Source organism: Gymnoscopelus microlampas, assembly GCF_963454915.1.
Source record: "Gymnoscopelus microlampas genome assembly, chromosome: 18".
In the NCBI taxonomy this organism is placed as follows: Eukaryota; Metazoa; Chordata; class Actinopteri; order Myctophiformes; family Myctophidae; genus Gymnoscopelus; species Gymnoscopelus microlampas.
The window spans coordinates 15,269,672-15,341,760 of NC_139955.1; the positions used below are offsets into that span (position 1 = coordinate 15,269,672).

A 72,089-nucleotide genomic window follows, 5' to 3' on the forward strand; every position below is an offset into this window, starting at 1 on the left:
GGGATAGGACACTTACATAGACAGGACGGATAGGACACTTATACAGACAAGACGGATAGGACACTTATACAGACAGGACGGATCGGACACTTATACAGACAGGATGGATAGGACAGTTAGAACATAAGAATTAGAACATTCCCAACATTCCCAACACAAGTCTGGTAAGAGTGAGGTAAGACAGGAACAATCACGAAATGGTTGAGAAATGGCGGATACTGTAACAATTGGATAGGACACTTACACAGACAGGAAGGATAGGACACTTACACAGACAGGACGGATAGGACACTTACATAGACAGGACGGATAGGACACTTATACAGACAGGAGGGATAGGACACTTATACAGACAGGACGGATAGGACACTTCAGATAGAACATTCCCAACATTCCCAACAGCGGAGAGTTGTGCTCCGAGGAGCACTTTTTCTAGTTATTATTATTATTATTAATCAGGATGGAATATGATAAATCTGAAAAACCTGTTTCGATTAATGACTATAGAGATACTGGCCCTCATTTATCAACGCAGCGTATAAACCGGCGTATATTTTTCCATATATTCGGCCGTACACCAACGTCGAAGTCACATTTATCAACGCATCCTACACAGCTGATCCGAGCGTACACTTGGTCCCAGCGTTGATAAATGTCACGGCTGAAACGAGCGTCATTTAAATGGGAGGCATGCGTTAATCCGACAGACCTTTCAATGAAAAGCCAATAAGAAATAGTTTCGCCTCTCTCTCTCTCTCTCTCTCTCTCTCTCTCTCTCTCTCTCTCTCTCTCTCTCTCTCTCTCTCTCTCTCTCTCTCTCTCTCTCTCTCTCTCTCTCTCTCTCTCTCTCTCTCTCTCTCTCTCTCTCTCTCTCTCTCTCTCTCTCTCTCTCTCTCTCTCTCTCTCTCTCTCTCTCTCTCTCTCTCTCTCTCTCTCTCTCTCTCTCTCTCTCTCTCTCTCTCTCTCTCTCTCTCTCACACACACACACACACACACACACACGCGCCCGCCCAACTCCGTCTTTCCGTAGCATAGCGGTACATGAGACTCGGGCGGAATGCAGTGATTCCGTGCCGCCACGTTAATATTGGAGCGTCGGGTTTATATCCTTAACCCAGCCAGGTTGTGTAGCCTACATAACTCTCTATGACATAACTCCATAACATAGGACAAGCTACTGTAAATTTGTAGACCTCACTGTCCATGAAAAGGTGCCGTCCCGACCGCGGGACTCCCGGCGCAAAAGCGCTCGTATATTTTTGAAAATAGCAGATCTACAAGCTCACAACGCGGCTTGTAGATCTGCTATTTTCAATACAGACAGACTACGATCTTATCTGAATGACTGTTAAATTACTTTATAAAATGATATATTTTCACAGCGATTATTTATTAGTGTAGATATACACATTTAGGAGTGGATTATGTGTCTACATGCCTGTCAGACAGTCAGACAATGGTGCTCCACAGGTCTAGAATGGAATAAACGGGTGCAGCCAACGTCAACAACTGGTCTCGACCAGACGTGAGATCTCAGCGTACCGTAGGATAAAGCCGACGTCAGGATATATTGATAAATGCCGAAAAGTGCTGTGATTACGCCGTACGCTCATTATTCGGGCTGCACCGCGTTGATAAATGAGGGCCATTGTGTACCGATTTGCGTGATGTTTTGATAAAATCTGTAGGAGTAGTCAAAAAAATGTGTTTTGCAAAAAGCAGCCTCCTTGTGGTGCTATAACAAGATTTGGGGCAGAGGTTCTGAATTGGCATACAGTGACGGACATTACCTGTCCACAGACGGACGAGGCGACGGACACACACGCGGACGGACGGACGGACAGGGTGCAAAACATAGTCTCGCCCATGCCTTTCGGCCTGGCGGAGACAATAACAAAAACAACATGAAACCAGCTACAACTCAACTAAAATATGGTCCAGCTGCTAATCAGCCAGCTTTTTTCATAATTAACAAAAGAGCTTGTCAAAAAAGGTCCTTACACACACCGGGAGCATTTATTTTGTGTGATTAATTCACTTTTTTTTTTATGCGGCAATAAAGAACATTCTTTTTTGAAATAAGGTTGATTATTCACCACAAATAAAAGCATCAACCTGTATGAATGAGGCATCAGTTAATAGTTTGACATGTGAAAAATACACATTTTAATGGGATACTCTCTCGTTACCAGCAACATTAATTTTATAATTCATCATAGATTGCAGAATTTATATTGGCCGACAGGATTAAAGTCTCCCAATAGTTTTATGCTGTCGTTTGAGATTCTTTGCTTCTTTCAATCAATCATAACCTTTTCCTGTTGTGTTTGCAGCAAAACAGCAGTGTTGTGCATTGTCTGAGAAAGTTGTACTTAAATGCAAGCATTTAAATGCGTAAATGCATCAATGACCCAATAGCCAGAGAGGAAAAGTTGCCATATTATAGTACATTGCCATAAACGACAGATACTGTATGTTGAATCAATGTATCAACAATCAGTAGTGTAATCAGGAGAGAGAAATGATACAGGATAAATAAGTGAAATTGAACGTGATGAATGGGTAGCTGAATGGGTAGAGAGGCCGCTAGGGAAACAGAAGGTCCAAGGTTCGAGCCCCAGCAATGCGTCGAAGTGTCCATGAGTAGGACACTTAACCATTAATTGCAAATGTTTAAGAGCAAATGTGTGATTGTGTGTTGTTGGAATTTGTTTTGGAATACCATGGTCATTGTAGAAGATGTTACAGTATCATTACTGTTGTTAACTCCACAACTCATTTGTACTACAAATTACCACATCCATTTGTTCAGCTACGAACAAGTTATTTAGTAGATTGGAACATAACAGGGAGGCTACAATACTGTATCTGAGTTATGTAATATAATCCGGTTCCATTGTTTCCTTTTCACTTTATTTAGTTTTATTATGATCCTGTTTGAGGTTCATCGTGAATAATTGTTTTGGGTTGTTAATTGACTTCCAGTAATTAACACATTTGCATAAAGCAAGCATAATTGTCCACTTTCATTTAGATAAGAGTATTGATGATTAATTTTCAATTAATCACACTTCACTATGGAGAATCATGTGATTATTCACTACTATCATTTTACAGCACAAGTAAGTATACTTACAAGGCAAGCGGCATTGATGACATTACTTTGCACTGTTGCAAAGTGTAGTTAGAGTGCATGTGCCAAGATTGGCCTTAGGATAAATTACAAGAAAACTGAGGTTATCACCTATAACATCTTTCGGAACATCCACATCTGACAACAACAGGAGGCACTGTGCAAGATCTTAAAGTGAGGAAGGCAGTTGCATGGAGGGCCCTGAGCGGCATGACCAGTGTATGGAACTCCAACTTCCCCCGTCAAATCAAACTCAGCTTCTTCCATGCAACGGTAGAGTCTGTTCTTGGCTATGGAAGTGAATGCTGGACCCTGAAGCCAACCCTGAAGAAGTCTCTAGACGGGTGCTACACCAGAATGTTGCATGCAGTACTTAAACATCAGCAAGAGTGCACATGTTACCAACAAGATTCTGTATGAGGGAATACCAAGGGTGAGCGAGAAAATAGCAGCCAGGAAAATGAGACTAGCAGGACACTGCCAAAGACATCAAGAGCTGCCAGCCAGCAAATTGGTGCTGTGGGAACCAACACAAGGGCATCATCAGTCACGAGGACGTCCCACGCTAACATACTGTATGTGGATGTACTCAAGAATGATGCAGGAGCCAAAGTACCAACGAAATGGCCAGATGTATGGAGAACCGGGATGACTAGAAGCGACCATGGAGGGCTGCTCTGAGGACGACCTAGAGAGTTGCAACTTGCAATATGTACTCATTGTCTCACCGCCAGGCCGAAAGGCATGGCGAGAGAGTATGTTTTACCCCCTGTCCGTCCGTCCGTGTGTCCGTGTGTCCGTCCGTCATTCGATCTGTCTGTGTACAGCTAATCTCCGGCACCGTTGGCTTGCTCGCAGCCAAACTGTGCACACACAGTCCCTTGATACCAGAGCAGAACCTCTGCCCCAAATTTTTCACAGGGGCCTGTTATAGCGCCACCAGGAGGCCGATTTGTGCAAAACACATTTTTTGACAGTACTCCTACAGATTTTGTCCAAAAATCCCACAAATCGGTACACAGTATCTCTATAGTCATTAAACGAAACGGGTCTTTCAGATTTCTCATATTCCATCCTGATTGGCTAAACATGTCTTCCAAAGTTTGCAGGAGTGCACCGTTTTCAACAAAATGCCTCAAATCATGAACACAGCATGCAATTTCCGTGAAATTTTGCACGCACATTCCCATTAGGCCGAGGAAGAACTACCATTTGAAAATGTTCAAATCAGCCTCATGGCGGCGCTATAACAGGCCGATTCGTGTTTTTACCTATAATTGCACCGATCTGTGTAAAACTTTGTATGCACACTCCCTATAGGTCAAGGAAAAACCTTTGCCCTGCATTTTTCACATCTGCCTTTTATAGCGCCACCAGGAGGCCGACCTGTGTAAAACACATTTTTTTATACTACTCCCTCCAATTTTATCCAAATTTCACGCAAATCGGTACACATGATCTCTATAGTCATGTGATCACGACGGATGTGTTTGATTTTTCATATTCCATACTGATTGGCTAAGATTGACATCTAAAGTTTGCATTATTGGCTTGTTTTGAACAAAATTCTGCAAATCATGAACGCACCGCCCAATTGCGCTCAAACTTTGCACGCACATTCACACTATGTTGAGGAACAAATGCCACCCTTTTAACACTGGCCTGCTATAGCGCCACCAACAGGTCGAATTTAGCGAAACACATGTTTTTAACAAAATGCCTCAAATCATGAATGCAGTCAGTGTCCGATTGTCGTGCAAGGCCTAAGAAGAAATGGCACCCTTTTCACGTTGGCCTATTATAGCGCCACCAGGAGGCCACAATAGCCTACCTGACCTGGCGGAGACCTGTGCTCCGAGGAGCACTTTTTCTAGTTGTATCTGTAAGCTTTCAGAAAACATAGATAGATGAACTGAGCACAGAGAATGGACATATACATGTATTTAACGTAGAGTATAAATGGACCTTTACATTGTATTAATGGTGTTGCTGCTGCTCAAGTCCTTACTAAAACCAAGAAAGTGAATCATATCACTCCAGTTCTTAGAGGTTTACACTGGCCCCCTGTCTGTCAAAGAATAGATTTCAAAATACCACTGTTGGTCTATGAAGAAATTAATGTCTAGGTCCAAAATGCATTTCTGATCTTGTGCTACAACACAGGTTTCTTCTGCTGCTCTGTAATTTCACCTTTATTTATTCAGGAAGGTCAATAGAGAACAAACTCTCTTTTCCAATGACACCCTGATTACAGTTAAAATAGCATACTATGTTAACACAAACAAATGACAAGATATAGACAGTCAGAATTTCAAAGAGTGCAAGTACAGACAGATCTCAGAGTATTCCTCACACGATTTTTAAAGCAATCAAGCAATTAAGTTCTTCATTTTGAAAACTGAAGAACCCATGTGAGGGGCATAGTAATGAAAGTCTTACCCATCTCAGAATTAACAGTGGGAATATTTAAAACCAATTAATCTTGAGAACAGGTATGGTGATGGCCAACTTCTAATAGGCTGTTAAGATAATTAGGTAATTTCTTTAGTAAGGCTTTGGTATTATTATTGGGGAGAAATGATCGACCGAAGTTAAGTTTCCAAACTTTTAGTGAGAAGTTTTATCATCATATGTTTTATCATCAGTCACAGATTAATTCCATGTGTTGTTTGAAGACGTGTGTGGTAAAGTTAGAGTTTTTTAAAGCAATCAAGTGAAATTAAGTTCTTCAGTTTTAAAACTGATTGTAGACAGTTCCACATGTCAGGGGCATAGTAATGAAATGCTTACCAAGCTCAGAATTAACAGTGGGAATGTTTAAAACCAAGTAATCTTGAGAAGGGGTATGGTATGGTATTTCGGTTTTATTTTAACTTTTTTTTCTATTCTTTTAAACTCTACTCAGCCATTTGGGAATTGCCTGAAATGATAAACTTGCCTTCAATGCCTTGCCAAAAGCTGTGAACCCCCCCCCCTCCCACACACACACACACACACACAAACTAACACACACAGACAACGTATTAAGAAACAGTAAGAAGAATGAATCATGATTTTGTGCTACATGTTTTGACTGCCTCAAACAGACAAGGCCTCACACCTTGATCATCCTTTGACCTTTGGTGCTCCCAAAGCGGGGTCCAGACCACATGGGTCTGGGACATTCTGTACCAGAGGACATTTGGACAAATCCATTTTGACAACATCTCACATTTAACTGCATCCTGAAATGTATGGGGATTTAATTCTAGATGTGCACACATACGTGTCTGCAAAGGCATCCTGCAGCTTCACACATTCATGTTAATCCACTTTACTCATTTAGTGAAGCTCCTCAGACTACAGACATTGAACATTGATCCTCTGCAGCCAATCACACGCTAGTGTGTTATTTGTACAGCCCCTATCGCAGCAACATCTATCTGGTCAGCAGCCATCTATGGCAGTCAGTAAACATACCACTCATCACACAATAATTCTACAAAGAAGGTAGCCGCCTGAATTCCCACATGTCCACATGATGGGCTTATGATGCTATCAAACCTTATTTATGCTCTCTCATACGACGGTGTCGCACAACAACAAAAAAAGCAGATCTACAAGCTAACAATGTGTCCAATCTGCGGCTTGTGGTGTGTAAGCTTGTAGATTGCCTTTTTTTTAGGGTGCTCGGGTGGCCCAGTGGTAAAGTCACTGCCCATCACCATGGAGGTTGTGGGTTCGAATCCATCGCGGTGCATCTAGCTTTGCCGAGCGTCTCCACGAACACAACTGGCTTGTGTTCGGGGGAGGGAAGCTGTGCGGAGAGAGTGATATCGGTCATTGCACGTACTCCTACGGGCTGGGGCGGCACCTGTCAGTGGGGAGTGTTGGGCGGGGGGAGGAGTAGGACGAAGGCTCTACGTCCTCCTGGTGGGGGCTCCTCACTGGCAGGTGAGTCAGTAGGATACGGCAGCAGTGACAACACAGAAATGTGTGTAGGGAGGAATTAACTCTAAATGTAATAAAAACATAAAAAAGATTGCCTATTTTTGCCGTGCGACACTGTCATAGGACAAAGTATAAATTTGGCTTTGCTCAGACCAACGGTGACATTGTCTTTACATTTTCAAACAGCTATGAAGGACTTTCTGAAATGACTTTACTGCCACAAACAGCCCTGGGGATTGATGAAGTTATCATGCAAGGGCGATTTCACTCAATAACACAGGTAAAAGTAATGACACACAGTCAGTCTCTCGTCTGTTCACTCTCCATCAGATGCCGTGTCAAAAGAACGACTCGCCGTTGTTTAAGGTAAAAACCAATGAATAAAATATAAGTGAAAATTGTATTTTCCATATGAATAATGTAAAAGTGGTCGACATGTTCTTCTCAAGGTTATATTGTTGTTTCTTCTCCTGCCGGGACTGCTCTTTGTTCATATTGGCTATGAAATGAGACAATCCCATTCTATCAACTGTTTTCTGTTCTCGGGCAAATTCTGCCTCCTCCCCTGGACTACATCATTCCAGGAGACAGAGAAAGGAACATCCAAAAACCAGCAGGTGTTATACGGTGTCAATGCACTGCCATATGGTATGCCTGGAAGGGAATTCCACATTTTTGACTAAAGCTTGTTTTGCCGCCCTTCTGCTAAAATATATAATACATTCTATCAGGCAGAGACATTAGAGGACCCAAGAAAAAATCGGAAGTTGAGGTGCCGTGAAGCGAGAAATTGTATGTATGTATGTGAGGGTGGCAGTAGCGCAGTTCATATGGATTTATCTTAGGGAAATGGAGGGACACCAGTTCAAGTCCAGCACAGATGACAGTATGGTCCTGTTTGGAGGCAATAATCCCATCTTGACAGGTTTAAGAAGTATTAGCAAGTACTGTAGAAGTTAACCACAGACTGTAAGCTCTAAATACTTTGTCATGACAAATATTTAAAATAACAGGTGAACTTATACATGTAGATCTATATGGCTGTCTTTGAAATAAAAAATATATAATTGAAAAGTTTGATCATTTTTGAAACATTTTGATAATTTGACCAAAATTGGGACACTATGGGTCAATGTCGGTAAAAGTATCTTTAGAAAGAAACATTTAGAGTGGAAATGAGGTAGAATAATATTTTCTGAGAAGTAGATGTATTTCTTGTACAATCCTTTGTGTCAGTGGTGACTCAGGGTTTAATACAGTCAGAGCTGTAACCTTGACATCCTACTACAAGATCAAGACCCAGGCCTAGTTCAGGAACAGAACAGGTGTGGGGAAGGAAGGCTCTCAGATCTTCTCCTGCTATGAGAGGGTCATCCCAGTTAACCCAAACAGTCATTGATATTTACAATAAAGTGGCCAAACTAAGAATTCTATTCGGATTCCACCACACAGATTATCAACCTACCCATGAAAAACTGCTCATTCTCACTGACATCATCACATGTGTGTGTTTGTGAAATACATTGTTAAATAGTTTCCTGTGTTTTACTACAGAGGAGTAGTTTGTTTTGGTTGCCCAAAAACATCCCGTCTACCAAAACAAACAAACACAATACAGAAACACAATGCAGGTAAACACCACCACCCTACTCCAGTGGTAGATAACTGCTGGTGAAGAGGGTAATGATGGGTAAAAATGTAAATATTGTTTAAACACAGGGCAAAGTTACATACTACGTCTGGTGTAACAACTTTTTGTCTTAAGTACCAGACAAAAGATAATCAGTTATCAGTTATAGGCTGTTTATGCAAATAATGAAAGCAGTCAAAGCACCATATTACTATGCCACAAAAATAGCTACCAGATTGTGTGCATCGTTGCAGTTGGTATTTCACGTACTGGCCCTTTAATAAACAGTACCACCCACTCACACGTGACAAAATAAGGAAGTCAGAAGTTATCGTCAGTGTTACTTACTAATAGTTTGTTTCTTTGCAGCCAAGTATTTGTTATATTAGCCTATTTTGCTACACAATTGGTCGATTGCAGAAGATGTGCTCGTAGTGATTGCATGAAAACGGAACGAAGACGAAAAACCTGGAATGTGGCTTAGAGTAAACATGTTGACATCACTATGTTTTATTTTACTCTTTTCATCTGGACACGCGTTATTACCTCTTGTTGTCAATACATGGCCCTTCAAAGACGCAACAGCGGCAGGTATTCATGTCCGTGCATTAAATGCCTAATCTACAATGCGACGCGTTGAGCTAGCAGATTGGTAGCCCTGAAACATGACAGTCATGGATTAACTTCAACCTGGTGTTTGCACTTTCTCTATATACGGCCCGTACAGCTACATAAAATTTCAGATTTCAAATATAAAGCTCTTACCCCATGGCCACGGATGTTACAATTCTGTACTGGCCCTCAGAAGTACCCGTAGCTTCCGTATTGTTAAATAAAAAGCATTTCAATCCTATCGGTGGCCATTTTCAACTACGCGACCCTATCGGATGGGAGGTGTATCGCACTCTGATACATAATGGGTAAAGTGCAACAAATACTAGATTGAAGTTCATCCATGACGGTCTTGACAGACGTATAATGAATGGCATTATAGTTAAAGCAACTATAATGATGGCTAACAAAGTGATTATTAGGCTGATGGATTTTGAGGAGATCACTTAATCTGAACATGTTGGATTTTTTTTTCTGAACATAAATGCAGCATGGGGGATAGTTTTTTCATTTAGGCAGTGGTGGAAGAAGTACTCACATGTTGTACTTAAGTAAAAGCACCAATACCACAATGTAGAAATACTCTGTTACAAATAAAAGTACCAGTATTCAAAATGTACTTGAGTAGAACAAAAGTATTTGCATAAAAAAAAGGTACTCACTATGCACAATGTCCCATTTCACAAGTTTCTGAATATGTATAAAATCCTTTGAAAATAGCAGATATACAAGCTCACAGTGTGAGCTTGTAGACATATAGGTCTGAAGTGGTTAATGTATGTTTTACAAAGTAAAGTTTAAAAAAATAATAGTGGAGTAAAAAGTACAATATTTGCCTCTTGATATGTAGTGTAGAAGTAAAACGATTGAAAACTGGAAATACTTTAGTAAAAAATACCTCCAAATTGTACTTATGTACAGTACTTGAGTACATGTACTTAGTTACTTTACACCACTGCATTTAGGTATGTGTCTGCTAAGGTGTTGGATATCATCAGATAAAGAGTGCAGCTCTCCACATGGTCATCATCTGTTATCTGACCAACAACAGGCACCATATGTTTCATCTTAGACCAACAGGGTGCCATTATGTGAAAAGCCTGTATTAAATACCACCACCAGTTCAGGCAACATACAATCTGATGATGGTTTGATGACTGAAACATTACTTGAAACTAGCCCTAGTGTGTAAAGGGACTCGTTGTAGTGTTATAGGGTGTTGGAATATATAAAATACTGAAATTATTAATATAAAAAATGTATTTTACAGGGTAAAAGGAAATAAGTCACCAACCTGTGTCTCTTCACATTCACATTCTTCACAAGTCCACCCTAAGTGTACCCTATGCCTATAGCGTCTCAATTCTGGGCATGTCATAATAGACCAAGTATATTTTGCTGCCAATACTTTTGGGCCTTTTACTCAAGTAAAATTTTGAATATGGGACTTATGCCACTTTTACTTGAGTAAAGCAAATCTTAGTACTTCTTCCACCACTGTTTGTGTAGCTTGGAGTACCCTCCAGTCGGGCGGTTCAGTGCTGGATGCGGTGGAGAAAGGCTGTGCTCGCTGCGAAGCAGAGCAATGTGACGGCAGCGTGGGCTACGGAGGAAGTCCTGACGAATCAGGAGAGAGCACTCTGGACGCCATGATCATGAATGGGTGAGCATCAGCCACAACATGGTGGCATGTTAAACGTCCTCACTGTTGGCCAGAAACATTGTACTGTATCGTCATGTTTCATCTTTTTATTTTAGTAAATTAAAGGCTATTTTATACTTCGCATTGTGAGATTGTGTATCAGCAATTCTTGTTAATTTTTGGTCTGTGTTTAATAACCAAAATGTCCAAAATAGGGATGCCAGGTTGAAAGTGGTTAAGTCTGTCTTAAGTTTTATATACATTAACTGATGGAAAGTATTAACAAAGAGCTTGTGACGAAACAATAACTACATTGGAACCATTAGAACACACTTCCTTTTTTTCAATTTCCTGAAAAGTAAAAGTTTTGTTTTCCGCACATACAAGGTTTCCGGCTGATAGCGATGATATATAACATTTAAACGTAGAATATGCACATCCACACTCTAATGACATGGTGCTGAACTGATGAGAGGGCTACTAAAAGACAGATAGTCTGCATGCTGCTATTTTGCTATAGAGATTATTATTTTAATTTAAGAGATCAACACTTCAATCTACGGTACTTAGGGTCTTTGTGGACCTGAGCAGATTATCAAACAATAGATAAATTAGAAAACAAAATAAATTAACTTAATTGACAAGATGTTAAATGTACTCCGAACATTCAGTCATGCTAATTGGCCAGATAAATCAGTGTAAGCAGTACAGGCATGGTGTAAGGGAAGAGATTAAATATAGATTCATAAGGAAGGTCCCACCAAGTAAAACTAGCCGAAATAGCTAATCTACAAGGTTGTAGATCTTTTATTTTCACAATTTTTTGAAGATTTCTGAATGTCTGAAAATGTGCCCAATATGCCTATAATAATCACATGCCCAATATATGGATGCCAGGTTAAAAGTGATTTTTCTTTTCAGTTTTTTAAGAGGTGCCATTATTTTATAAAAAATATATTATTTTTGATAAACCAATTACTCCAATTGACTGTTAAACCCCTACTAATGATGCAGCCTGTCTGATATGAATAGGTATAGTGTTCCACAGTCTCTTGGCAGCAAAGCCTGGTCACATTTGGTCACATAACCAAGCAGAGCTGGCATCCACATTACAGGTCTCAGAGAACACCCAGGCATATAGGGACTCAGTAAATCCTTTTTGTAATTTGAAGTGAGGCCATTTAAAGTTTTAAATGTGATCAGTGAAATTTTTAAATCAATATCAATATGGCATAAAACTGGCAGCCATTGTAATTTGGCTTGCACTGGAGTAATGCGTTCATATTTCTTGGTGCCTGTTAAAAATTTGGCAGCAGCATTCTGCACCAGGTGAAGGGTGCTCTGACGGATAGCAGCAGAAAGAGCATTACAGTAGTCTAGGTAGGGACAAATAAAGCATGAATAACTTTGTGCAAATCAGTCAGAGACGAGAATGGTCAAATTTGAGAACATTTCCTTAGCTTAAAGAAGCATGAGTAGAATCAGTAGATGACCCTTAAAATAGAGATCTGATTAAAAGATGACAACCAAGTTTTCGGTCCACCTGATTAATATTTTTGGTCAGTGAACCAAGCTTAATGTGAAGCAGGCTGCTGGAATGTGTTTGACCAATTACTACAGATATGTTTTAAAGAAACGTTTTCTAAACTGCTGGAGTTATTAGACTGGAAAGGAAGATACTGTAGCTGTGTATCACCCACATAACAGTGATCGGGGACACACGATGGCTCTGGATGATCTGGCCTTGAAGTACACCACAGTTAACCCCAAGAATCCCCCAAAAAATGGATGCGTGGTTTCCTCTGCAGTCCATGTGTGAATAATGTGTGTGAATGAGTGAATGTGAAATACATTGTAAAGTGCTTCGGAGAAAGGCGCTATATAAATGCAGTCCATTTGTTTCAGCATTTTGTTTTAGCATGAGTCCGTCACAGCGTGAACTTTTAAACAGGTAGCTTGACTAGCTTCAGACATACGGTACATAATTACGTCGTAGAAATTATTTCAGTACATATTTTCACGTTATTTCCTGCCAACAACACAGTAGAAATATTATGTAGTCATAATTATGTTTAATTGTTTTACATGTGGATGCAAACAACACGACAGGTGGTCAAAATCCATTACATTTGTGTCGATGGAGGATACATACAGTAGATGATTATTTGTGGGATAATAGTGGATTACAAATGCTGTTACTGTCAATTGAAGTTACATTACAAGAGACTTAGTTTTAATTAACATTAAGCCTAAGAGATATAAATACATTAGGCCCTCGGGCTGGTTGATTATATCCCTTTAGGAGGAGAATTCTCAGTGATTATTCTAAACTTAATTTCAAGTCATTCCAGTACACTGACTGCATGCAGCATGACTGCTTAGTAATTTAGAAGATTACCTTGATTAATCCCCATGGGTAAATTGTTTTTTCCACTCGGTTTTGTTTTTACGCAGTACATGGTTAAGTTCTGGTATACGGTTAAAATGCTGTGGTTTTAACTGTGGGTTTGGCTTGGTTAAAGTCTGGGTAAGGACCTGGGAGGGAGATTAGTCAATGATTTGTTACCTCAAAATCCTGTATTCTGAACTTGTGTACCAGGTTCAAGGGTCCCCACCTATATATGTATATTGCTACATTTTACATCTTTCTGTCCCCAAGACAAATACCCATACATCTAATTCAATAAACAATGTAAAGAGAGAAGAAATAAAGACATGGCTTTCCCGAAAATAGCTGTGTTTTCAACGAATGTTCGCTTATCATGACGTGCCCAGAAAAGGGACTGTAGGGTTCATGAGGTTAAGTAACATAATATACATCGGGTCCGCGATCAGAGTCTCACGACCCCCTAATGGGCCCCGACCCCACTGCTTGAGAACCACTAGTTACTGTGGGTTGTATTTTCTGTGTGCAGAGATACGATGGAGGTTGGCGCCGTAGCGGACCTGAGGAGAATCAAGAATGCCATTGGAGTTGCCAGAGCTGTGATGGAGCACACCCATCACACACTCCTAGTGGGAGAGTCAGGTATGGCACGAGTACTGCCTGATAAGAACAGTCACAGCTACTGATTAATGGCATTGTTTGACATGGTGAAATTTAGACCGTTTTTTTGTCCTTGGATAGATGTCATATTAGGAGGATAAGGTTTTACATTAATTGTTTCAAGTTTTGCAAGGCAAGTACAGTATATTTATTGTATATAGCACATTTAATACATAAATGCAGGTGCATTACATAAGGCATTTAAAGACAAAATGAATTTAAAAGCCTAATAGAATAAAGAAACATCAAACGTCATTTTATTGCAACCATAGCTACTATTTTAGTGTCCCAACACTCTAGGAAGAGATATTTTCCATTAGCTTAAAATCTCTGTCTCTGATGTCAATCACCAGGTAAATTCGAGCTATCCACAGCCAACCACCGAGGCACAGAGCAAGTAGACAGAAATGGTGCCATCTAATAGTGAGCGTTAGTGAGGAGCAATACATGGGGATAAGACTGAAAAAAGTGTTCCTTTAATACCGTCATGGTTAAGACCCTAAACACTTTAAGTAGAACACACCCATTTAAAAAGGTGTGTTGCTCTGTATTCTTGGGAGTTGCTGTCAGCCCATCACATGGGATCCTTTGTTTTATTATTCTGATTTATTTCTTGGCAAGCACCCCTGTCTGGAAATTGCCATTTTTGTAGCGCCGGCACACTACTACTAAATAGAACAGAGCCCTGTATTCTTCTCTCCTGTGTTTCGCTCTTAGCTTTCCTACCGTCTGTCTCTCCTACACAGTCTCCCTCTTAGCTTTCCTACTGTCTGTCCCTCCTACACCGTCTCTCTCAGCTTTCCTTCCGTCTGTCTCTTTCAGCTTCCATATAGTCTGTCACTCCTACATTGACTCTCTCTCAGCTTTTTCCTACATTTTCTCTCTCTGTCCACCTCTCAGCTTTCCTATGGGGCTTGTAACACCCCCACTACTTATACTGTAACTGGACACACACACACACACACACACACACACACACACACACACACACACACACACACACACACACACTAGAGTCGAGGACCACAACCTTTTTGGCACTTTGACCCATTGTGTCAGAGCTTGTGAAAAATATCCTAGCATTAGTGTAAACCAACTGAAATCAGTGGATCCACTAAGCTGCAACTGAAACTGTTAAAGATTAGTAAAAAGATTAAACAACAAATTACACTGTGTACACACACACACACACACACACACACACACACACACACACACACACACAATACTGTATTAAATCATAATACATAGATAGATCTACAAATTTGATAACATCCGTCCACACCTTCCTTTGATTGTATTTTCTGAAATGCAAGGTCAATGTCGGTCTGGAATGCTCAACTTGATGTTTTCCCCTTTCTAGCTTCTTTGTTTGCTGAAAACATGGGCTTTATTGCGGAGGACCTGACTACCAACAAATCCATGAATATTTTCACACAGTGGCTGAAAGGGAACTGCCAACCCAATTATCGCAAGGTGCGTGTTTTTCTATCCATGCCCGTTTCCCTGGCTCCAGGCGCTGAGGTTCTAAAAGACTGGTATTAAACTGGGAAATCAGTGGGCCTGTTCCAGCAGTCAGTACAAAGATAACTTTGGTGTTGGATGTGAAGCTTTTCAGAGCCACATTGTTGCTTCTTTTAAAAAGTCAAACTCTTTTCTAGAATTACATTCTATGCTGCCATAACATGGATAAATAGCAACTTTGGATTTTTTGAATGCAACCATCATTTACCCACAGCATTGCAAGTTTGCTGTGTGTGCGTGCTTCTAGAAAAAACTATTCTACTATAGACACATTCACAGGTAAATTCCCTATACAACCAAAATCCATCACTATAATATAAACCTTCTCTGCTTATGGAACATCTTTATTCTACAAATAATCACTCCAAGTGAAAGCATCCGTCACAGTCCAGGGTAAAATCAGGCACAGGTGTGCATCAAGCAAACAAATTAAAATACAGCAGTTGAAGTTGCCAGGATGAAGTCATTACCCCGTTTTTACTTTTAAACCAGTTGATTAAAAAGAAAAGGGGAAAACAACATGTTGCTGAGGTCTTTGTTGACCAACTTTACCTGTGTTTTTATAATCATTCTTCAGCAAACTTGTCAAAGGTTTTCCTTTCACATCTGTGAAACTTTGAATAAAACAGACAGCTGCATGAATAATGCATGAGCACACCTTCATGAAACAGACTTGTTGATCCTAACTGGCTGTTATCGGTGGTATAATCAAACCCCTCTGGTGCAGGAATGGCTTCCGCCAGATGGCGGAAAATACTTTTAAGTCAGCTTTGAGCCCCCATATTAAAGTGTATAAGCCCCAAAAGGCTGTGGTTACAGTTAATTTAGAACAGATAAAGGGAGTTGTTAAGCACGACAAAAAAAAACTAACTGATGTAAAAACACTGTAAGCCATGGCCTCGTGGCTTATTGCTTTTTTACAACTGTTACCAAATATAAAGCAACATGAAAATACAGTCCAATAAAATCTGTTTAATCATAATTAATGAAGAAAAATCCTGCACACTGCTCTTATTCAGCAGCATCACATTTATTCAATACTTCAACAAGGGGTGGATGAACTATATGATGAATCTATATATAATCATGATGGTATCATTTCTGTAAGGCACTCTTAATGAAGGTCCAGAAGGACCGAAATGTCAGTGTAAGTGTTGAATAAATGTGATGCTGCTTAGCAAGAGCAGTGTGTGGGATTTTTCTTCATGTCATTTGATACTGTCCAACGCACCTGCACCTGAGCTAAGTGGATGTGCAAATATCTCCTTTGAAAATAACAATTTCACTACAAGAATTATTTGTACAACAAAGTAGTCCCTGACTGCCTGCACAAACAAGGTGGCTGCTATCCCCCATTACTGCATGGAAGCTCCCAAATACTGTTAAACTAGCCATAAATGTGAATTAATCTGTATTGATTGAATGGCCCATTTCTGGCCTAAAATGTACAACACAATCTGATATTTTGTTTGGCATAGTAATACTGATGTAATACGGTCACAGGTGTGTATTTTGTAGAGCATTTTTAAATGGCTTTGAACACAGCTAGGCCAATCATAATTAAGGAGCTGGGCTACGGTATATGTTTTTTTCTTGACTAAATTAACCATGTGGCAAAATCTGAATTTTACCTACAAAAAGGTTTCGTAAGTGCCGTGTGAAAATTATTCATTTAACCTATTCACCCGGATTCCATTCTACTTGTGAACAATATAAGTGGAATACAAATGACTGAATCCTTCACACCTCTTAGCTTGTATCCGAGGCACCAATGGTCATACAAGAGCAGAAAAGAACCTCTTTCTGGCAGTGAATGAGAAAGTTTGAGTTCAGAAAACCATTTCAAATTACACCCCACCCACAGCACTCCACTCTCAACCAGCAGCCATGGTGCTGAGCTCAATAGCCCAGAAAACGTGATTTTGACTATATTATATTATACTGTTCCGATATCGAGCTGCTTTGGTAGTCAAAGTTTAAATGGCGGGTCTTTATTTTTGATGTACATAATTGACCGTGCGTTTAATCCCAACAATACGAGACTGCCAGCTCCGTTTTAATTTATTGCTGTGGCGTTTAACTGGCCGTGCTGTGTAACAGCTGAAATGCTTGATGACAATGGCTTTTGTTTCGTCGCATCTCATCAAATTTGAGTAATTGTCTGGGAGAGCGACATTCTGCGGTGCATGTGTGCACCACCACATTAACGTCATTCCAGGAGCTGTGGAAATGAATCGAAAATGAAAGATGACGGCTTTCGTATGTTCTCTGTCTTCCAACAGAACGTTTTTCCCAATCCGTCCAAGTACTGTGGACCTTACAAACCCAGGGCCACCCTGAGACAGAGCAGAACACAAAGACACATTGATATACACTCCCATGACACCATTGGTAGGTTTTATGTTGTGGGTGGGAGGGGGGTCAACCTTCTCTCATTACTTTTAAGTTGCGTTTCCAGACCAATCCTGGTATTAAAGATTCCCTTTTACCCTATCAGGGCACGATAGAAATCAAGCCTGGATATTAACTGCATGCAACTAGTATCTTTGTCACTATAGCGGTTAAATCAGGGACTAGACCTGGAACACAAGGTGCATGCAGTTAACTACCTGGTAGGACAGTAAACCAGCAATACTAAGGTTCATGGTAGGATATAATACCAGCAGTACTAAGGGTCATTGCAAGATAGAAAACCAGATGTACTATGGATCCTGGCAAGATAGAAAAACAACTGTACAGGCCAAGTAGAAAAGAAAAAGCAGTAATTAACTGTTTTTACCTCGTCATACCAGGGATGATTGCGATGGGTGCAGATGGTGGCGTGGCAGCAGGGACGTCAACCAATGGAGCGAACCATAAAATTCCAGGGTACATATGAAAAGATCTTAACAAATGTTTGAGCCACCAACTATATCACTACTACTACATTATCTAATATTGTGAAACATTGAGCATGAATGCTGCTGCAAGGCTTTTATGTCGATTTGTATGCCGTTTTATAGTGCATATTTTCAATATAGTTATTTTATACCGCAGTGATTCCCAAACAGTGGATCGGGACCCTTTTTTTATTTTTTTTATTTGTATTTCAAATAGAAAAAGAAAATTCTATAAAAAAACTCTAAATTTCTATATAAAAAAATGTAAGTAGTAGTGAAAATAGCAGATCTACAAGTTCACAATGCACCATATTGCAAGCTTGTAGATATTTTCACTTGTTTGGATCTCGGGGAGATCAAATTTATCTTCTGGGTCTCGAGCTAAAAAGTTTGGGAACCATTGTTATAGGCTATGAAGGATGATGTATTATTATTCATAGTCACGTGGTGTTTTAATAACTTATAAGCATCCACTCTGTTAAGTCTGTCATAATATATGGGTAGAGTCGCAAAAAAACGAAATAAAAAATATATGGGTAGAGTTTAGTGCAAACTAAAGGTATACAGTATTTATCTTTAAGCACTGATCATGTTCAAATCCTGCAGGCGTGTAGGGGACTCTCCTATCGCTGGCGCCGGGGCCTATGCTGACAGCACAGCAGGTGGCGCCGCAGCCACAGGAGACGGAGATGTGATGATGCGTTTCCTTCCCAGGTAAACATTGAAGAAACATCCTCGATTGGTTCCAGGACCATTGGACCTTTCACAACACAATTTTCTCTTCAAACTTTTCTTTGAAATTCTCGAAAAGGATATTTTGACACAGGTCTCAAGTGACCTGCAAGAATCAAGGGATAAGGGAAATAACAAATTATAGCCTTTAGAAAATTTCTAAAAAAATCTAGCCTTAGAATTTATAATAGCTTATTTCTGCCATTAGCCTCTCACTGCAAACACAACACTACCATTTGGTGACAAGATATGAGTAACTCGCCCCAAAAATGCCATTTGTACATCCCGAAAAAGACTTTACATTCAAATAATGTGGTTGTTGGTTTCTCGGGTGTGAAAATAACCCAAGGCAGAAGTGTTTTTTTAGTCTACTCTATCCAGGGAAGGTTTGCTGTGAACGCAGGTGAAGGTTTGCTGAGCACTTCTCTGCTTTGTGCTCCGACAGTAAAGATACATTCACACCTGGGAATGGCCCAGTACAACCACAGTCTTCTACAGATGGCAAATGAGCAGCTCTACTGGAGCAGTTGGGAGAGAAGCCTCAAGGGTACCTAGAACATACCATAGGTTGTTTAGGCTGAAAGGGGCATTACTCTTCTTAACCAGTTAGACCCTATTTTATATTTCGGCTATTCGAAAATAGCTGATCTACAAGATCGCGGCGCGTTGTGAGCTTGTAGATCTGTTGATAAAAAATGTAATAAAATCTTGAAACCTAAAATGACATGCCCAAAATACTGACAGGGTTAGATCTCCTTGCCCAGTTATCTCCAAGCATTCTGGAGATTCAAATAACAGATTTCAGTGCACCAATGAGAAAAGCATGATATAAATGGGAGGTCCAAAATCATTACCCCTCTGTTTAAGGAGTCATGTGACGCATTGTAACTTCAGTGTTATATATATATGTATGGCTGCAATTCTCAAATAAAGTAAATTAATCCTCTTTAGATGTGTAGTTTATTGAAGTTGTATTTATCCCTCTGGTTAATTAATTCTATAATTATTGTTAGCGCGACACGTTCATGACTGTTCATCTGATTTGGTGGCTTTGAAGGACCTCTTTTAGCTCCCCTCATACTCTCCATGTTTTCCTGCCAACAGTTTCTTGGCTGTAGAGCTGATGAGGGCAGGGGTAGATCCCTCAGCAGCCTGCAAGACCACCATTTCCAGAATCAAGAGGCATTACCCAGAGTTCTTTGGGGCCGTCATCTGCGCTAATACAACAGGCCATTATGGTGAGTGTTTGGATTCACGAATACAAACCGTTTAGCTGCAGCCAAAGATGCCACAAAACATGCCAAAGTAGCATTGGCCTTGTTGAACGTAGAGAAATCAAATTGTGGATTTTGAGCTAGAGGCGCATGGGTGAGATTTTGCCCCCACAAATACGTTTGTGGGAATGTATTCAAGTTCTTGGTTAAATGATAAGACTTTAAGACTGGGGAAGCATCTGTCATTTTAGATTTCTTTGGCTATTCAAAAATAGCAGATATACAAGCTCATGGCGCGGCACAGAGTGCCGTGCCATGAGCTTGTAGATTTGCTATTTTTGAGAAATCGTGAAAATGTGTGCAAATCTTTGAATATATATATTATTTAAACTAACCTTATTAATTCAAATCTTTGCTTCTGGGGGTCCCTGGAACTATAATTTGACATAAAAATGTTTTTCTCTAGACAGCAGTAAATATAATGTTGCTTTTTCTCTTCATTCATTCCAGGTGCAGCGTGCAACAAACTTCCTGGTTTCTCCCAGTTTCGCTACATGGTGTCTGACTCCCAGTCAAACACACCGCTGCTGAAATCTGTGGACTGCTTTTAGTTAGCCTACCATTCGTACATGCCCAAGACAATTATCAATTATGTTAATTGGTAATAATATGTTTTATTTTTACTCAATAGTGCTCTATATGAAAGTTACTTCACTTATTGACTTGACAAATTACTGCAGATAATCACAGCCAAATGGAGGTACTACACAGACAGAATCATCAAGTGAATAAAACAACACTTATAAACACAAATTCCTCTCCTCTGTGGCTGCGGATGAATGATGAGCCGTAATATTTTGCATTGCAAATGTGACACACAGATGGCACATTCCTTGAAGTGAAGTCATTGTCTAAGTAGATCAGAAAAAGTAGGCACTGCATAATTAGACAAGCTAGTCCTTAATCGTTTAAGCCTTAGATACCTAAGGGATCAGCACTTTGTTATAGCATTTTATCATACAAGTCTGAGTGTAATTAAGCACAGATAGGGAGGAGTGCTCAGGTAGCTTCATCACCATAGCAATCAGATGGTCACGCTCTCATTTGATGGCTTGAGTTCCGTTGAAAACAATTCACTCACTCTCCATACAGTACCTGCCTGATCCAAATTCAGGTTCGCAGCAGGAGACTGGCGGGTAAACCCAAAGCATGCAAGCGCTAACAGCCAGGGAGAATGGAGACCCCTGGTCCATTCTCAGCCCACTTGAAGAAGTCACACTGTTTACCCTTTTTGAAGCTACAGGTGTAGAAGTTGCGTCCGTTATTGGGTCCCAGTTTCAGCACCGTCCTCATCAGGCAGCGTTTGCCATGGTGACATGTAGGGAAATGCAAGTCTGCCCACTGTTGAAAAGGAAAGCGAAAATAACTACCAGATCATTTGAAATTAATCTTTCATTAATAAACAAGAGACTTGATCACATTTTGGGTCTGAAATATGTCTCTCGTTGAGTGATATTTTTCTTATACAGTACATATGTTTTCATTTTCTGCTAAAGCCACATTATGCCATAAATATGTGTATAGTTTTATTCTGTTTTTTTACCTCAAAGAAGTTGCACTGTGTGTCTCTGGGGAGCGAACAGGTATAAAACTGTCGCCCTTTATTCTCGCCCTCTTTATGGACCTGTTTGAGGATGGCCGGCCGACGATGGGACACGCAGCAAGGGGTGCTGGAACTACGATTGGTAGCGCCACCTTCGTTCGGTGCATTGATTTGGTGTGATCTAACAAAATAATTGAAACAGTGTTATTAGTTCATGACAAATTCAACATATTAGACAAGTATTACTGTCATATGGTCGTATGCCTGTTAAGCAAATGAAAAAACATTGCTTCAGCCGTGTGTTTTTTAAATATGTGTGGTGGATGATGACCTGAGCACTTTCCTACTGCAGCCATTCATCAATCTGAAACTTCACTAACAATGCTTCTACACATTAAAAATTCCACAGGCAGATACTTTTTCATCCCACTTATCCTTACCCCCCCTTTAAGTTGCAAAAACTTCTCTCATTATAAACTTTTATTCATGAATAACCAAGCGAGGGATCTACTACTCACCCTAAGTTGGGGGTTCCATTTCTAGCTTTGTTACTGGGAGAGGGACTGTGATCAATTCTCATTTTCTTGGAAGGGTGACTGTAGGAGGCCAGTGATTCCCCGTTGGACATTTCCATGCTTTGCTTCTGCCTGCCACCAGAGGCATAATTGGGGCTTGTTGTCCCTTGGCAGCCACTGTATTTATACAAACCAACCTCCTCTGCCGCTGAGGAATTCAAATGGCCAGCGGCTGGGGAGCGAGAAACCGAGCTCACAGGCCTCTGCGTCTCGCTGAAGTCAGAGAAAAGCAGGGTGGTGGTCCCGAACACCGACCTCCAGTTGACTTTGCGCTCCTCTGGTGGTTTGGTGAAGGCAGTGCAGGGGTATTTAATCAAGTCTGTGGCGAAGGCCAGCGATTCCGAGCTAATGTCTCCTTTAGGGACTGTGGATGAGGGAGCCACAGCGAGACACGTTCAGCAACACGCCTCACTTTTACAATAATGCATCGACTTGTCTCATAAAAATGCAAGTTGTTGTTGTTACGTTTAAATGGTTAGGCTAGGCTTGCCATAAAATTTCTGCCGTTAGCAGCAAACTGCTGTTGCGCAGTAAAATAAAACATGCCACACTATCTGTTGTGCTGATGATGCACACTCATCCAAAATGCTGTAAAATTTGCCTGTATAAAATACAACTCTGGAGGTAACAACACATTTTGATAGTAAATGCATTAAAACGCTAAATTAGAGTCACACAGGGAGACCATGGCTTAATGGTCAGTGTGTATTTCACACTTTACAGAAAGCAGTAACTTCAGACTAAATATTCCCCCTGACAAAGAATAATACCTCATATGACACCTACTGTACAGTATGGATGTTATGACAGTGGCAAGAGTATAATACATTACACGGAGACACATCAACAATATAGAGCTGTACTATACGATGTTTACCAAATAAATGAAATATATTGCTTTGATTAGAATATTGCAATAAATATAGATCACCACACTCAAACAAACCTTTATTGTAAGCATATGGAAGAAAAATGGTAACGTCGTCAAAATTGTCACACAATTGTTCGATAATTTTAGGGTGTTTTATTGTACTGCTGTACTGCTTCATGAATCTAATATAACAGGGGTTATTGTTCATAAAATAAAACGTTCAAATATTGTCTAAGTCAATACTTTAGAGGGTAAAGTGGTAGACTATTGCAATATATAATACTACCCAATGTATTGTGCAGCCCACGTAAATGAGTTACTGCACCACCCTGCAAAACTGCAGCTCAATTATTCACTGGTTTACATGTCATGGTTCAAGTGCCACTACGGTACATACAGTACATGTATATATACAATCCTATTATAAAATAACTGTGATGGGAACATTGAACTTACTCTCAGGTCTAGGAGTGAGGCAGGCGTCGCAGGCCTTGGCTGCTGACTGGTTGATCAGTGTGCAGAGCTGACACGCCCACTCTTCTTCCTCCCTCTTTGCCACAAGATCACTGCTTCCATCTTTGTAGGCCCACCCAGAGCTCTGGGCCCACCCAATCAGGCTGTTCCTGGCTGGGAGCTTGCTGGGGAAAAAAAGGAAGATGACAACATTGATTAACAATGTCATAATAGTAACAAGCCGAGGAGGAATTGACATAATTACAGTATAGCATGTAAAATCAGTGTTGGGCACACGCTTGTAAATAGTTTCAAACACCTTAAAAGGTGCTTCCACTTCCAGCACCTGACAGTATCATTGACATTACCCTCCTGTGCAAAGCCACATATCAGGCCCCAAGGATTTTTTATTTTATTTGCCCTCAACAACGTTATGTTAATAGTTCAAATTGTCACGAAAAGAGAGCTGAGCCAGGAGGCAAAGCTCTCGATACACCGGTCTATCTTCGTTCCTACTGAGAACACATGAGAACAAGATCGCGGATACGCCCGGCCAAAATGAGTTTTCTCTGGAGGGTAAGTATATTTTATTTATATAGCAATTCTCACTGAGAGAACACACACTTTAGTGCTTTAAGTGCTTTACATACAATAGGAATAAAAACACAGCATGAAGCATTCAAATAAATGCAAATCAACATAAACACAAACTGTGTAATTCATCTCAGAAATAAAACAGCAGACATATTGCACACAGAGAAGAGAATCAAATCAAGGACATTTCGCAAATGCTTTTAAACGGGCTTGCACCGCCTCCACTGAAACAGTTCATAGAGCGAAGGGAAAGTGGTGATAGAGCATCAAGGGCAACTACCAGAGGGGACTGTGATGTACCATTCAGACGTAGTGTGTTTCTCTATTAGAGCCTCCCATCACTGGAATAGTCTCCCTACCGAAGTAAGAGAGACCACCAACTATTTTACCTTCCAATTCATCCTTAAGAGATGGCTTAAAGCTAACCAATTTGTAATCATGGGTAATTATCATCTCCATTTGTCACTGGTGTCATTTCTCATATTTTACCTATAATTGATCTCCTGTACTATATCTACTTGTCTTGTATTGTTTTGATGTCTGTTTTTGTATGGATAGTTATATAACCACTTTTTAACAGCCTGCTCAGGGACATCAGATGAAAATTCTGTCTCATACATGTGGATGTGAAAACTGACATGTTGATTAATGTGCACTGTCCCTGAAATAAATAAACAGTAGTGTATTTAGGTGGTTCTTTAAAATGTCCAGAGGCTGCAGCTCTCAGGACCTGTGGAAGGGCATTCCTAGTCTGGGAGCTACAGACTGAAAGGCTCCGTCGACTTTGGTTACGAGGGATGACTAATAGGCCCTGGTCGGCTGACCTTAGTGTCCTGTAGCAGGTCATTTCAATATTCTGGTGCTTGACCACACAGAGCTCTATGTGAGCACCAAGACCTTGAACCAAACCCTGAAAACAACAGGAAGCCAGTGCAAGGAGGTCAGGACTGGAGTCATGCAACACCTTCGGCTGGGCCTGGTTAAACATCTTGTGCATGTTTTTTGGCATGGTGCATACAGTATGTCAGAGGGAAGAAATGTGTATCGGGGTTGGAAACAAGGCCAGGGAGACGAACATGCTGACATAATTCTCCTGGCCATATGGCGAGTAATAGGCTTATGCCTGCTGTATTCTGCCAAATGTTGTGTCTTCATGCTCGTGTGCTTGTTCAGTGTAGGGTGTGACTAGCCTGGCTCCACCCCCTGAATCGTTTGCCTCGCATTCGATTCAGGGTCTGGTGACGCTGTCGAAGGCGGGTGTTTCTCGGTTGAAAATCTGTACGACGAATCGGGATCGGGATAATCCAGTATGAACCAATCGCGTTGGTTCATAGTGGAGTCCCACTTTGGCCACGCCCCCATCTCAAAACTCGGCTGCAATGAGAGGGCTGAGTGTCAGGCTAGGGTGTGACAGCTTTATAAATCCAAAACCCTAATAACTATGGTTATAAGCCAATATAAATACAAAGTATTCCATTTATGCACAATATATTAATCATCAGCAGTGCAGCGTAGGGAATCGTGACATTGGAAGAAGCACAGATTAAAAAATATGCACGTCCTTGTATGTAGTGCATGAAGGCCTTGAGCTGCTGACTTTGCACAAGGCCTTGGATATCTCCTAGAAGATGGTGCTGCAGCCAAATAACCAATGAATATCTGGGATTTTTAAATCAGTGGCATTGGCCAATGGCCGTGCCCATGTGGCCAATTAACAAAACCTAGTGATTCCCCATGTGTCAATTCAGCATTTTGAGGCCTGTCAGTGGCTAACTATTAACACTAAAAAAAGTATTTTCATTTGCCAGGTATGTTTGCAACCATGAGGAATTCATCTCTGTGTGATTGATGCATAAGAGGCCGTGGCCATCGAGGCGTTTTTTTCCCCAGCTGAAAATGCCAAGGTGCTCGCCTTGAAAATGCTTCCAAACACTCGGGTCGAAGATATTTCAGCTCTCAGCAAGCAAAGACAAACGGCACACATGAACGAGCAAACACAAAATAAATGCTCAGCAGCACCTCATCACGCTGCTGGGGTTTCCAAAAACGCTCAGGAAAAAAAAAGGGTGGGGGGGCGGGGGGTCAAACCCCAGTTTGATGCGAATCATCAAACTGGGGGTCATTGAAATGAAAAAGTGCATTACAGCAGGATTGTGGTGGTAGTTCAAGGGGGATCAGTGAGGGGCATGGGGCTTGTTTGTGAGCCCCACTGCCATGGTGAAGAAACTGTGATGGTGTTCCATAGTGGTCATGAGAGACCGGTACCTCCTGCCACATCGATGGAATAGTTATCTCACTGGATCTTTCTTTCACTTCCAAGTCTTGGAGCAATCCACATCTAGTCCTCTATGAACCAGATGATGGACTCAAATGCTGGCCATGTAGAATTGGGCCATCATTTTCTGTGGCAGATTGAATTTCTTCAGCTGCAGCAGGAAGAACATCCCTCGTTAAGACCTTCTTGGTGATGTCCTCCCACTTGAGGTCTTGTGATGTTATTGAATTTCAATGACTCCATGTGAACAGGAAACACGTGACACCTTCATACAGTTATGTTTCCGGTTCAAATCTGTTGCTGAGCCAATCAAACGATGCTCTGGGAAACTGAATCAGGAAAAGGAAACGGGTACGCCACTTCCTGGAAACCAGGAACTACAGTTATGCACAGAGCCTAGTGCCAGATTTTCCACTTGCACACAGGAGTGGAATACCCGTTACCGACTGGATGGATTGTGATTACATTTGCAGAGAACATTCATGCTCCCTAGGGAATGATTCCAACTGATCCCAAAATCAGCCTTTCATCCAGGATCACCCTTGGTCCAAAAGGCACTTTATGTTTTGATCCTTCAATGATCAAAGCCCCCCACCCTGCCCCCATTCTGGCACCAATAATCTTTTCCTTTTTTCTAATTTTTGATTCACTAGTGAGTGTGAAGCTCTAAGGATGGCAATGTCAGTCAGTCACCATGACTCAAATTTCCTTCGGGATCAATGAAGTATCCATCGATCCAATTCATGTTGCCTCTCTCCACTCCTATATTTTGGTTTCATGTCAGCTTACAGGGGGATGTGAAACCTAACCAATATAAAAAGGAAGTTAATTCACAGGGGGAATAAACCAGTTTACAGTCAATAAAAAAATATTCCGGGTCAGGAGAACATGTTTGTAACATCACGTTCACATCAGTAAACCAACACTGATTTATACAAAAACGAATCCCCCACAATCTTTTGTTTTCTTTGAACCGTGGCCTGCACATAACACTCATTTCTAATATACCCATAACCCCAATGCGAACAAGTGAACATTGAATCGCTTTCTGTACCGTCAAACAAACTGTCCTAACCAGCTCTGTGCATCAATGATCATGGCGAGCAATGTTTCACTTGCTTCATTTCTATTCTTACAATGTTTCGCACACATTGGGTACTAGGGAGACTAAAATAGAAAGGAGTTGAAATAAAAGGTTTTCAGGCAGCTCAGCTGCATCTGGGCCCATGTCCTGAGAGAAACAAGGCCCCTTCCAGAAACTGAAATAGAAAAGAGTTGAAACAAAAAAGCTTTTCCTGCAACTCGGCTGTACCTGAGGCCATTTCCTAAGAGAAACAAGGCCCTTCCAGAAGCTGAAATACATTTTAAAAAGAGTTGAAATAAAAGGTTTTCAGGCAGCTCAGCTGCACCTGGGCCCATATCCTGAGAGAAACACGGCCCTTTCCTCATCTCTGTATCTCTCCAAACAAAGTTTGTCCATCCATCTTTTTGATTCATAATTAACCAATATTACACAAGAGGGTGTGCTTTACGTCATTATTGGCACGACAGTGATGCGGTCAGGAACTGTAAACATCACTTATGAATGCCCCCCCCCAAATTAATATGCATTTGGCCTCGGAACCCCATCTGAAGAACCCCCATCGGCCAGGGAGATTTGTGTTAAAGGTTTTCAAAAATGTTTTTCGAAAAAAGTTTAATAAATAGATAAATAATTGTCGAAATAGAAGCACACAACACGTTGCTTTGCAACATGTCATGAGATTGTAGATCGGCTGTTTTCATACAGCCAAAGTCTACGTTTTTGCTGGGGACCCCTTTGATAAACCACACCCTCTCGTGTAATATTAGGATTATACAACAGTTACCAATAATAAAACATATATATAATCAGAAAAAAATCTATAATCAGAATATATTCATAATGTGGGGAAACAGTGGAAAAAACACAAAAGTGAAAAGAGGAACATGATTACTAAAATCTAAACAAGATCTACGTACATGTAATCAGGTAGCTTCAATCACGGGCAATTTTCAAAATATTGTTGAATAAATTGTATTGGAGCATATGAGTGTGGAGATTTCTTTATGATCATTTCTAACCCAGCACCCCAAAAGAGTGATGTGCATATTTTATTAGCTTTTGTATTAAAATAATCCTTACGTTCTCATATTAGATTTGTATGCGTCATGCATCTTTAGTTCTATACATTATGAATTTTCTAAATATTGAAATATCTTTATATTTTCTATCTTTTACAGACACGGAGTGGCACAGTTTGACGCTATTCTACTTGGTCTAGTGATCATTGGATCATCAGTATCATCCTCACGCTTCATGCACTTAAGTGAGCTGTCCAAGTTCAAGTAATACACCCATTTTTTTAAATCAATTACATTCAGCTAGTTCATATGCTCTTCCAGGAGTTGGCCTCACTTGTACTTCAATTCTGCAATCTCCCAGACCAATACTTCTGCATCCTCTGGTGACCCATTCAGTTTTATGAACACCTTAGTTTCTTGTCCATGTTCTGTTCTTGTTTTCTTTTCTTGTTTTGAGCCCGTCTGGCAAAGTCAGCATTCATCTTCTTTGTCATACATGCTTGATCCCTTCAGCTTTCTCCCCTGCCCAAGTAGTGTGTTTTTCAGTTTTCTGTTCACAAAGTGAATTATCCACTTGAACCGCGGCATCCATATTCTGGGGGGAACATTAGCAGCCAATCTACAAGCTCACAACGTGCCGCGTTGTGACACGTTTACTTTTTGGTGAAGAGAGTTGGTGTACTGTAGACAGAGAAACGGACTTGAGTTACAACTGTACTTGGATTGCTTTTTCCTAAGAATAGAGAGTTTAAGTAGTTATTACAGCCGTTTTCTTGCTTATGTCTTCGGGGAGAAGATGACAGACCTCAATATGCTAGCTGTACCCCAAAATGTTAATGAAGTCCACGATCATAACACCAGAGGCAGCTCCACGAATCATGTTCAACCCAGATTTGGCTCAACAAAGGGAATGAACTCATTTTCATGCTATTCATCAAAAATGTGGAATGCCTACTCACTTTCAAAACTGCCCTAAAGATACACCTTCAGGAGGCTGCAATTCGAAAAATGGCCCCTGTCCAAGTCTTAACCTAGCCCCCCCCCCCCTCTTCTTTTTATTCTCTTGTACATATTATTTCACTCTTCATACCAGTAACCTGTAAGCTGATTGTATGACATTCTGTATAGTAGTGTGTATATCTGTCTCTTATATGTCATCATGATTTGTGTGCATGGGGATCTCATCTTAAACAAGCTCAGTGCTTAATGATTCTTCCAGTTTAGTAGACCTTGTATTGTGAATTTGTACTTCCATGTACTGTTGTTCTCATGTCTTACTAAATAAAGTACATCAATCAATCAATCAACATGGACATGCCCTTAGCGCGTCACTTCGTGCCGCACTATGAGCTTGTAGATCTGCTATTTTTGCAAAATCGTGAAAATCTGTGAAAATCTTTGGATGGGGCTCAGCGGCCAAATACATATCATTTTGGGGGTCCTTGACATGAGAAGGTTTGAGAACCACTGATATAGTAACATAGGTTTTTCAGAAAACTGTTAGGATTTAGAAGATTTTTTTTTTAATCGGCCTCAGGTCTTAATGGGTTAAAGGGGGTGTAGTGTCTCGTCTCCAGCCCGCTGATAATTATGTCGTTCATGCAGGAGTACCGTTCCATGTCTGATACTCGACATCCCAAGAGGCCATTCCTCATCGATGTTTTGTCTTTTCTCCCATCAAATCCATTATCATATTCTCGAGATCTAGATTGTTGCAATCTCTTCCGACATAAAAGGTCATCCATTGCGTTACGTACTCTATCTCCTCGTCCATTTGTTGAACATTTCTTTTACAACATGACCGCTTGAAAAACAAGTGCGCTGTAACTTCAACTTCCAGATCACTGTTATTCACGTTGGCAAACAGCTTGCCAATAACATGTTGTATTCTAACAAACTGAATGGAATATAACCAACGTAAATAAACAAAGAAATACCTAAAGCTGTGCTCTGTAAAGAGATAAAGGCCATGGGAAGAAAACGGAAAGTTTTGTTTGAACTGAAGACAAGAGCACTCAAAGTAGAGATAAATCTGATAATGCAGCATGTGACATCACTCCATCCCTTCATGTTTGCATTCTGACACAATGCTAGACAATGTTTGACAAGTACTCAAAAGCTGAAAAAGTCAGCAGACATGGAGCAGAGGAAAGGCGGTGTTGGCTCACCAGAAATTAAAAAAACGGAGATGAAAAAAAAAAGAGGAAAAAAAAGAAAACATCCCCTTCACAGATTGTCTTCTCAGCTGTGTGACGCCTTGTAGGGGCTTTAAGCGCCAACGCTTCGCAAAGCTCTGCTCAAACACAACCCAGCAGGCTCTGAGCTCACATCATGTCTGCCACACACTGCCTCTAATATGCACATTAATTTCCACTCATTACTATTCTCTCACAAAGTTGAGGTGGGAAATGGAGAACGTGACATCTCTTGCCATATTGTGTGTAGGAAGTAATATTTCCTCCACAAATATGCCTAAAGCCCTATTTATACTTACTTTGTCGTACGACGGCATCAGGAGCCGAGAAAATAGCTAATCTATGAGCTCATACATCTGCTATTTTAGCTCACAGATTTGCAAATCTTAAATTTTTGGTCCGAGATGTACAACTGAACATACATTTGCCATAAGATTCCCCTTGACATGCATGCATGACCGACCTAGTTGACCTAGCTGGATTTCTAGAGCCAGTTTGTGTTTCTCCAGACCCAACTTCTCCCCCTGTGCTAGTAATCCATCTTATCTTATCCCTCACATGCTGTAGCTGTGGTGATATTATTATTTAAACGATTCAGCCCTGCTACAAAAAAAAAACTCAATAAATTCTCCATCTCCGTATAGACGACTCAGGACAGTTGAAGGCCAGTCTCTATTTAATGTGGTATTTAGATGAGACACGCCATAGGTATGAATTGAACGTGTAAATCCAGCTGCTGCAACCAGCCCCAGGCTTGTAACCTGACGCTGCCAGATCCAAAAAGCTTGTTTCACATTTGGCAGAGTCAGGTTACCAGGCTTGTACCCCTTAATAATTGTTGCTTGTGGTGAATCTAGGACCTGTTTATTCTATCGTTTTAAGTCATTGTGGATAACAGAATTAAAATGTCTAGAAAGTTGAAGATAAATAACTGGGTATTGAATAAATATGATACCTGGTATTTGTTATTAAATCAGATGTTTTGGGGGGGTATTCAAAATTAAAAATTCTCCCCCAAATTGATTATTTTATTAAAACCGATTACATTTGATCGATTAAATTGATCACTCCTAGTTTCCATGTGTACCTGATGTCAACTTCACTGGGGTCATCGGTCTGACAGCGGGGACAGATGTAGGTCATCCTGCTGTTGTCTCCAAGACGACAGACTGTGACAGTTGCTGAGCAGCGTCCACAACGAGGCCTTTTGTAAACTCTGTAATGTTTGTTCAGAGGAGCGCCGGACTTACGACACTGATGGAGACAGGAAGAGAGGAAAATGTTTAGTACCAAGAGAAAAAAACGGGAGGAAAAACTACTTGAAAAGCCTCTTCAAACCACATTTTTAAAACAAACTGCTGCTATCATTTCTTTACCTAGGTCTGCCCAGTTATGCATAAATTCTACAGACAGAAATAGGGCTGCAGCTACAATAGCTATTTATTTTCATAATTGATTAATCTATCCATTATTTTATATATCTGATCAATTTAGACCATAACTAATAAAGTGCAAACGTTATCTGAACCCAAACGGACAAATTGAAATTGCTTCGTTGTTTACCCAGCTGTCAAAACAAAAACAAAAATTAAACTGCCAAAAAATACAACTAATCAGCTTTCCTACAGTCTGTCTCTCCTACAGTACCCCTCAGCTCTCCTTCCGTCTGTCTTTTCTCGCCTCTCTGCTTTCCTAATGTCTGTCTCCTTCAATGCTTCCCTTTCAGATTTCCAATTGTCTGTCTCACTCTCTCCTACGCTGTCCCCCTCTCAGCTTTCTGCCGGTCTCAATAAAACAGTAAATATAACAATGGTTGGGCTGAATAACACAGATATCTGCTAACAGAAAATGTCCAACCTTATAAAAGAGAAGGGTGAAATCTCTTGTCATCTTAACCAGGTAGCGGACCTGTTCGTCTGTCAGATGGTCAGCCTGAGTGTAATATACAGTTAACAGTTGCTGCAGTCAGTTGAGTAACTTGTAACTGAAGACTGACTGGTCTTCAGTTACAAAATACATGAAATTTAGCACAAAACAATGAAGTTTTTTTTTTACATGAACAAATAAAGATGATACATGGCATTAATTAAAAAGAAGTTAATAATAAGCAAATATAAATAAAACATGTTTTATAACAGCTCATCTTTTATCTAGAAGATTACTGATTGCTACTGAAGCATTACTGATGACGCTTGAGTAAGTCGAGTCAAATTACATGTATTTATACATACAGCACATTTCATATGACAAGCTCATCAGGGGGTGAACTCCAAAGGCTAAAGGACCTGTATTTTACACAGACACGCACTCAAACTGGTGCAACACATTAGCCACTAACACAACACGTGGGAGGTCCTCTACAGGGAAGGCACCTTGGAATTTCCTTGTTATTGTTCTGTTCCTCCAACTAAACACCATCCATCACGCTGGCTTGTACCTTCACGGCTGGGTGGAGGCCGCAGTCAAACAGGGCCTCGTTCTTGATAATGTTCCCCACTCCTGGCAGCACGGACTGGTCGAGGAGGACGTCGCAGAGCATCCGGCCACGCTGACTCTTCAATACGTCCCCCGCACGGGAGGCGCTGAACTTGGAGGAGCACACGTCCAGACTCTCCATGGACCTCACCCTCTGTCCACAGTCCTCCGTCAGCCTGCCAGGACCACGAGTTTAGAAGATGCAGACAGATGCCTAATTTATACTCTGTCACACAACTGTGTGTGTGTGTGTGTGTGTGTGTGTGTGTGTGTGTGTGTGTGTGTGTGTGTGTGTGTGTGTTTGTTTGATTGAATGACATTCTTATTGAAATAGGTATAAATACAATAAAATACACACATGAATCCAAAGAAAAAACACAATAAAGCACAAACACGTATTTACATTATGGTCCGCTGGTGGAGGGGTGTGTGTGTGTGTGCGTGTGCGTGTGCGTGTGTCACATAAGAGGTGGGCGGTTTGCAGGGGGCATTAATACAATAAAACAAAAACAAGCAAAAAATATATTAAAATGTTATTTCAGTTATGATCAAATACATTAAATATTAACTGAAAATGGGGATCCTGCTGTTCTTTTCAGCAAATGGACACCATCATGCGATAGAGTATAAATTCAGCTAGAGAGAGTTAGGAGGGACATACAAGACAGAGAGAGGCCTGCAGGTCTGCTTTTAAATATCAGTTAAACCCATATTTTCTCCTTGGCCTTTGAATCCAATTGATAGCTATTTTATCATGATACATTGTGTATTGATCTATGTTTTAATTTATATTCTTATGTCCACTATAATTTGTAGCTTGTTTTAATGTTACAATGGTGTGTTTTAAATGTGCATTATAAATATAGTTGACTTGCAGGTTACAGAAAAGCTGCTTTGTTGGTTTAAACTTTAAAGCGACCAGAAATTGCTGAGACATTCTGTATGGGGGAAAGTGAGAGAAATACTTCACTCTCAACAACTGTGGTGTCATTGAGCTTTCCCCACCAATTAGGCTTATAGCAAGGTGGGGCAGGGGAGCATGATTTGCAATACAGATTTGCCTGCCAGGGCTGCCAATATCTCCTGCCATTTTTCACATAGAAAATAAAATTGCAAATAGCTGTTGATTCCCCTGTGATTCAACTCATCACGAAACCAGTAAAGTTTTTTTTTTTGTTTTTTTGTTCTTTATTTACCCAGGGTAGTAGCTGAGCACAAGTGCTCATTTTCAGCAACGCCCTGCACATAGAAACACACAGACAGACAGACACATTAAAACCTGGGAGCTGACTAGTACAACCACAGTCTTATACTGTTGGCCACTACGCAGCTCCACTGGAGCAGTTGGGGTTCAGTGCCTTGCTCAAGGGCACTTCAGTGGTGTTGGGGAAGTGGTGAACATTCACTTCCCCACCCAGATTTTTTTTTTAACACAAACAAACAATGAAGTCTTTATTTTTGTGTTGGTAGCCGACTAGCCGTTATGACATCCTCACACACTGCACGAGTAAGGGCCAAAAAAATAAAAGGAAATTTTTTTTATCATGGCAAAGGATTTTGCCACGTTTATGCAGTGACATGGAAATAAAGACCGCTGAGAGGGAGAATCTGCCAGTGCAACAGAAGAAAAAAAAACTCTGCAGATTAGTTTGGCCTCGCTCGGTTGTGATTGGATTTCGCTGCCCCCGATGTTGTGGGGCACCAAACCGGGCCCAGTATGCAAATATGGGCCGGGTTTATCACCAGAGGAATTTATTTAATCAGCCCCTTGGAAATGCAGGTTCGACACAGAGATTCCAGAGGCAGACTTATATCTACACAGTGATATTAGTCTGGCCATGCCAGGCTAAGAGGGAGACAGTGTAGTAAGAGAGTAGAGACAGACAGCAGGAGGCCGAGAAGGAGACGGTGCAGGAGAAGACAGAGAGTAGGAAAGCTGAGAGGGAGACAGACTGTATTTGATTATGATGTAACACAGTGAGAGGGTGCCATCTGCTCTTGTAACCAAACAGGGATCAGAAAGCTAAATCTACTGTCAGAAACGCAACAGTTAAGCCCCGACACTCTCAACGGCATTTAAAGTCCCCGTCTGATGCAGGACTCGTGCGGCGTTGAGCAATTGAATGAGACCTCACCTCGCCCCCACCCCACCCTTCATGTGTCATTTCTACCTAGCCTAGACTGGTGGCCCCGTTACCTGATTTCCACAGCGCTGTCAAAGCAGCAGATGACATCGTTAGTCAAGTGGACCACCAGCGCCGGAGGAGAGCTTTTACCATCTTTCCTCTCTGCAGGATTTATACGCATCGATCCATTCATCCCGAAGTGCACTCTGAATCACAGAAACATGTGTAGAAAGAGATAGAGGGAGAGAGAGTGAGTGATAGAGAGATAGAGAGACATAGAGAGAGGCAGAGACAACAGAACTAAGTATGTTGTTCACACATACAAGGAATTAGTCTTGCTGCAGTAGGCTACTCTTTATGTTCACATGAAAACACAACAATGAAATAATAACATTTAAATTGTTTATTAATACAAAATATGTACCTGTTGGTATAACTATAAAAAGGTATTATTCGTATCCTGTAGTTAAGTGTTTTTGCAGTTGTTGTACGCAGTATGAGCTTGTAGAACAGCTGATCATTTATTTTATTTAAAAAAGAAAACAGGGCTGAAGTAGTTAACTCTTTAATAACCATGTTTGTTTTCAAATGTCCTTTTATCATGTGTTCCTTCTGTACTGTCTGTTGTGTAAAGCACTGTTTCCCAAACAGTGGGTCGGGACCCATCTTTGAGTCACGGACCAATTTTCATGGGTTGCGTGAAAATGTCTCATGTTTTCCGTTTCCTACGTCTAAAAAAAATACATACATATTGTTTCAAAAGATTTAAAAAGTTAAAACAAAAACAATCACATCTTTTCATCAATTAAAAATAATTCCAACATTTTTCAAAAGTATTTCACAAATAAAATGAAAAAAAATGAACAATCGAATGAAAATAGCACATCTACAAGCTCGAAATGACAATCTGAGCAAAAATGGAGAGGCTCGGGCCGCATCGTGGCGGTCCGGGCACCCTAGGCTGCAATGCCAGCTTGACAGCGTGTCGCGGGTTCGAATCCCGATGATCTTTGCTGCGTGTCACCCCCCCCCATCTCTCTCCCCATTTCCTATCAATAAAGGCATAAAAGCCCAAAAATAAATCTTTGGAAAAGAAAAAATGCACAAGATTTGAAAGTACACTATAGTTACCTTAGAGCTCTGTGGCCAAAATACATGAACAGCTCCTTTCCTAAGGTTTCAACACCGCTGTACTGACAACCTACAAACACATGGAAGCTCTGTGGAGAGTAAACACAATGTTGGTAATCAGCAGACAACATTAATTACACTATACATTATAATACACACACTGACACATGCGCACTCTGTGTGTGTGTGTGTGTGTGTGTGTGTGTGTGTGTGTGTGTGTGTGTGTGTGTGTGTGTGTGTGTGTGTGTGTGTGTGTGTGTGTGTGTGTGTTGTCTCTCTCTCTCCCTCTCTCTATCTCTTTAGTATAGACCCCTTAAAGACAACGTCACCCTGGTTGCAAGCGTCACACTGGTTGCAAGCGTCATACTGGTTGCAAATGAAACCCAATCTGTCAGGTCTCACTAGGAGGACGCGCCTCACTACCCAACACACAAGAGGGGGTTGGGGTACCCCGAAACAACAGGTTGAGAATGTATTGCATGAAACAATCACCTGTGCATCCAGTCTCAATGTTGGTAAACAAATAATTGAATAACTATTCTGTCTAAACACACGTCATCTGGCTCACTCACAGACTTTCGCGTGTGCGAGGAGTTAGTCATTTCCATATGAATTAAAGAACATTACATATTACATAATACTGTACATACAGTAGCTTCCATAACTACCTGAGACGTGGTGGTCAAAGCTCCTCGGACTTCCTTCACTGTCTGTCCCTTCTGGACCTTTGAACGGACCTTCTCTCCGTTCAACGTGCATCCCGGCCCTTCCACCATTTTAACCTTTTAAAACGCGTTTAAAAACAATGTTTTTAAAATGTAAAACAGACTAAAAAACATGAGTTGACCCGCCATTCATTTTAAGTTCGCGCAGCCGCAATGCGGGTTTTGCATGTGGTATTTTATTTTGCCATGCGCATTAAAGGCAGGATTATACATGCCGAGATGAGGTCCCGCTGCGTAGGGGGCCGGCAGAGTGCGACACCGGCGAATATTTTCCGCACATCGTATCTAAAAAGTAAAGGTATTCCCCTTTGCTCTCAGATGTTTGACATTTTTGCGGTCAAGAAAATGTAACCGACGGGTTGAAACAAGCGTTTAAATCGCTTATTTAGTCAGCCTGTGCCATGTTTTCCTAATGCAAGCTTAAAGGGAGCAGTACTGCGTATGCGGACAGGGGTTGACTGGCCACAGGCTGACTAAAAAAGCGATTTAAACGCTTGTTTCAACCCGTCGGTTATATTTTCTTGGCCGCTAACATTCAAAATATTTCAGAGCAGGTGGGCGACCTTTACTTTTAGATACGATGTGCGGAAAATGGTAAGAATCAATGATATGGGCCAATATTTGCCGGTGTCACACTCACTCGACGCTGTGGAGTGTGGAACCTCATCTCGGAGCGGAGGGAGAGGTTCCGATTGGAGCTATTACTTCCTCTTTAATTTCACATAAGGTTAGTTTGTAGCCATACTTGCAGTGCTGTAGAGTAACCAAATAGGCTACAACTGTACAGTTTAGACTTTAGAGGTATTTTTTTTACTTTACTGGAGTATTTTCTAATTTTCAGTATTTCAGTATTTTCATTAATGTCAGAGAGGCAATTATTGTACTTTTTACTCCACTACAATTATTTGAAAACTTTATTACTAAAGTTTATTTATTATTACAAAACATACATTAACCACTTTAGCCCTATGTACATTTCGGGCTTTTGAAAATAGCCGATCCAGAAGCTCACATACATTGCATTGTGAGCTGTAGATCTGCTATTGTCAAAATACTTGTGAAACTGACATTCTGCATAATGACTACTTTCTACTTTTGGTACTTTAAGTACATTTTGATAGCAATACTTTTGTACTTTTACCTAATTGTGATTACCAGACTTTTACTTGTAACATTGCAGTATTGATACTTTCACTTAAATAAAAAAATGTAATACTTTTTCCACCACTGCCTATACTTGCCATATTTTAAAATATGTTTATCAACGTTCCAACACCAGAATACTAGCTGAGTACTAGGTGAGTGATTGTTGAACTTGAATATCAAAGAAGAGAACCGTCATTATATTAACTTAGCTCTGTTAAAAGGTGTCTAATATTTATTTTATCAGGCAAAAAGTACTCAATGCAACGCATCGCCATACACAGTATCCCATAGTCCGGAGGGACGGCTATGCTATGATTGGCCCCCTTTGAAGACGTGTTTATGAATATTAATGTGATTGTAGGCCTATCCCAGAGCCATATGGCCATATGGCCTCAAAATCATGGTTTTATTATTATTAGCCATGCTTGGCTATAATCTTTTTAACACATTATTTGGTGTGTATAATAATTTGATTGCATGATGTAAAACTGCAGTTAAACAGCAGCTATGTTGGAGTTAATATCTCTACCTCTTTGAAGATCTCCAAGCCAGAAGAAAAACAGGCACTGGTGGAAAAAGTACTCACATTTTTTACTTGAGTAAAATCAAAGTAAGGCATCAAAATGTACTTAAAGTACCAAAAGTGAAAGTAGTCATATGCAGAATGTTCCATTTCACAAGTGTTCAAAATGTACACAAATCTTTTGAAAATAGCAGATCTACAAGGGACGCGTTGTGAGCTTGTAGATCTGCTATTTTCAAATAGCCAATATGGATAAAGTGGTTAAGGCGTGTTTTGTAATAATAATAAAAAATTACAAAGTAACTAGTAACTCAAGTTTTCAAATAATTGTAGTGGAGTAAAAAGTAAAAGTACTGAAAATTGAAAATAATCCAGTGAAGTAAAAAAATCCTAAAATGTGTACTTAAGTACAATGGTTGAGTACATGTACTTAGTTACTTTCCACCAGTGAAAACAGGCTGCCTCTCCCTGCCACTGTATAGCTGCTGTCCACATATTAGATTATCACACTGTTGGACAAGCTGGGTTGTGACAGTCAGTCTGGGACAAACTTCGATCTACATCAATAATGAAAACACTGTTTTATCAACCACCACCTGTGCTTAGTTCAGCAGAATTTAACTGATTCGTACATCATCATCCATCAAGCATGATGTCTCCTTCAACCAATTAAACGAGACATTATTGCAAACTGTGCTGCTGCTAAAAAGTAAAGTATACAAAAGTTAAACCGTGAACACCAGCTGCTCTCAGTTCTGTTAAATCAACATTTAAAGCTCTTAACATAATTTTCTCTTGCAGGCTTTCTCTGTTAAAGTTTCCTCTAACATCTTGTACAACACTTCTCCCTGCTGGACATCTAAGGCTACTTCCCATAGGAGAGCTATGGTATACAACTGTGGTTCTCAAAGTGTTTTCGATACTTTTACTTCACTACATCTCAGAGACAAATATTGTACTTTTACTCCACTACAATTATTTGAAAACTTTAGTTACTAGTTACTTTGTAGGGTTTGATTATTATTACAAAACATACATTAACAACTTAATTCCTAAATTGTGTCTATTTGAAAATATCTACAAGTGAGATCTGCCATAAAAATGTGTACATTTTATACATTTGAAAACTTGTGAAATGGGACATTCTGCATAATGAGTACTTTCTACTTTTGGTACTTTAAGTACATTTTGATGCCAATACTTTTGTACCTTTACTGAAGTAAATTTAGTATTCCGGACTTTTACTTGTAACAGAGTATTTCTACATTGCAGTATTTATACTTTTACTTTTAAAACAAGTATATTGTGGTATTGCTACTTTTACTTAAGTAAAATATCTGAGTACTTCTCCCACCACTGGTTGTTTACAAAGTGCTTTATAGAAAAAAAGCACTTACATTGTAAATTACAAGAAAAGAAAATCAATTTCGGCAGGAGTCTTTTGTTTCTCTCCACTCGCCATCGTGTCACTCTACAGCAAAGAGTGACTAAAATGCAGTGATGGAAAAAGTACTCACATTTTTACAAGAGTATTGGCATCAAAATGTACTTAAAGTACCAAAAGTAAAAGTACTCATTATGCAGAATGTCCCATTTCAAATTTTCAAATCTTTTTAAAATAGCAGATCTAAAGTTCACAATAAATTGCATCGCAACGCATTGTGAACTTGTAGATCGGCTATTTTCAAATGGCCGAATTGTATATAGGGCTAAAGTGGTTAATGAATGTTCGTAATATTAATCAAAATCTACAAAGTAACTAGTAACTAAAGTTTTCAAATAAACCTAGTGGAGTAAAAGTACAATATTTGGATCTATGTAGAGTAGAAGCAAAAGTATTGGAAATTGGAAATACCCAAGTAAAGTAAAGCAAATACCTCAAAACTGTACTTAAGTACAGTAGTTGAGTACATGTACTTAGTGACTTTACACCACTGCTAAAAGGTAAAGACAACATCAGCATCAGGTGCATCCTCCTACTTCAATGGGTTCATCATCACAAATCTGCTCCAATTGGAAGTTGGAAATAAAACAGTATTGCTAACATGCACTTGAGGGCGCTGTAACACCATTCTCAAATAACTCCACACACACACACACACACACACACACACACACACACACACACACAGACACAGACACAGACACAGACACAGACACAGACACACACACACACACACACACACACACACACACACACACACACACACACACACACACACACACACACACACACACACACACACACACACACACACACACACACACACCTATTCATATAATTTCTCGGCATGTTAATGTGGTTAATAGTTTATTTCATTTCTTCTTAGCGGCTTCTTCTCAGTCATTAAAGGACACACAACTTCAATGGACAATATCACTTAACAACTGCAACCAGGAATGAAGCTTGGCCATGTTTAGAAGGGGCAATAATAGAACATGAATAACACATACAGACTGTCAGCTTAAAGGTAGAGTTTGCTGGAAATATCCTGCAGCCACAGGAGTATTCAGGAGCCCAGATGAGCATCCATGCAAGGCCAGCAAACAGATGAGAGATGGTTGTAAAAGTGTCAAGATAAGCACATGGAGCCATCAGGTGGAAACAGTTAAACCAGCTGAGACACATTCCCTTTTTGTGGCTTCTAGCTCATTAATGTATGCAAACACAACTCTCTCTCTCTCTGTGTGTGTGTGTGTGTGTGTGTGTGTGTGTGTGTGTGTGTGTGTGTGTGTGTGTGTGTGTGTGTGTGTGTGTGTGTGTGTGTGTGTGTGTGTGTGTGTGTGCCAAACGATGCCAACTCCTCACATGGTGTGTCAACCGCAACTAGTGCTGCAGTGGCCCATCGTTGGCGTCATTTTGAACTGAACATACCTACGACTGTCATAACACTGTGACTGTTTGCTGCACAAAATATAATTTCCTACCAAATTTGGAGTGCAGAAGCGGAGCCATTTCCTAGTAATAGCTAATAGGCCTTAAGTCAATACCTGAAACAAAAAATCACACACCCAGAGTTACAACTTAAGATTGGTATATTAGAAGTACAGTATGTTGCAGCGGAGCTGACAAACAACCAGCAAGCATACAATGTCAACTGATTAATCTTCAAGATGTGGATTCAATATATAGTATGATTAGTATCCATTACATCACTACTACAGTGACTTCTATTCATTCACGGAACCTCTGTCTGTCTGCCTGTCTGTCACAGGCGTAACTCGGAAAGCATCGGACCAAACAGTCTCAAACCTGCCGTGTGTGTCTCATATGACCCGGAGGTGTAACCCGTTGAATGGCAATTCGATCGGACCAACGGTCGGCACATAGCAAAACTGGCCACGTCCGAGGTTATGAGTGACATAAATAAGCGGGTTGTGCTCCAGTGAGAAATCCTTTGGTCTGAACGGTTCAAAGTGAGCAGCTGTGCCCAGCTGGGAGCTCACAGACAGGGAGGCGGAGAAGAGACACTTGATGCTCGTCTCTGGCAGCTTGTTTGTAAAGGAGTTAAGACATTTTAGGTAAGAAATGGGCCATATAGTTGCTCAATGTCGATTAATTTCACAGCTATAACTGCTAGTTTAAAACCGTTATCAATATTTACTACTGCCATACAGTAGTCTTTTTATGTGGTGTCGAGTGTATACTCCACACCTACTTCAGAGCACAGTGTCTGATTGGAATCGTTCTGTAGCGAATCATCAAAGTTGAGCTTTAATGCTTCGCTTTTTCTGGCTCCCGACACATTGGAGAAAGCAGTGGTCACTCCTCTCCACTGCATTGAACCTCGCCAGCATTCTCAGAACGTGGAAACGAAACGATGCTGCTAGTGTGAATTCAGCGTGGTGCTAATAATAATTTATGGTACTAAGCTTTATACCAGCACAACTATTACTGCAATTACTTAGTTTCACGAGATGGCCAGGTTGCGGTTTTCAAACAGAGAACTCTATGCAATAGGAACAGCCTCTAACCCTGCTGTACTCACACCAGCAGCAACAAGAGACTTTCCATTTCCCAATTTCCAACATGCATTGGGAGAGGAAGAGAAAAAATGGGTGAAATTACAGCTGGTGTTGAGATCTTGGGGAAGGAAACATGAAGGAAGGTCCACAAAAAAAGTTGTATGACTGGCATAAAATAAAACAATGCTCTGCTCTGCTGTAGATTCAAGATTCAAAAGGGTTTATTTGTCACTCACTCATACAGGTATAGAAGCAGCGAAATGTTAGTTGTAGCATGTTCCGCACAACTGTGCTCACAACAATGCATATAATAACAAGATAGTAATAGTGATAATAGAGAATGATGTGAACTAGCCGACACCAACTCGGGACTCCTGAATTGCCGCCCATCACTCCATCCAGCATCAGGGTCCAGAGCAATGCAATGTTGCCTCTTTCCCCTCCTAGCTGTGCCTTGGGTTGGCTCCCACAGTGCCAGTTCACTCACAATCAGTTTCGGTTGCCTGACACAGTGCCCAACCAGCCTCCTCCTTCTCTCCCTGACAGTGTCCATGACTCTCGGGAGGCCTCAGGTATACATTTTCCGGCTGTACTGTGAGCTTCCATGTCTCGGCCCCGTACAGCAGTGCTGATTATACTGTAGCCACGAATAGCCACCTCTTGAGGTCATCTCCCATCTCAGATTTTCACTCTCTCCTCCCGTACAAGGCATTCCAGGCCTTCAGATCCTGTTCCGTCCGACAGTCTAGGCACAGAGATATGTGAAGTCCTTGACTACCCCGAGGACCGTCCCGCTGGCAGTAGTAAATAAATGTTTCCGTCCTCTGTTTTGAATGCCATTACCTGTTTTCTTGGCATTGAGCTTGAGGCCGATCTTCCTAACCCTTCCTTTCTCTGCAGTGTCCGAAACTAGGACGATGTCATCTGCATAGTCGAGGCCTGCGAGTTTCTCAAACTCTTTAGTCTCACCATCGTGGGTCAGAACCTTGGCTCAAGTCCCACAATAGCTTGCCACTATAATAGTCAGCTGCATCTGACACTACTGCACAGCAATGTTCAATGTTACAATGCACAAACCTGTCTCTTTGTCTCATGGAATTTCTTTGGTTATAGTTCAAAGTGACAGACAGACAAAAGACAATAAACAAGTACTAACTGGATATCAATTAAATAATAATGATTACTCAACTGAAACGTGAAATCTGTGATGAATACATCCCCTAGACTGAGTCTTTCGTTCTGTCAGTCTTTCATTTATGTGTTTGTGCGGGTGCCAGCCTACGTCAGCTGTTTTTTTACCTGTCAAAATGGCCTCTCCGAAGGCCAAGGGATGAGTTGTCCTCCTCATTCCTTCACTACTCCTTAAGTTGTTTACAGTGTATCCCCAGACCCCATAACCCAGCTGAGCATCTGTTTATTGTGACACTGTAACAGCCAGGGAAGATATCTGATATAGAGCCACAGTCCCCCTGGGAGACATCATACGACCGTAGACTGCTGCTTAGCTGGTATCACCGACAGACCCCGTTACTCATCACTGCACACTCTCCCAGTACACTCCACTACACTGTGTTAGTATACTATACACTGTACACTTTACTATATTATCCTAGTATAATAGTATACTCTGTCTACACTCTACTATCTTAGTATACCATACAATCCACTACACCATCCTAGTATAATAGTATACTTTACTGTATTGTAACTATATTAACCTAGTATACAGTAATACTATACTGTACACACTCCACTATAATACATCCAGTGTACTGTATAGGCTACTGGATATTAAACTGTACACGCCAATAGTCCGGCCGTCCGGGATACTATTGATTCCCATCCTGGGGTTAGGGACGCAAACATTGCAAAGTGGAGGTAGTCAAAATGTTACATATTCATCCATATACATAAAATATCCAGAAGTCAGGAAGTTTGCTTGCAAGTTCACACACACACACACACACACACACACACACACACACACACACACACACACACACACACACACACACACACACACACACACACACACACACACACACACACACACACACACACACACACACACACACACACACACACACACACACACACACACGCACACACACACACACACACACACACACAATGGTTGCATTTAAAATAAATAAGTCTGCTAAGTAGTAGTTCCCAAACTGAGGGTCGAGACCCCAAGGGGATTCCCAAATTATTTTGGGGGTCCCCAGATGATTAGCTTAGAGTGCAACATTGTTTTCTTACTATTGATTGTTTACTTAACAGTAAACAATCCAAGATACAGTTTAAGTGTTTACAGGGTATTTTCACGTTTCTAAAGTGACAATTTAAGGACTTTTTAATACCTCTAAAATAAGAAAAAAAAAAAAAAGACATACTACGTCAAAAGTAACCAACAAACCGGGGGTGCCCGCTGACCTAGCAGTCCAGGCGCATACCACATATAGGCTCTAATGCTCGAATCCTGATCCCATTCAAGATGACCGTTGCTGCGTGTCAATTTAACGCCTCAACTCCTAATTCCAAGTGCTTGTCAGGGTGGGGGGTTCCCAGTTCAAATGTGATGATTTTGGGGGGTCACAGCTTGAAAAGATTTGGAACCCTTGAAATAGAGTACAATAATTAATAAAGACGCATAAAAAAGACACCACTACAAAATCACGTGTAATAGCATATAGTGAGTTGGCCTGGTAGACCATCCCGGTCGCAGAATTCACATGTGAATGCCACGACGGGGATGGCCTACCAGGCTAATAGTGAGTAGGGAGACCATTTTGTACACAGTGCACTGAGTGCAGGTATATAGTGACATCATGAATGTGAGTGACATCCAATAGGCCCCATGCATGCGGAACACTGGCCTTCATGACGGGAGAAGTTGAGGAGGAGTTGTGAAGCTGAATAAAATGACAGTTGTTTCTGAGTTGAGGTGGTAGAACCGCACTCGGAGATGCGTTGCTATGCAACTGGGATTTCAAAAGCACATGCGGCAGCAGCAAGGTTGCATTTTAAAGACTGTATCTGTTACCCTGGAAGTGAAGCCTGCAAACATTCTGTTCCTGAAGAAAAAAAAGAAAAGAAAAAAGTTACCTAAAAATAAGTCTTAAAGCACTCTGTCGGGCCTTATCTTTTGACCTCTTGTTCTAAAATTAAAATAAATAAACTAAAACATGCACACACCTACACAAGCATGCACAGATGCACGCACCAACTAGTCTCTCTACACAATGTGCTATGCATGTACAGTAGGTCTAGTAGCTAATAGCTACATACAATATAGAATATGTGCTTGCATGTATAACCACAATTACTGTACACACATGTCCCAGAGCGGTTTCCACAGTACGCTATGACAGCTGATACACGCTGATGTCATGTAATAAGAGATACAGGACAAAATGGCTGCAAGGAAACAGCTAGATATTCACCCATGTCTCCTATAGGTGGCAGTATTTACTTCACGGTTCGAGATGCACCTTCCCAGAGGAAGTCAGACCACAGCAACCTGTCAACAGTGCCAAGAGCGGCAGAGCCTCCTGAATTTAAAACATGTTCTGAAACACAGTCTCTTGTTAAGAGGAAATACTTAAATAGTCAGGGGACGAGTGCCATCTAACATCCATTACACCCTAAATAATTCAAGTTGTCAGATTGATTTGGTCAAATGCAATGTAATGCAAATGATGATGAACACTGATGTAGCCTTCTTGACAGCTGCCCTCAATAAGGTTTTCAGAGGATGTGGTTAAGTATGAGTCCTGGTGGTTATATGACATGATGGCACATACCATCACAGCCACAGATACAAATATCAACTTGCAGGTGTAAATATCCATCAACATGGATTTACTGAACGAAACAAACAATGCTCTGTTTGGCCATGCTCGGGTGTGGCCCAGGTGGAAGAGAAAGCAGCACTGAGAAAGGTGGCTTTTGTATAGTGATTGGAGGGCCTGGCCAGCTGCCTCCAATCCTTGATTGCCACCACTCTCCAACCAGGTCCCAGCCATAGGGCTCCAGCACACTGAAAGACATGAAGATTAGCAAGGCACACACACAAACCCTGACAGAGGCATATAGTGCCGTCGCAATTATCAGCAGACAAATTGTTAGCTAGGAGACACAGGGATGTTGTTTGCCTTGTAGACATAAATGATGGGGGGAAACAAAACCTTGAGCAAAGACAATTCTGCAGTGTCTGCTTGCTGATTAAGTAGTTTCACAAACAACTGACTTGGCTTGTAAATGTTAATTCAGCAGGATAGCTAAGAATGGTCTCAACTAAATATTTTTTCCCACAGTGTGATTTCCCCAGAGTCCATCCATAGTTATTTCAAAATATAATACCACCACCGCCATACCGTTCCACCCATCGCAACAACCCCTTAAATCCTCACTAATCTTCCAACGGCACACTGTATGTAAATATAATATTAAACATAAGAAGGTTTCACAGATTGTGAATTGGCCATCAATTCCCTCTGACCAATACGACTCAGTTTTATGAAGTACAGTACGATTTGATGTCCCCTTTGAGTGATGGCTCATTGAAGCACTTGCCCCTGACCTTTAATGCCCTCTGTGAATTACGTATTTCAAAACCAATCCTGCAAAGGAAATCGGAATATTTCAAAGGAGCAATTTCAATTTGGAGCTCCAAGTGTCCCAGCTGTCTCTTTCATTTTGATAAGATAAGATAATAAATGCCTTTTTTATGCCTGTGGGGAAAATCTGGTGTCATTTTGTCCAGTATTTATTTGTGTTTTGTAGAATGTGACCCAAAAAAAGAAGAAAAAGAAATGCTTGAAAAAGTTTCAAAACACACGGCTTATTAAAAAGGCTACATTGCGTGCGTGCGTGTGTGTGTGGCGTGTGTGTGCTTGGTTGGTTGCGTGTGGCGAACGGTGTCCTTCAGGATGAGAGTGTGACGTGATGAATGACGCCAGCGGTCTTATAAATACCCATCATGCATCTCTAATATGAACGTCAACACTGACTTGAGAAATAATCAGTTAATTAAAAATGTTACCGACCTTCTACTTTTATTCTTCCTCTCTCTCATACTCATTCTGCCTCCCTCTCTCCATTCCTCTTGCTCTGCCTTCCCTCACTATAACCCCCCTCTCTCTTTACTTCAAATGAAACTGCACTTCATCCTCCTCCACTTTCTCACGCTCTCACTCGCTCATTTTATACTCTCATTTACACTTTTTACTCTTTTACATTCTCCTTCCCCACCTGATAAGATGTAAGATCGTTGTAATCTTGCTTCATAGATAGTGATGCTATACATCTCCATCACTAATCCTTTGATACATTTTGTGGTCTTTATTTTCAATATTCTATTTGATGATCTGCGTTCGCTGCTGCAGGCCCTACAAGTTGTATCCCAAAACTGATGAGTCAAGTCCAGTCATCGACAAAGAAGACAACAGTCTTACGCACTGCTGTTTGATGGAACCTCCACAGGCCCAAATCTCTATCAGGTTCTTTAGCACAAGTTAGATGCTGTTCTATTTGACCACTTGTGGTTTCTCTCAGTGGGAGAACATGGGCGTAACACTGCGGGGTGCCCACAATACTGAGAGAATAGCAGTCTGTCCCCCCAATATACAGTTAAATAATTGTCTCCACCAGGAGACTATGTTTTCACTTTCCGTCCCCCCCCCCTCGGCCAAGCTAACATTGGTCAAGCCTCACGTGACACGTGACAATACGTTGAAAGAGTGTGTTCTGATTGGCTAGTGAGACGCATGACGTATAGCGGCCTATAAATAGATGTGTCACTTCGGAGCGCTGCGGTGCGCGTTCCGAAGTGACATCAGTGCCATCAGCCAAGCTAACATTTAGTGGTTACATGTCGCCTTTCCGACAGACGGATAGGACACTTACACAGACAGGACGGATAGGACACTTACACAGACAGGACGGATAGGACACTTACAAAGACAGGACGGATAGGACACTTACACAGACAGGACGGATAGGACACTTACACAGACAGGACGGATAGGACACTTACACAGACAGGACGGATAGGACACTTACACAGACAGGACGGATAGGACACTTACACAGACAGGACGGATAGGACACTTACACAGACAGGACGGATAGGACACTTATACAGACAGGACGGATAGGACACTTATACAGACAGGACGGATAGGACACTTATACAGACGCAGTGTGTCATGTTACTATGACACAGTAACATGTTTTATTTTTTGTAAGAATTAGAACATAAGAATTAGAACATTCCCAACATTCCCAACACAAGTCTGCTGGCGGAGACTTGTGCTCCGAGGAGCACATTTTCTAGTTATTAATTATTTTTGTTTGGGAATGTGTCAAGATAAAGGAGTTTTGGGGAGAGGTTAAAAATCTGATCTGCAAGATTTTATCTTTAAATTAAACCGTTACCCTGATCAAAGCTTTTTATTTTTTTTATATATCCGGACAATCTACACCTACAAAAGAGTGAAAGTCTTCTCAACATGTGTCTTTTACAGGCAAAATGTTTAATTGCCCTCATTTGGAAAAATATAAGGAGAAATCGTTAAAAGAAATGTCCTCCTGTCTATATGGAAAAAGTAACTTACATCCTGAAAGGATCTGGGGTTGACCATTCATACATTTTGATTGAAAATGGTGATTAGATGTAAATGATATGCTGGCAGGGGATGTGTGTGTGTGTGTGTGTGTGTGTGTGTGTCTGTGTGTGTGTGTGTGTGTGTGTGTGTGTGTGTGTGTGTGTGTGTGTGTGTGTGTGTGTGTGTGTGTGTGTGTGTGTGTGTGTGTGTGTGTGTGTGTGTGTGTGTGTGTGTGTGTGTGTGCGCGCGCGCGCCACTGCAGAAGGTGAAGTGCTCAGGTCTGTTGTGCCAGGTGAGTCAAGGGATCAGACTAGAGTCTGAATGGAAAGGTTCTGGGTTTGATCCCAGGCACTGCCAACTTTGCGTACTGTATGAGAAGCACAGTTTAGCTGTCTCTATGTGCAGCCAGCATTGTGACCCAATATCACCAATTCTATTTGATACACGGATACGATACCAGTGACAGTAGGACTTACAAAGTCGTGAATACATACCTAAATCTCTGATATCTCTGCATGTGGGAGGGTTTAGGAAGTAAGTAGATTAATAGATATTTGGGATTTAGAATTTGAGGTTTCACAGCATGAGAAATAGGAGGTGCCTGTCTCCTGCTGGTTGCAGATGGTATGTAACACCAAATCCACTGACTGGGCTACCTGGACACAGAGAGAGAGATTAATTGAATACAAAGGACCACAATGGAAACAAATCCGCAGGACCTTTTTGTGTTATCCTTTTAGCCTTAATGTCTTATTGTACCATGTGCTGTTTACATTTCTGACTAATAAAGTATTCAATCAATCAAAAAAGAAACAGAGAAAGAGAATGACAGTGAGAGACAGAGAGAGGGGTGGTGGGTATTCAGACAGACTTTGTGGGAATATCTCCAGATTTATTTCCAGATTTTACTGGGCACATTCTTCAAGTCTCCTCAGGCACAACACTGTAATGCAACAATCATTCTCACATCAGAAACTGTCATTATCTCTGCGATATTGTCTAATATCATCATAGAAAAAAACCCTGATGGATTTAGAGGAAAAATATGAGGCAGAGTCTGTGCCAGGTCTGAAGTCAGCCGGGGTCGTCTGTCACCGTAAAACGTTAAGATGAACGACTGTTTGGCGCGACCATTCCCTGACAAAGAACAGTTTGAAGCTGTAAGATATGCAGAACAGATGTGTTTCTTTGGTAGTGCAATCAAAAATGTATACCTCATACTTCTCCTCAACCAGAAAGTCATTTGAAATTCATTACAGGGATATTTTACGTCTGACCCTGAAGCTCTACCATGGCTGAAAATCTGAACTGGAAAAATAGGAAAACATAAAACTATGATGCATCTAGAATTACCACGAGGGATTTGCTTCAGTCCAAAAACCATTGCATTTTGAGAGACCTCTGTCTTTTCTCATAAGAAAGTATGATACAGTTTTATCATTTTGACTGCTATAAACCCCCTAGCTATAAACAGCAAATAACTCCCTGCTAGAGTTTCCTGATACGGTCGGCCATCAGAATTATTCAAGCACTCATTCATTTCTATTTCTATTCTATTATTCCAACAGTGGGATCCATTCTGCTGTTTGTCAGCTGGCTGCATGTAGGGAGCATTACCATTTGTCAAACAGGAGCATGAAGGAGGTACATAATAAAAAAAGTGCATTAGCGTTAGCACATATTTTCTCGGTGCAAATGGAATAATTGATTAGATCCATACATCACTGGGAAGGGTCAAGCACAGGCCTGGGAGCTGGACAGGGTGATAATAAGAGTCTGAGCATCCTGACAGGAGGCAGTTTTCAGTAGTATTAATATAAATGTGTCCAGAGGAACTAGTGATCTCTCTGTGGCTGACTGTAACTGCTGTTAATGAGATTTTTCATTATTGAAATTCTGAAACATCAAAACATCCCTGATTGATTTCCTTTTTTTGGGGGGTAATTAGATTTGCAACATGCCACCATATGAGAAGGCAGCTGTGTGTTGTTGACCCCCCCCCCACACACACACACACACACACATCGTTTTAATAAGCAATGAATATAAGAAATATAAGCGCTTTTTAAGATGAAGTAACTCTTTTGAAGGAAACCTTTACAATGATAGAACCCAGTGACATATTCACTCACATACCATTTTTCTGACAATCAGCCAGGTTCCTCCAAAGGTATTGACCCTAGTATCTAGTAATAGCTTAGTGTGGACAGTTACCTCACATCCTGTGTAGATGTCACAGAAAGGGTCAATCACTGTCTGGGATCTGGAAAAGGCGATAATAGGAATGTGATGAGAGATAGAAGCAGAAGATTGGAACGCTCTATAAATAATGTAGGTGTGCACAGTACAGTATCTAGTCCTGTATGCCTTTACTGTCTCTGCCAGGCTGGATGGCCAAAGGCCGGACACCATGTTATCGCTCCTGTCCATCCGTGTGTCTGTGAGCAGCTAATCTCCGGAACTGATTGGTGTGAATCTTTGCATGCACACTGCCAGTAGGCAAAGGAAGAACCTCCACCCCAAATGTATTGAATCGGCCTCATGATGGCGTTATAACAGCACTTCACGTTTTGGACTATAACTGCAATAAAAAATAGTTCCCCACTGGATTTCTTGTTTATGTTTATTAAAGGATTCCCCTTGGAGACACATGAATGAGCCTCTAGTCTTCCTGGGGTCCTGAACAAAGCAAATATAATGCAGGCATGCAACTAAAACCACCGTTCAGAAGAGTGAGAAGACTTGTAACTGGTGTGCCAAGCTGGATGGGGTTTTGGTCATATACTGTAGGCCACGTTTATTTCCAAGATTTACAAGATTTTCCGGCATTTTGCGTTTTCTTCGAGATAGATGTGTGTTGTATTGTGCTGTGTTGTGTTGTGCTATATTGCGTTCTTATGCCGTGTTGTTGTGATGTTGTACTGTGCTTAGTGTTGTGTTGTACTGCGTCTTGTGTTTTGTTTGTTTATTGCATTGTACATGCATGTTCTGTAGTATTGCTCTGTGTCTTGTGTTTTGTTTTGTTGTAATTGTGTTGTACTGCGTATTGTGTTGTGTTGTGTTGTGTACCTTACACTCCAGTAGCTCTCACAGTGTTGTTGCCCAGCAACTGCAGTCATATTCTGAACTAGTTGAGTGTTCATGTGAGATGCTGACAGGTGTGTTGGTCCTCTACTTGACGATTATTGCACGGCAACCTGTTCAAATTAGAAAACACTATTTTGTGTTAAATCAGGGTCTGTGTGTGTGTGTGTGTGTGTGTGTGTGTGTGTGTGTGTGTGTGTGTGTGTGTGTGTGTGTGTGTGTGTGTGTGTGTGTGTGTGTGTGTGTGTGTGTGTGTGTGTGTGTGTGTGTGTGTGTATATATATATATATATATGTGTGTGTGTGTGTGTGTGTGTGTGTGTGTGTTGAGAGTTTTTTATTTTATTTTTTTTATTTAACCTTTATTTAACCAGTAAAAACACGTTGAGACACAGTGTGTGTTAGCCAGAGGAAGATGTTTGCATAGCCTCTCCCCCGCCATGCTTATTTCCATAGCAACCGTATCTCAGAGGCTGCTGGAGTGTGTCTTTGAACACAAGAACGGCGAGGCTCTCCACTGCCGCTGTTTGATCCTAAAGGCATGGAAACCACTTTTATCATAAACGTTGTCTGAAACAGACGCAATATCAACACCGTCGACAACACCACGCAAAGCCATAACAGTGGTTCTCAAAATGGGGCCCGGGGACCCCAAGGTCTCCTTGAGGGCGTTCCAGGGGGCCCTATCAACCACTTTTGAAACATTTTAACAATATAAATCTTGTATGGGGGTCCCTTGCTTAAAATATTTTCAGATGGGGGTCTGTGGCCAAATACATTAATTTGGGGGTCCTTATGAAAACGTATGAGAACCACTGCGCTATTATATGGTGAAATAACACTGAAATTCACAGTCTCTCCCATGGATTCACTTAAAAAGATAAGAGAGGGTGCCCTTGTCCCCGTTAGGGCTGCAACTATCAATTATGTTCTCAGTGGTTATCCTGTAGATTTTTTTTTTCATAATGTTATATCTCTTATATATCAACGAATCGAGGAACCACTTAAGCGTTATTTTATACTTTGCTGTACAACGGTGTCATGTAAAAATAGTGAAAGTAGCACATTGTACTGTAGATCCGTTTTTTATATATATATATATTTTATATATATATATTATACATTTTTCGTTTTACTTTTCTCCTATAACGACATGCCCAAAATGATCATTTATTAAATTGATTAGTTTGATTAACTGTTGCACCCCTGGTCCCTGTCCATTTCAGTTGAACCCACGATGCAGGCGGTGTCTGGCTGTACATTCTAAGCGCTGTAATAATGAGTATGTATAGGTATAGTAACCTGAACCTCATGATGTGATTTTTAGGTCTGTGACACGGCCATCTACTCTGAGCTGTATGCACAACCTTCAATGTACAGCAGGGGGCAGTAGAGACTAACCTCTTGCTTTTCCCAGTAAATCCCACAGTGAAAAATATATTTCACAGAGGTGTGTTAAAAAAAAAATGTCCCCGGAATTGACTATTATATTTTAGGTAGATTTTGGTCTCAATATACATTTGTGGTGATATATATTTAAACACAACACTGTTGTATTATTTCCAATGAGTGTTGTGAATAAGAACACCCCCCCCCCTTCATATCAGAACCACATGTAGCCCTGCTGGTTTAGGATCAGATCCCACTAGACATCCTCCTGTGTCTCTCCTACAGGTACACTGTCTCCCTGTCAGCTTTCCTAGTACCTGTCTGTCCTACACTGTCACCCTCGTAGCTTTCATACTGTCTGTCTCTCCTACACTGTCTACCTCTCAGCTTTCTATTGTCTTTCCTATACAGTCTCCCTCTCATCTTCATGCTACTGCTGTTTCTATTCAAAAAGTAGTATAGGCTAAAAAAAAAAGAAAAAGAAAAAAAAACAGCAGTTAATAAAGTAAGATTTAGAATACACACACTGCCTAAAATGTTGATGGTGAATTTCTCATGAGGGAGAAAACCCATATTTGGCTGCTTTTTCTTTTGGAAAAACAACGGATAGAGCCGTTCTGTGGACCTTGAATGCTTGAAGCTCTCAGCGGTCGGGGGCGTGGAAGGAGTTTTGTTTTAATATCTCCACTCTGGAATTCCCTCTGAGGAAATATCAGGGGTCCAACAGCAGATGGCTCACTGTGCGTTCGCACGCTCAGAACCAGGGGTTGGGTCCTTTTGATCTAAATGAAAACACCGGAGGCTCAGGCAGCTATAGCTAGAGTATACATATATCACATATATCAGACATACAGAGAGACCTATGGTACATGACATCATAGCTGTGTTGCATGGAAAGCTCTCCATAAAACTGTCACTCAAATCTCTCTCTGCTGTCACTCTCTGGTATCAAAATCTATCAATCAAAAGCATAAAGGCTTTAAAAATAACACATTCCTATATGTCATCATGAATGACCATTACACCTCATCCAAGATCTCACCATGAGACTCTTTTCAGCTGTAGGCCTACTCACAGACAGACAGACAGATAGACAGACAGACAGACAGACAGACAGACAGACAGACAGACAGAACACAAGTAAGAGAGAAAAGGAGACAGAGCGAGACAGAGCGAGACAGAGAGAGAGACAGAGATAGAAAGAGACAGAGACAGGGACAGGGACAGAACGAGACAGAGAGAGAGAGAGATACAGACAGAGAGAGACAGAGAGCGAGAGAGAGAGACAGAGAGAGATACAGACAGACAGAGAGAGAGAGAGAGAGAGAGAGAGAGAGAGAGAGAGAGAGAGAGAGAGAGACAGAAAGAGACAAAGAGACAGAAACAGAAAGAGTGAGAGAGAGAGAGAAAGATAGAAATAGAGAGACAGACACAGAAAGAGACAGAGACAAAACGAGAGAGAGAGAGAGAGAGAGAGAGAGAGAGAGAGAGAGAGACACAGACAGACAGACAGACAGACAGACAGACAGACAGAGACACAGAGACAGAAAGGGTGAGAGAGAGACAGAGATAGACAGACAGAGAGAAAGACAGACATAGACATAGACATAGACATAGACATAGACATAGACATAGACATAGACATAGACAGAGACAGAGACAGAGAGACAGACAGTGGAGAGAAAGAATCAGGACCTGTCCCCACCAACAGGATTTTCCCAGCGACCCCTGCGGTGCGTACCTTCTGTCGATCAGAGATGCGGGAGGGAATGCCATGGCACGCTGCCTTGATCCATCTCTCTCTGCCTTGGCATCGCCCCGGTGACTGGTTTGGCGGTCTCTCTCTAGGTGGAAATCCGCAGCGACCCGGTTGCCAACAGTGTCTGACTCCGGTCCAGCAGTACACCGCGTGCTTCCTGCCACGGTCCAGATCTGTAACGGAATCAGAGTTCATGTTCAAGATGAGACGACTCAATGATTCACCTAGCTGTAGAGTAAATGAGCTACACAAGTGCTACAATGACACATTGCCCTTAACCACTCGAACCACAGCATCCACATTCTTGGGGAACATTAGCCAAAAATAGAGATTTGATGCAGACAGAAAAAAACAGTCCAGAACCGGTTATAGGGGCGGTTCAGCCCTATACTTTGTCGTACAAGAAATTGTGAAGATACTAAGCATAACTCAATATTTTTGCTTTCAAAAAACACAAAAGTGAAAATATTTTTGAACATTTACGCCTATAATGATGTGCCCAAAACAGGGATGCCAGGGTTAATGTGGCTAATGGCAAGTAGCCTTAATGATCTGTAACACAGAGCTTATCAGTTTTTTCCACTCTATTTTTCTTGTATTTTGTCCTGTGTTATCTCACATCAGTGCCAATGAGACTGAACGTATAAATGAACTATTTCATGTAGTTGGTGCATGAAAGTAATGGCTTATAACATTTTTCTCTCTCAATGCCATTTTCTAATGAAACACTGGAGGGAAAAAAAAAGGAAATTGCAGCTACTGTAGCCCACAGACCTGGAATCAACTTAACCTTGTAAATAGTAAAAGACCCATAACTTTTACCGCAGTGTTGTTGAGTCGAGCGTTGCAGTCATTCTCATACGTCATACACTGATGCAAAAACCTCAGATCCACACGGAGGTGAGCTTTATCAATTAGATGGAATGAAAATAATTGTATGGCTGTAAAAATAATTACAAACCGCCTCCTTTTATTGGTGAATTGAAAGCAGAGCCAGGACCTCAGGGGCCAAACAGCTCACTAAAACTCACTGGGAGCCAAAACATTAAGAGCCCAATAAAAAACAGGCTTATTTAAACTGTAATTAGCCGCAAGTACCTCACCTCATCACCTTCAGATGAATCTAATGCCCTCCGAGGACAGTGGGATCTATTTTGTAGTGTGTGTGTGTGTGTGTGTGTGTGTGTGTGTGTGTGTGTGTGTGTGTGTGTGTGTGTGTGTGTGTGTGTGTGTGTGTGTGTGTGTGTGTGTGTGTCTGTGTGTGGCACACCACAGTCTCTTTCTAGATAGGGCATGAGTAAAGTAATCTGTTTCCCAGTTCCATCAATCCATCCATTCAGGTAAATCAAAATCTTGCCTTCCAGCTCAGCCCTCTTCAGTCTTCCCCACAACGGTCTGGTACAATGCCTGCTTTACTGTGGACACCGCACCAATCCAGTTGTCCATCTCACGCTCCATTTTACCACACTCCATTTTACCCGAAGATAATTGAACTTCTTCGCTTGGAGCAGCAACTTAATCCCAACCCGAAAGGGAGCAATCTAGCATTTGCAGAACCATGGCCTCAAGGCTTGAAGGTGCTGACACTCATCCTGTCCGCTTCATACTTCATACCGCAAACCACCCCAGTGCATTGCTGGACGTCACAGTCTGATGAAGCCAACACAACCACTTCATCTGAGGGCCGCTTTGAAAGCGAGATGCTGCATCTCATGGGGCTTATCCTCTAGTTAGATTTCCCTTGGCTGGGCCTTGAGATCATGTCCATAAATATCACGGACAGGATCGGTGATAAGGAGCAACCTTGACAGAGTCCAACCACCACTGACTTGAGAATATGGACACAGCTCTCACTTTGTCTATCCCTATACCACCCGCAGTAACTCCAACGTCCACAAAGCACATGTAGACTGGATGGTCAAGTACAGAATCTCAGGATCTCGCTCTCATTTCAGAAGACCCTATCTTCAGGCTTTTTTCACTGCCGGTGTCCACCAGCAGGTTCTGAGGTTGACCGCCGTTACGGGCACAGAAGACCAGGCCACTGCTCCTAGCTGCTGCCTCTAGGATCATAGCTGGCTGCCTGAAGCCCACCTGTGTTCCACCTGCCAGTCCTAGCAGGAATTTCCCCGGCCGGCCTCTGGCTGGAGGCTGCTACCCTCGCCCTGGCAAGGAAAGCCCAGGAATATGACTGGCACATCCTGCATGACTCCACAACAACAACATCAACAGTGGTGCCTACAAGCAGACTCATCACAAGAGACGCTCCATTGTATCCCTGAGCTCATGACCATAGGTCGCCGTGCCGGCCCACACGAATCCATCGCTACTAATGACCCCCTCACACACACAACCACAGCCACATAACCAGCAGCACTTGATTCCACCTCTCTATCAACCTTCATAGGCCCTGAACACACATACAGGTGTTTTCAGTTACTCTTGCTGATTACACCTCTAGACTAGTCAGGTTGAAGCTGGGTGTCGCTATGCTAACAATTTCATGATGTCACAAAAACCTGTGTGCCAAAAAGAATGATAACAAGGTAAATTGGCCTGCCCTTAGAGGTGCAACAAAGGAGCTGTCAATCAAACCTAGTTTGTGCAGGCCCACACAGCCCTGAGAAGTATAATCAGAGTAACAAAAAACACCTGTAGTGCGCAGGGTTTAACCTTTGCTTCTCTCCACATATCACATGTTTCAGAATTTACGGCAGGCAAAAGAAACGTGTATTCTAGAGAACAATAGGTTTTCTGAAATATTTTCTGGCAATATATTTCCAAGTTCCAAAACATATTTGGGCAGAACAGTTAGTTAGTCAGTGAAAGTCAAAATGCAGAGCAGCTGCCAGAGAAGCATGACCCCTCACAAACCACAAACTGGCACAATGATTCATTTTTCATTTGCCATGCGCTGATCCAGGACCTGCTGACAATATAATCCTCTGCAGAATGTCTCAGTGGACAGCTGGGTCAGGCTGGACACGCTGCTGCTGTGACGCACAAAAAACACAACACTCTTTCACTTGCTCTGAAATGTACCATCTCCTGTGCTGGTGACAGGATGTGCGTTGTTGTACCTGTACTGCTCATGTGCCACTCTCATTTGCCTTTATTTTAATCATCTATTATATACCTTTTTTTCTCTTACTTTATCTACTGTTGTCTCCTGAAATGACAGAATTTCTATTAATTTCTTATCTAAAACCCTGTTGATTTGCTTGACGTAGATAAACATGACGTTCTTCATTCCAGAGGAGCTGAAGTCTCTGTTGATGCGTGGCTTTCATCTGACAGCAATCATACTGTACTGATCCAGAACACACACACACACACACACACACACACACACACACACACACACACACACACACACACACACACACACACACACACACACACACACACACACACACACACACACACACACACACAGGTCGGGGCTTTGAGGCTTTGCTGAGGGACTGGGTAAAGTATCTGATACGCTTCATATTTGGTGAATCCATAACAGTTTTATATTGGACTTTTGATGTGTATGATGTGAGCCAGACTTCAAAGAACAGGTTTTATGAGGAAGACCACATCAGGCTGATACGCAATAAAACCCACCCATTCCACGAAACACCGCTATGATTCGGGAGGGAAAGAAAGTGGAAAACTCGTGCTGCATTTTTTATATGGACCGATGTGTTTGGAAGATTTTGAAGATCAAAGGTTGTTTTATTACAATGTAGAATGAAAATGTGGGAGCAGGTTGAATGAGAAAGCATTTCATCAGGAGAGGAGCAGAGTGCCTGGAACAATTTAATTACCATGCACAGATAGGTTCATCTCTACCATCAATCTGATGCAACAATCACATGGTAATGTGATTGCCACAAGCGCAGCTCTAATAGAGCAGAGCAAGGCATCGCACTTTATTCACTTTTCCACACATTTAGGCTACGTCCGTATTTTTGATGTCCAGGAAGTTCAGTCGGTATAGCACCCGCCTTTGGACCACAAGGTCATGGGTTTGATCCCATGCACCGCCAACTCAGCGCATGAGTAGCACAGCTTTGGTGCCGCAAGTCGTGCGGTAAGTTCTGGGAGCTGATGGTAGGTGTTGCGCTCCACCTTAGCAATCCATCTCACCGACAATAAGCCTCTCCTTATATTTTTGACCATTTTAGACGCTGACGTTGGCAGTGCTACGATAATCTTATCCTAGACCAGTGATTCGCAAGCTTTTTAATTTCAAGGATCCCCAATTTGATGTGCATTACATACAAAACAGACCCCGATTTGACCCACCATTTTCATCTGTGGGACCCACTGTAAAATTGTTTGTGTTCATTTGACACTGAGAGTGTACCATTTGGTTCCATAATCCATTTGTACACTCTCGGTCGGAGTTACAGACCCATAAGGGTCCATTTGGATCCTAACTAATTATCAATCATGTAGCTGCGGACACCCTGGAACCCCCTGGAACCCCCCGAAGGACCCCTGGGGGTGCCTGGACCCCACATTGAGAACCAGTGTCCAAGACAACCAACACACTGACAAATATCATTTAGAAATGCTAGAGCGGGGAGAGAATTAACAACAGAAACACTCTGTCAGTCTGTCTCCATCTCAATCTCATCTCTCACAGAGCCAACACCTCAGACCCACATGGTTCTGGAAGCTCCTCTCTCCCCTGAGAGGAACCCAGCTGTTGGTTGACGCACATCAAAGTAAACACAGCAGACAGGCCTCTCTGTGCAGAGAAACCACCAAGCATCATCTGAATGCCAAAATAGAAAAGAGGAAAAGAGGAAAAAAGAAAAGTAAAAGACATATTTATGTGCGGGCATGGAAAGGCGCTGAGTCGATTAAAGACATTGGCGGGGAGGACAAACGCTTGGCGTCCGTGTTTTCTTTGGCCTCCCTTCAAAACTTCCCATTGCCCACCACCATCATGTTTCATAGACGCTGGTATGCTCAAACAAACATTAGCTCTCCGCTTTTCAAAGAGAAAGAGCCTTTGGCTGGTCTGAGTTCTTCATCAGGTTATGTGATGGTAAGAGTTTATTTTCGCCTATCCCTTGGGGCATAAGTTGAAATACTTGTCCTCTTTGTGAACAGGGGAAAGACACATAGGAAAGGAGTTGAATTTATCAGTGTCCGGACCTCTGCTTTGGTGCGTTTGTCATCTGAAAACAAAGAGGATATTTTAGGGTTTAGTCTTTAAATCCTAGTTTGTTTGATGTGTGGGACAGATTTCATGCCAACATAAACAGACATTTGCTTCCGATTACCGTGGTGACGATGCTATCAGTGGCTACCAAAGACGGGTGTTTCACTGCAGTCCGCATAATTATGAGGGACGTTTTGTTGACGTTTTCCAGAAGCTGATTTTGAAAATGACTGGAAAAAGTCAGAGCCCATGGAGGAGAGATGAAGCTGCCCCCTTCGTTTCATCAACACAGAGTTGGTTTTCCTAAATCTGTGCACCTCCGCTGGCAGAGTGTAAACTGACCCCAGCTGTGTGTGTGTGTGTGTGTGTGTGTGTGTGTGTGTGTGTGTGTGTGTGTGTGTGTGTGTGTGTGTGTGTGTGTGTGTGTGTGTGTGTGTGTGTGTGTGTGTGTGTGTGTGTGTGTGTGTGTGTGTGTGTCACTGACCACATCAGTGAAGTAGGCTTTAAGGACTGGCCCTGCAGTGCCCCAACATGAATGGGGACCTTTACTGAAGTGCTGACTAGGATCTGTGTTGGTCTTACATGTGGTCTCTGACCCTGGTTTCAAACAGGGGCTGAAAAGAAAACAGGACGTGTAAACCGTTTGACTTGGGCCGGTGTGCGCGTGACTGAAAGTGAGGCGTTTTGTGTTTTGCAGAGCGGTGGGCAAGCCCAGACATGTAGGTGAAAAAACAGGGCTTTTACAATGGCCTCATTGCAGCACATTGACCGGTGTGTTGACCTGGGAAGACATCTTACTGTGAACAAAGGATACAAAAATACTTGATTATGGATATCTCTGTAGTCGTATATGCACATCCAAGTAAAGCATGCAAATACATAATTTAACGGTAGGGTAGCCAAGTGATGTTTTTGGGGTTAAAATAAGTGTTCAATTGCTCTGTATTCTGATTGCTATAGAGTGTTTGTTCAGTAACAGTTGCTGATACATGGGTACTCTCTCCTGATTGACTGAAATTGGCAACCCACCTGAAAATGTATTTTCTCTTTATTAAAGAACTGGAGAGACGGGGAAACCCTGGTTACTGAAGAAACACACAATAGCAATGATTACTATCAGAATATAGAGCTTTTAACCTTTTAACAAAATAAATGTTGTTTTAACCAACACAAAGTTAATATTTTATTCTCACAATATGTTGCACATTGTTAAGTAGGTGTGAAATCAGTATGAGGTGGATTTATCTGAAACACTCTGTACACATTAGCTATTATGTGACACTTCCTCACTAGACAGGTAAATATCCTGGAATAAGGCTGGTGTCATAAGTAACACGTTACCAAAAATAACTTTACATCTAAAGCATCATGTTTATTCATAACATTCCCTCTTTGAAATGCAAAGCCAGCTTTGTACTGTAACCTGCTCTGCGAATGAACACAAAACATACAACTTCAAATATTTCCACTGGAACCAGCTGTGTGTAAAATGCATACCGGTATTCAACAATCTTTTAAATTCTCCTTTCTGGTGCTTATGAACCTCATTCTGTTAATTTCTAGTAATTCCCAGTGATACAGTTTGGACTGCAGGGCATTCTGCACATTTCTTGACAGCTTTGTAGATAACAGAAACATGAAATTCTATTTTTCGCTCATGCTACTCAGAAAGGAAGTGTTGGAATAAAACGTTTAACATTTTAAGGAGCCGTGTCATTTTCTTGATTTTTCTTTTTTTCTTTTACAAAGAAACCATTCCAATCCTGAAAAAATCCAAAAAGTCGGGCCACACAGAGAAGGACAGCAATGTTCTTTGATCATTTTCACCATATTTCCCCCCAAACTCCCACTCAACTTCCTCCTGTAAAGCCGTGACCTCTGTAGCGTGGGGAAAGCATCTTGAAATAGTGAGGCTTCTTTTTCCCTTGCTACTGAAATAACACTACGTACTATAGAAAAGTCTAGTTTAAATACGGTTCAGGGGGAGTTTTCCTTTGGAAAGAATAACAAATGGCATTAGAGGCCATTAGTCTCTGTCTAGCATGTGACAGAGAGCCTCTGTGCGAAGCTCTGAATGAAGTGTGGAGCACAGCCGGCCTGCTCTGAGCCTCGTGTCCTAATTGGGTGATGAAAACAAGGAAATCACCCTGGTTGTGTTTGTTTTGGGCTTTAAAAGTTTTAAGTTTAAAGTCGGAGGTCCATGTACGTCACCGGGGCAGGAAGGAACCTGGCCTTTGGTTCCACTATAGAGACAGACAGAGAGCAATGAACTTCACATGGATGTCAACAGCTCTGTGTGTGTGTGTGTGTGTGTGTGTGTGTGTGTGTGTGTGTGTGTGTGTGTGTGTGTGTGTGTGTGTGTGTGTGTGTGTGTGTGTGTGTGTGTGCCCCATGCGTGCGTGTGTGCTTGCTTGCACATTTGTGGGAAACATTGAGTTCCATGGCAACTGGATCAAACAGTAAATGACTATGAGTAAATGACCTCTGACCTTACTTCTTCATTAATGATGTTTTCCTCTCATGGCTAGAGGAAAGGGTGGGGGCGTTATTTGCCAGCCTAGGACATACCCACAGACTGTTAGAGGGTTGCAACAACTTGGGATGCTCAAAATGGAGGCAAAAAGGTTGCCAAAGTATTGTGCTGTCTCTACTGTAATTGGCAGCTGCCATATACTGTATGACGGAGATGCTGTACAGTATGCCATGATTTTGTGAATGTACTGTAACTTTAACTGCACCTTCAATATGTTTGTCCTTGCATGCTCTCCTTTATGTGGACATTATGGTGTGTGTGTGTGTGTGTGTGTGTGTGTGTGTGTGTGTGTGTGTGTGACTGTGTGTGTGTGTGTGTGTGTGTGTGTGTGTGTGTGTGTGTGTGTGTGTGTGTGTGTGTGTGTGTGTGTGTGTGTGTGTGTGTGTGTGTGTGTGTGTTGTTTATGTGACACGGAGCAACAGCTCTGGGTGAGCGCTCTCTGTCAGATCTCATCAGCTTTCTGTGGTGTGTCTGTATCATGGACAGTACACTGCCAGTGACATTCAGAGCCCACAAAGTGCCATCAGCAGCCTGCTCGGATTATGGGGACTAATTGCTATAACTCTCAGTATACAGCATTCTTTTTTTTATTTTTTGGGGCTTTTTCTGCCTTTATTTATAGTATACAGTAGACTGACAGGAAATGGGGAGAGAGAGAGGGGGAGTGACACGCAGCAAAGGTCATCAGGATCGGGATTCGAACACGCTGTCAGGCTGCATTAGCAGCCTAGGTCCCCGGACCGCTACGCCAGCCGTCCGGGCAGTATACAATATTCTTCTCGCTGACTGAAATGACACATTTTATTGTTTAATTGGATGCAATGGTGAATAATAGCCAAGTCAGATAATGTATCAATTGGCCAATCATACGGTTCACTGCAGCTCAACAGTCAGTGTGTGGGGTGGTCAAGGAGGTCTATGAACTCTTGAAAGGCTTGAAGACCATTGTCTGTGATGGAACCAACTACATGCTGTGGTAGGCTGTTCCATACCCAGACAGCAGTGTGGAGAAAGGTTCTGTTCTGTTCTGTTTTGGAACCTATAAGGATGCATGGTGTGTGGCTGTGCATAGGCGGGTGGTTCGCCATCTGGTGGACGGAGCATATCCTGGAGGTCCATGGGACGGTGGGGGGGGTGTTCATTTTGTACAGGACTGTGGTGGCAGCGACCTGTCTTCTGTGGCTAACGCTAGGGATGGAGAGTTTTGATGATTTCTAAACAAAAAAAAGAAAAAGAAACCGTTCTTCTCGTCAAAGTGACACGTTCATAGGGTAGGGTGGCTAGTGGCTCAGGAGGTAGAGCAGCTCTCTGGGAAAATGAATGATAGCAACAACAAAAAAAAGTATGAATTCCAACATTTATGCTATGATGACTAATATGGTATGGTTTGGAAATTTCCAGAAATATGTGTGTGTATATATGTATATGTATATATATATATATATATATATATATATATATATATATATATATATATATATATATATATATATATATATATATATATATATATATATATATATATATATATATATATATATATATATATATATATATATATATATATATACTGGACAGTATATATTATATATTAGCAGCTTTCTAAATTGAACCTTTGTTAGTTAAGAGATAATAAATGATGATTTTCAAATGGGGAAAAGCGTCCTCCCACTATAGCAAGCACCTCGTTTGTTATAGGTCAACAATTCAACACAAAAGCCCAGAAGGTGATTTAAATAAACGTCAGCTTCTGGATGGAGGTTGATATGATTGCGTGTTTATTTATGTGATTTATGTTTGGTCCTTTCCTGCACATTCTAAAGTTCATAGGGGACGTGCAGACCTTTCATCTCTGTGTGGTTAAACGAAGTGGTTTAACGTTGCACGTAATGAGGAGGTGAGAGGAACGAGAAGCCATCATCCAAGCTGAATGGGACACATCTGTCAAACGCTTTAACCTGTACTTAGTATGAGGCCCTCGGCCGAACCGCACGGCTGAAACGTTTCCCCGAACCTACAGTATGATTAATACCAAACCCAAATCAGCTCGTACCGTTCGTTCCCAGCGACACAGCTGGGCCCGCTCGCAGACCGCATCTCTACTACCCTGTAATTATCAAAACATAACATGGGCCCCAAACAATTTGGCCTTTCCTTCCATAACCCCGCACCAATTAGACTGATGCTGGAGATGTCATCTGGAGAAGCCTGCTGTATTTCCTCCACCGCGGTTATAAACGACCCGGGAATTGGAATCGATTCTCCTGCCGGCATGCATGTTGAAATTTATAGTTATTTGCCACTTAGGGAAGATGGACTGGTGCTGCTGCAAGGGCTGATGGGATGGTTGCAGTGAATCTTCGGGGTTCCTTGTTGTAAATACTAGACTGGCTTACAGGGAAACACCAGCTCTCTGCCCCTTCTGGTTCATTCTCCGGATCACAACTAGATTTTGGGTGCAACAGATAATTGAACTAATCAACTTAATCTATTATTAAATTAATCGACAATCGAATTTAATAAATTGAGTGTCCTACAGTCCTACTTTGTCATGACGAATAGCAAAAGCTGCCCATCTATACACTCACAAGAAGAAGATTTAGACTTTATCTTAAATGTTTTGAAAGAATTTTTTTTATTTTTTATAAATGACATGGCCAAAATAGGTACGCCGCGGGTTGAAAGTGGTTAAATGAACACTCTGGATTTTACTATTTGGAAAGTAGCAGAAAACCTAGTTTTCTGACTCACCTCTCCCCATCCCTCATGACAAGCCTTCGTCAGCACGGCAGGTGATGTGCTGAGTGGGGAGTTCAGTGTAAAGATAATACAGCTAACAATGCCTTCCCTCGAAATTGTGAAAACAGTGGGCGAAATTGTTGCCCACTGTTGGGCTTCATTTACTTCATTGCACGACTCTGTCGCTTGGGGAAAATGGCATATTTTCAATTTGTTTCAAGCAAAAGGTTCATGCTGTACAACAAAGTCTTTAGTCTGACATGTGTCTTTGCAGACAGTTAACAAACAAGGTGGGTGGAACTCATTGTGCTACAGGAGAAGCAGATTTCATTCATGTGTACAATGGCGTCTTCTATTTTACATGACAGAATGAAATTAATCAATGAATCACAGATTAGATCCTCTGGACATCTGGACAGTAAGCAGGGGGTGTCACTGGACTGTAGTCTCTCACACACACACACACACACACACACACACACACACACACACACACACACACACTTTTAGTCCATGCTGTTGTGCGTTAGCTTAATGAAGTTTCCTCTGCTGAAGAACTCTGTGTTTAATATTATGAAACCACAGCAGGAGGGACCTGCTTTCTTACAGGAGCATCTGGCATCTCCATGAATGCCTGGCAGGGTGGACATTACATCAGAATAACTGTCGCAACACTGCAGGACAGCAGCATGAAACAGACAGATGAAGTGCCTGCACATTTTCACTGCAGTGATGGGTAACTGAAAAAGCGGCCAAATGACGGGTATAAGGGACAATGACAGAATGCGGACTAGGTAGACTCAACATTGACTAAACATTGAGAACAAGGCAATGTTACCATTAAAAACATTGAAAACACGTTAAATATATTGAGAACAAGGCAGGTGCTCCGTCTGAAGCAGGCTTGAGCCCCATGAGGCGCGCCCATGCAAGACGTCAGTTGAGCGAGAGCCCACAACTGTCGGTGGGAATCAGTCATTATCATTCTGTCGTCATGAACTTGGTATGCAAATTGAATCCTTGCTAATTCTGATGTCAAAGGTTCCTAACCAAGCAGTGCAATATCTGAGACATACACAAGAACTATACTTTAACTATACTACCTGGAGCACTGAAAACTCTCCTTCAGGGATCTTTAGAAAATTGAAGGAGGCAAACTTAGCTTCATTATCAGAGCCATATGATTTAAATTATGTAAAGTACATCCTAACGCCGCTAGACCTGGAGACACAACCAGGTCCTCTGGCGGTTATCCTGGTAGGTAAAGAGAACTACCACTAATGCCATCTCTCCACCAACAACCAGCTCAAACACCATGTTTCTTCCTACAGGACAATTCCCAAAAAATCTCTGATATGGGAATACAAAAATAATCAAAAAATCTAATATGGGGATAAGGGAATCAAAATCAAATCATATTTGAAGTGGACTCTATCTCAGATTCAGATTTAATACTAGAAAAAGTGCTCCTCGGAGCACAGGTCTCCGCCAGGTCAGGTACGTTATTCTGGCCTCCTGGTGGCGCTATAATAGGCCAATGTGAAAAGGGTGCCATTTCTTCCTCTGCCTAGTGGGAATGTGCGTGTGAAATTTCACGGAAATCGCAAGCTGCATGCATAGTTTGAGGCTTTTTGTTCAAAACGGACCAATCCTGCAAACTTTGGAAGCCAACCATAGGCAATGAGGATGGAATATGGGAAATCGGACAGATCCGTGTTGATCACATGACTATAGAGATACTGTGTACCGATTTGCATGACGTTTGGATCAAATCTGTAGGAGTAATGTAAAAAAAATGGGTTTTGCACAAATCGGCCTCCTGGTGGCGCTATAACAGGCCCATGTGAAAAAATTGGGGCAGAGGTTTTGAATTGGCATAAGGATAAGGTTTCCTTTTAACAGGTCGTTCATGAAAGTCCTTGCGGTCTTGTTTCCAATGAGAACCTGTGAGCAATTAGAGGTTAAGAGTCTTGCTCAGGGACAAATTTCATTTCGTCGACACATATGCTGGCGTGGCCTGGAATCGAACCTGGGGCAACCAGGGCCTCTGGCTCCCTAGGCGGGTTCACTAACCACTCAGCTATGGCCGCCATAGCTGAGCCGCATCCAGGGAGTGTGTGTGCACAGTTTCGGAGCGACCGGGCCAACGGTGCCGGAGATTAGCTGCTATCACACAGACAGGACGGACACACACACACACACACACACACACACGGACGGACGGAGGGTAAAACATACTCTCTCGCCATGCCTTCGGCCTGGCGGAGACAATAATCGTTTCAAACTCCTCCAAAGCTACTTCAAAATAACTCCATTTCACATTTTCCAACATGCAAAACGCAGATTTTATAAATTAAGTAATAGTACTACGCCTCCCCCAACACACTCTGTTCCATGGAGATTCATCATGTATTCAGGCACATGAAGCTAGTTTTTGATGCTCATTATTATTTCAATGGTTCAATCTCATCCCTGAACAGAGCCAATATCAGTGGGTTCTTCTGCCAAAATAACGTTTAGAAATTAATTCTGTGTGTGTAACACATATTGGTGCAGTTACTTGCAGTTACAAATGCCCAATTAAAAACAGCTATTTCTAATTTTTTATTTTAAGAAACACATAAAAAGTTGTCACAAAGGTAAAGTTAAATAACTTTGGTATACAGAAAATTGAAATAAAAATTGAAATAAAAAACTAAACAAAACATCACATGATGGCAACATAAAATGAAAACAATGAAAATGCAAAACTAAAACTACTGTACAACGGACACATCTTTGGACATTTTTTCCCCTTTCATTAAACAAAATAAATATCCAATAGGTTATCCGTTTGCCTGCAGGTTTCATCTCTTCACAAGAATCTTTGGTAGAAAGAAGTACAACTACAGAAAGAAAATAAACTAAATTAAAATATTTACACATCATACAATGACGTTAACCACGCAGTTCAGTGGTGTACTGTGAATGTTTTACTCCACAGATCAATTCATTGGGGAGAACAGGAGTTAGAACGAGTAAAAAATCCTCCTCTTGAGGAGAAGGGCCAGGAACAAAACTGGTTGACTGGCTGACTAATGGAAATAAGTTAGTGTTATCCTCACTTTCAATGAATATGTATTTGTTGCAATGTATGACGTGTGTGTGTGTGTGTGTGTGTGTGTGTGTGTGTGTGTGTGTGTGTGTGTGTGTGTGTGTGTGTGTGTGTGTGTGTGTGTGTGTGTGTGTGTGTGTGTGTGTGTGTGTGTGTGTGTGTGTGTGCATGAAATAATAAAAAATCATATACAATATACAAAACCATATCTGAAATGCTGGAGAGCTTTTAATTTGAAATGGCCAATACAGGAAGTGGCCAATCAGATTGTTTAATGTTACAGAGTAGCAACCACATACAGTGTTCCCTCCAAAATATTATTAAACTTTTAAACCAGCTATTATAGACATGAAATTAATCAAGACTGAGCAACATGGCCCATTTCTCACCTACAATTCAATCAGACAATGTTTTTGTTGGACTGTGAAATAGCGATTATTTCTAGACAATCCGCCATATTCTTTCAGCACAAGCTTTTTTGGTCCCATAGTCTTGGAGGGATGATTGATCTGCAATTGGCTAGTTTGTCAGGTCCACCAAGGACAGACTATATGCCATAGCCTGGAGGGATAATTGCTCTGCGACTGTCATTAGGCCAAACGACCGACCAATGCTGTAACTTCACTCATTGACAGATTCAATCTGTCAGTCAGTAAGTCATTTAATCAGCCAGCAACACATCCCATGAATAGGACTGGTCCGTTCATCCAAAGAAGGTCCTTAAATGAAACGGACAGATACTCTCAGCCCGCGTGGCACCTGACCTCTCAGAGGATGGGATAGAAGAATTGCCTATGCAAGGCTGAAGAGAGTTCTTAGATAACACTGTTTTAGTCACTCCAGGGGCCTTATGTCTGTCTGTTGAAGGCACTCAGAGTGGACTACAGGTAAACCCACAGCAGCCTGATCCAGCAGGAAGATGTATTCACTTCTGTTTTTCTATCATCCAATTAGTGAAAGGACAACAGGAAGCTCAGCCTGATCTCATTAATTCCCGATGGAACAGGACAGGAAACAGCTGGGGGTTGGTTGGGGTTGGCGGTGGGGGGGGGATGCTGAGCTTCGTTTCTCACTGTCCCCTGGGATTCCGGTTGGAACCGGCTTACACAGTTTTGAGATCAGTCCCAGTCGTCTTTGCAGACACAGTCACAGTCCTCGTGGTGCTCCAAGGCCACGTCAGTCATGGACTTCTGCAGGCCTCGTGCCCCACTTCTGTGTTTCAGCAGCAGAACCTGTCAGAAACAGAGGTGGAAACAATAGTCAAAGTTTGAGTCTACTTAATCGCTATTTTGCTATTTTGTCAGAAACAGAGGCAATACTCAAAGTTTGAGTCTACTTAGTAGCTATTTTGCTATGCCACAAAACTGTGGAATGCTCTCCCAAATGCCGTTAAGGAGACTAAAACCCTACTCTCCTTCAAAACTGCCCTAAAATAGTACCTACAGGTGGCTGCAATTCGAAACTGGCCCCTGTAAAAGTCAAAACCTAAGCCCCCCCTCGAACTGTTTACTGTACATTTTTTAGTTTTTCTTATTTCTAAACTGTTTTTATGATGTTCTGCATAGTAGTGTATATCTGTCTGTCATTTAATGTCACTATGAATTGAGTACAAAGGACCCCAATGGAAACAAGCCAATGGCTTTCTTGGGTTTTTTAATTCCTATTAGCCGACCTTGTATTGAACTGTACTTTCATGTGCTTTTTTCTGCAAACTTCGAATAAAGTATTCAATCAATCAATCAATTAAAGCACGTGTGCTGAAAACAACCGATCAGCTATTTTACACGACCGACCTCGTATGATGGAGTGTAAATTAAGCATTACTTCACTTTGCGTATTCTTATTCTGTCCAAATTGGGAAATCTGGTTTGCAGTCAAACACATTGAAGAAAATAGACCAAAAAATTCAACGTCAAACATCAAAAATAATCCTCACGCAAGTTTACGGGAGATGACAGCTCTAGGCAAAAGTCTTTAAAGAAATGCTCACAACTAAATGCTTTTTTCAAAGGAATTCAATGTTCATGTGAGCAATCACTTCATAAGAGCTGATGTCATCTCCTTTTCAAGGACTGCAGAATCGAGAACAGCCTAGTCTTGTTGCTCCTACCTCGTGGTATTTCTTGGTGACCCTGGTGGGGACACACTGGCAGTCATAGCAGCGATGGGCGCAGCAGGCACAGTTGCCCCCACAGCGTTTCACCAGGAGACAGCTCGGCCAGAAGATGACGTCAGTCCTTTTGAGCTCCTCGCGCAGGGCGACGGAGAAGTTGCGCGGAGTGCAGCTGTAGAGACGCACCTCCTCTCTCAATACGTTGAGATCAGCTCCTCCTCAAATACACCAGGAGAAAGAAATCATTGAAATCACCTGGAATCTTATTCACAGAATTCACAATCTATCCATCATAATTACTGTAGTTGTATCTTACTTTTCTTAAATAATGAATGAAATCCACCACCTGCACAGGAAAAAGGTAACTATCTTGAAAAAAAAAAGAAGAAATAAAAAATAATTTCCAATTTGTAATAGATTTCTGACCCTGTAAATATATTCTCATATATTCCAGATATATTTTGGCCACTTAAACATATGTTTCTGTACATTTTGTTTATATTT

At 41.4% G+C, this 72,089-nt stretch overlaps 3 protein-coding genes across 5 annotated transcripts in view; 1 reads left to right on the top strand and 2 right to left on the bottom strand.

The window, feature by feature from the left end:
- Positions 1-9,006: 9,006 nt before the first annotated feature.
- aga (aspartylglucosaminidase) lies at positions 9,007-21,343 on the top strand. The gene is made up of 9 exons (XM_084085795.1): positions 9,007-9,284; positions 10,815-10,968; positions 13,863-13,975; positions 15,357-15,469; positions 17,800-17,908; positions 18,310-18,385; positions 19,003-19,110; positions 20,233-20,366; positions 20,853-21,343. The coding sequence occupies exons 1-9, from the start codon at positions 9,167-9,169 to the stop codon at positions 20,951-20,953; spliced, it is 1,026 nt and encodes a 341-aa protein (XP_083941921.1). The 5' UTR covers positions 9,007-9,166; the 3' UTR covers positions 20,954-21,343.
- Positions 21,344-21,544: 201 nt separating this feature from the next.
- On the bottom strand, positions 21,545-37,561 carry neil3 (nei-like DNA glycosylase 3). Its single transcript, XM_084085791.1, has 10 exons — positions 37,412-37,561; positions 36,744-36,832; positions 35,684-35,818; positions 33,449-33,662; positions 32,869-32,943; positions 32,099-32,265; positions 23,848-24,029; positions 22,464-22,884; positions 21,946-22,126; positions 21,545-21,743 (listed from the first exon to the last, which is right to left on the bottom strand). The coding sequence occupies exons 1-10, from the start codon at positions 37,517-37,519 to the stop codon at positions 21,561-21,563; spliced, it is 1,755 nt and encodes a 584-aa protein (XP_083941917.1). The 5' UTR covers positions 37,520-37,561; the 3' UTR covers positions 21,545-21,560.
- A 31,947-nt stretch (positions 37,562-69,508) lies between these two features.
- Positions 69,509-72,089, bottom strand: part of pdgfc (platelet derived growth factor c) — a 50,297-nt gene continuing 47,716 nt past the window's right edge. For 2 of the 3 annotated variants that reach the window (XM_084086014.1, XM_084086013.1), the window contains 2 exons: positions 71,583-71,803; positions 69,509-70,704 (listed from right to left, as the gene is read on the bottom strand). In XM_084086014.1, coding sequence (XP_083942140.1) covers positions 70,591-70,704; positions 71,583-71,803 — 335 coding nt within the window. In that variant the 3' untranslated portion in view covers positions 69,509-70,590. The remainder of the gene's footprint in view (positions 70,705-71,582; positions 71,804-72,089) is intronic. The other variant, XM_084086015.1, reaches the window with a different exon arrangement.

What these genes read in the sequence shown, in the direction of transcription:
- aga (XM_084085795.1), top strand. Translation starts at nt 9,167, where the DNA reads ATGTGGCTTAGAGTAAACATGTTGACATCACTATGTTTTATTTTACTC. An exon ending in ACTCCTAGTGGGAGAGTCAG is followed by an intron (nt 13,976 to 15,356) that starts GTATGGCACGAG and finishes TCCCCTTTCTAG; the next exon opens with CTTCTTTGTTTGCTGAAAAC. An exon ending in GCGAACCATAAAATTCCAGG is followed by an intron (nt 18,386 to 19,002) that starts GTACATATGAAA and finishes CAAATCCTGCAG; the next exon opens with GCGTGTAGGGGACTCTCCTA.
- neil3 (XM_084085791.1), bottom strand. Translation starts at nt 37,519, where the DNA reads ATGGTGGAAGGGCCGGGATGCACGTTGAACGGAGAGAAGGTCCGTTCA. An exon ending in CTTTGACCACCACGTCTCAG is followed by an intron (nt 36,833 to 37,411) that starts GTAGTTATGGAA and finishes TACTCTCCACAG; the next exon opens with AGCTTCCATGTGTTTGTAGG. An exon ending in CCCAGTGAAGTTGACATCAG is followed by an intron (nt 24,030 to 32,098) that starts GTACACATGGAA and finishes TTTTTTCCCCAG; the next exon opens with CAAGCTCCCAGCCAGGAACA.